Source organism: Quercus suber, unplaced genomic scaffold (genome assembly GCF_002906115.3).
Source record: "Quercus suber isolate HL8 unplaced genomic scaffold, Cork oak 2.0 scaffold_24, whole genome shotgun sequence".
NCBI lineage: Eukaryota > Viridiplantae > Streptophyta > Magnoliopsida > Fagales > Fagaceae > Quercus > Quercus suber.
In genome coordinates, this window is record NW_027069489.1 from 1,830,424 (window position 1) to 1,902,512 (window position 72,089).

General features: G+C 33.2%; 4 protein-coding genes, 1 non-coding gene and 1 pseudogene across 5 annotated transcripts; all 6 read left to right on the forward strand.

The window, feature by feature from the left end:
• The first annotated feature begins 15,078 nt into the window (after positions 1 to 15,078).
• LOC136064728 (F-box protein At4g22280-like) lies at positions 15,079 to 17,222 on the forward strand (annotated as a pseudogene).
• A 1,704-nt stretch (positions 17,223 to 18,926) lies between these two features.
• On the forward strand, positions 18,927 to 20,245 carry LOC112016272 (uncharacterized). The gene is made up of 3 exons (XR_010626234.1): positions 18,927 to 19,482; positions 19,604 to 19,759; positions 19,854 to 20,245. It is a non-coding gene; the product is annotated as an uncharacterized LOC112016272 (transcript).
• A 4,452-nt stretch (positions 20,246 to 24,697) lies between these two features.
• LOC112016270 (F-box/LRR-repeat protein At3g58900) lies at positions 24,698 to 27,535 on the forward strand. The gene is made up of 4 exons (XM_065766836.1): positions 24,698 to 24,784; positions 25,699 to 26,710; positions 26,816 to 26,971; positions 27,063 to 27,535. The coding sequence occupies exons 2-4, from the start codon at positions 25,715 to 25,717 to the stop codon at positions 27,405 to 27,407; spliced, it is 1,497 nt and encodes a 498-aa protein (XP_065622908.1). The 5' UTR covers positions 24,698 to 24,784; positions 25,699 to 25,714; the 3' UTR covers positions 27,408 to 27,535.
• An 8,337-nt stretch (positions 27,536 to 35,872) lies between these two features.
• LOC112035126 (F-box/LRR-repeat protein At3g59190) lies at positions 35,873 to 37,599 on the forward strand. Its single transcript, XM_024067956.2, has 3 exons — positions 35,873 to 36,862; positions 36,988 to 37,140; positions 37,234 to 37,599. Exons 1-3 carry the CDS (start codon positions 35,885 to 35,887, stop codon positions 37,513 to 37,515), a joined length of 1,413 nt encoding a protein of 470 aa, XP_023923724.1. The 5' UTR covers positions 35,873 to 35,884; the 3' UTR covers positions 37,516 to 37,599.
• Positions 37,600 to 40,737: 3,138 nt separating this feature from the next.
• LOC112035127 (pantothenate kinase 1) lies at positions 40,738 to 51,167 on the forward strand. Its single transcript, XM_065766379.1, is given in 11 exon segments — positions 40,738 to 41,430; positions 41,870 to 41,922; positions 44,075 to 44,191; positions 45,027 to 45,099; positions 45,102 to 45,145; positions 45,249 to 45,343; positions 45,447 to 45,540; positions 46,699 to 46,827; positions 49,638 to 49,750; positions 49,901 to 50,081; positions 50,775 to 51,167. Coding segments are annotated over 11 exon segments (1,305 nt in total). The 5' UTR covers positions 40,738 to 41,201; the 3' UTR covers positions 50,952 to 51,167.
• A 3,464-nt stretch (positions 51,168 to 54,631) lies between these two features.
• On the forward strand, positions 54,632 to 57,162 carry LOC136061064 (F-box/LRR-repeat protein At3g26922-like). Its single transcript, XM_024043249.2, has 4 exons — positions 54,632 to 54,765; positions 55,334 to 56,318; positions 56,434 to 56,589; positions 56,723 to 57,162. Exons 2-4 carry the CDS (start codon positions 55,350 to 55,352, stop codon positions 57,008 to 57,010), a joined length of 1,413 nt encoding a protein of 470 aa, XP_023899017.2. The 5' UTR covers positions 54,632 to 54,765; positions 55,334 to 55,349; the 3' UTR covers positions 57,011 to 57,162.
• The last annotated feature ends 14,927 nt before the right edge of the window (positions 57,163 to 72,089 follow it).

A 72,089-nucleotide genomic window follows, 5' to 3' on the forward strand; every position in this document is an offset into this window, starting at 1 on the left:
AGAATACTATAATTAAGTAGCAACTTGAGAGAACTTTTGTGAATTTAATTATTTGTAATTGGTGGGAAAGTTTGGTAAAATAATTAGTTTGGAAGTATTATTTATAAACAATGGGGGTATGGTCCTTCAAAAGGCATAGTTGGAGAGTCAACCTGGTTAGTTCGAGCCTCAAAAATCATTTCAAGGCCTTTGCTAGCGGCTTGAGACAAGAAAAAATGTCTTCTACAAACTTTTAAAAAATAACTTTCTTCCTAGGGTTAGCTTAAGCATGCCTTAAGCTCTTCTCAAGCAAGGGCGGCCTGATGCATTTGGAGGCCTAAAGCGAAAATTGATTATTTTGTTTCATACGAAAAATTACTATTAATTAACATAAACCACGTAGAATTTATTTTTTATTTTTTTAAAGTTTATAAACACAAAAATTTGACAAAACTTTTTACATTTGTTGATGTAACAGATTGATGGTAGTAAGTAAAAGAATGATGTTAGTGGTGAATTTAGTTGAAAACTAGTAAAAGTTTGCTAACTCGACTATTGTGAAAAATGTTGTGAATTTTTTTGTGGATTGCTTTCTTTCTTTTCTTTTAGAAGTGCTACATTCACAATGTTTTTCATAACAAATCTTAGGTGTTAAGTTACTTCTTGTTTTCTATTTGAACCTACCACTAAAATTATTTTTTTGTTGTCAATAACAGCCCTTAACAATCTGCTACTTAGGATTTTTTTGTAAAAATGTTGTGAAAAATATTGTGGATATAATATTTCTTTCTCTTTTTTATTTGTTTTTCATTAGATAAGAAAATATTATTTTATTTATTTGTTAATATTTCGGCTTAATTAATACTATTGGTTAAAATTTAGGGGTCTTTTTTTTGCTTAGGGCCTTAGGTGACCGTATTAATGGCTTATACCATTGAGCAGGCACTATTCTCAAGCATGCTTTAATGATGCTTGACCAGACTAGGTTTCAATAATTTTCCCCGCTCAACTGCACTCACGTGAGCTTATTTACTCACTGATCGGCACAATAAAAAGTGATTTCTTGGTTATTTAGTATTTTGTGAACAATAAACCACATAAGGCTCACTCAAGTGACTAACAAAAAAAAACCTTAACTTTCAAAACCTATTTGTCTCTTTTACTTTTCAAAGTAAACTTACTTATATATATTACAACCAAATTTGTATATACCTATATATACAAAATATTTATTTTTTAATTCTTTTTACCCTAGGAAAATATATGGTGAATACCAAGTCCAGACCCTTTCATTCTTCTAGTTTTTGGGATTTTGAAACACCTACTCAAGTTATGATATGTAGCCTAAACTTCCTTCGGTGTGTCCATCGATGGAAACGGAGTAAGATTTTTCTATTGGGTGCATGAACATATCATGTGATTAAATTTCTCTATGTGTGGATTATATGTGGATAAAAACATGTAGTCTTGCAAAGTTCCATCTCCGTTATCATATTGTTTTTTTATGGCGAAACTACATTATTGGTCCTTGAAGTTTACTTTGTGTGCGCAATTAGTCCCTCAAGTTTGAAGCGAGCACAATTAGTCTCATAAGTTTTAAAACTGAGTTGTACTGGTCCTTTTATTAACTTTTGTTAACGGCATTACTTATGTGGCTAATTTCACAATGACTTGGAATTTTCTTTAATGATGTGGCATATTTTTAATTAAAAAATTAGAAACTAAGTGAGAAAAAATATTAACCGGTACCAAATTAAAAAAAAATATTTTCTACCTACCATAAAAATTAGACCAACTCACAGCCACATTGCTGTGCTGCTCTAAAATGAAACTCAAATATTTTTTTTTCCTTTAAAAAAAAACAATTTATCAAAAATTAGAGGTTGAGGGAAAATCGAAGAACATATTCATTCACAAAAAACGGTCGGGTCATTCTTAGGTTTGCTTTTGAAGTTTGAAAAAAAAAAAATGGCAGTAGTGAGAGCCACAGCAAACGTAATTCTGAGAGGAATCTTCAATCCTGCTCCTCTTTCTTCTTCAATTTCTTTGTCACGATTGCGAGGTATCGGTGGGACCCTCAGATACACAATAGTAATAGAGCGTGGAATCAGCTTCAGCCGCATTCGATGGGCTGCCGCGTCGGACGGAAAGAAAGTAGCCGCATTCGATGGGCTGCCGCGTCGGACGGAAAGAAAGTGTCATCTCGGCTCGCTCAGGTTCAACAACTCTTGCAAGAAAGTGCCAAATTTGGTACCGATTAATATTTTTTCTCACTTACTTTGTAATTTTTTAATTAAAAATATGCCACATCATTAAAAAAATGTCAAGTCATTTTGAAGTTAGCCACGTAAATAACAACGTTAACAGAAGTTAGTAAAAAAACCAATGCAACTCAGTTTTAAAACTTAAGGAACTAACTGTGCTCACTTCAAACTTGAGGGACCAATTACGCACATAGGGTAAACTTTAGGGACCAATAGTGTAGGTTCGCCTTTTTTTATCATGCACATTTAAACAGGAGATTGTATATGGTTTGTCTAGCTTCATATGTAAACATTCTCTCACATAGAGGTAGATTCTACATTTATAAGGTTCATCCCTATTTACATAATTAAAAAAAAAAATAAAAAATAAAAACATATGCATATGTTTAGAAGTATATAAATAGCAGTGACCCCAAAATGGTAAATCAGTATTAATTGATATTGAAATTTTTTCTTCCTCTAACCAAATTGAAATTGCCACTGGTATGAAATTGACTTCCTTGGTTTATCCTATTTTGGTTTCACTTTGACTTTCTTTGTTTAGCCAAACAAATATAAGTTGGGACATTGTTATGCAAGAGTTATTTTTTAAGGGTAAATGTAAAAATAGACCAAATAACACGATTATATGCAAGGAACAACAATAAACATACAAAGTAAAATATAATTATTTAACTAGAATTAAATGACATTTTCAAATGTAATATTTTATTTAGATTACAATTTAAAATTATACACTCTAGACTATTCCTCAATGATTACTTCGGCCTTACCAAGACACTACAACTGAATGACTTCATAATTATTTAAGCAGAATAACTGGGAACTCTTCAATCGCTAGAATTGCCATATTAGTTGCAAATACCTCAACAACCCTTTTCCTCTCACAAGCATCTCCCCCTAAGATTAGATGGGGGATGATCTGTTGGTACAATATATCGACTCCCTTGGAAAATTTATTGTTTATGTTTTAAAGGGTACGACTACGAATAAGGTACAACCCATTTTATTACCTTTATAGTTTTTTTTTTTTTTTTGACAATTTTGTTGGATTTTTTTTAATTACTGCGGGATTTTAATTTTGTAGGTATTTCGTTCTAACTCTGAATCATTTGGAATCTATTGATATTGCAACTGTATGGTATATACTTATTCTAATGATATCCCTGGTAGCTTGATTTTGAGAACCAAAACATGATTTCGAGAGCCAAAATAATAAGTATCATTAGGAGAATTGCTGAAAGCCCCCACAAACATTCAAAAGCTCTACTCAAACCCAAACAATTTGTAAGGAAATCTAGGGTGAAGCTTTAAATCCAATTTCAGGGGATATTAAAGCTAACAACCTTAACTCTATGATGATTATTAATATTTAACTTATGACCATTTGCCTTCTTTTACACCTGTTTGTTATATAAATACTAATAAGTGATCTTTGAGTGTGATTTCTAATAGTATCGCAAAGTGGTCCACTAATTTAGGAGCCGCATGATATGAGCTTGTAGCCCGTGCTTCTATATAAACAATAACATATATCTGGGGGTTCAAATAAAAATGATTCATTTTCATGTTTATGTTTATATTTATGATGTTTTTGATTAAGAGTTATATTAAACAAATATTCTTAAAGAATGCATTACTAACCCTTTTAAATTATTTAAATTATGTTTAAAATAGAAACAAGTTAGTTGGTATTTATTATGCTATTTTATAAAAATAAAAATAATACTAAGTTGACCCATAGTGCACGTGTAGATTTTTTTGAAGGCCTAATCTTTGGTGCCTTAAAGCTTTAAAATATTTTCCAATCTCAAAGATTATCTAGCCTCATCCTAATGTATTTCTTTCTTAAGAGTACTTTGTTGATCATGATTTACAGTTGGCTAACAAAGTAAAAGAGTATTATTTAATGTCTTAAATACCATAATTTTAGTTATGATATCACTCCTAGAAAGTTTTAATTCAAAATCATATTAGTTTAAGAGTTCTCATAAAAAAAAAATTAGTTAAGAATTGTAAGGTTTTGTTAAGTTGCTAATTAGTTAGTATAAAATCATGTTAGATTAATTTTAAAAAAAGGTAATTATAATCTTAAATGTGATGAAATTAATTAATCATTACTTTTAATTAATTATGGATAATTTTTTAAAGAAAATTAATTAACCATTACTTTTAATCAATTATGGATAATTTTTTTAAAAAGAAAATCTATATTTGAGTAAACTTTCCCCAAAAAAGAAAAAAAAGTTATTAGATTTTGCATTCACCAAAGAGTAATATTAATTAGGTTGAAATCTTATTGTGTTTATCCAAAAACAACAATATTAATTAGGAAATGGTGACATTGTAGATTATGTCATTAAATTTCAAATAATTTTGATTTTATTCTCTAAAGTACTAATGTTTTGATCCATACTCCAAACATTAGTGAACGTTTGGAAGAAGCCCCTTGTATCCATATCTTTTGGTAAGTTGTCTCTTAAATATTACGTTGTTTTGTCCATGTCAATAAATGAATAAATAAATAACTATATAACTATAACTATAACTATAACTATATATATATATATATATATCTTTAAACTTGTTTGAAGTCTTGAGTTTTGACCACCAATAGGAAAATGATATAAGTCATGTTATGCACAATACACATGACTCTCTTGGTTGGTTGGGTTAAATAGTCATGTGCATTGTACATAATAAGGACAATTGTCATCTTTCTATTGAGGTTGGAGCTCAAGACTCCGAACTTTGTCCATAAACAAATTATTTAACACTTTTTAAAATAGTTTTTTTATATCTAATTTCCTATTTTCCCTCATTTTTTCTTTTGGTAGAATGTTCAAATTTTGTTATGAAAAAAAATACACAATTTAGATAAAAAAAATATTCACCTTCTTGGGTGAAAAGGGAAAGGATGGAAAATAGAGGATGAAAATGGGAGAGGAAAATGCATAATTAATTCTAAATTTTAAATTATTGTGTTAATAATAACTAAATTTAACAAAACTGTTGGTTAGTCCAGCATGGAAATTAGATTGTTATTTAGTCATCATTCGCATAGGAATAGGATGCTCCAAGCCTACTTTTTGGCCGTTTTAAGATGTGAAAAATGGATAAAATTATCGGGTTTATTTCGTGGAATTCATATATAGTTTCACTTTAATCCAAAATTCCATCACTTTAATGCCCCTGCATATGTTATAAGTTCACGTTCCTGCACTCAGCATATGGTCTAAATTGGGAAATTGGTTTTTATGGAGTTCATGCAATCATTTGATAGAGAAAAGCAAATATCATCTACTATGAATTAAATGATAAATTTATATGAATCGAATAGTTTATGTATACTTACATGATTATCTAAATTTAAGATACATAGCATTAGCATTGGAGAATGCTAATGCCATATCTAAGGACAATTTGGCATTTTAAGACTTAAAATCCTTTGCATCAGACAATTGTAAACACAACTATTGCACATTTTTTTGCAATAGTGCTACAGTACAATTCTATACATAGAATTGTACTGTTCACACTATTGTAAAAAAAAATTATATTTTACTCCTCCTTTTTAATCCGAAATTTCTCTCTCATCCCTCTCATTTTTTCTGTTCTATTCTCTCTCTTCCTTCTTTGTTGCTCCATTTGCTCTCTCATCTCTAAACTTCATCTCTGAAATTTCTCACCCATTTTTGAAATTTCTCACCCATCTCACATGGCCTCTCTCTCATTGCACCGGTGCTCGGTTTTGGATTTTTGAGGTTGGAGGTTGGATCATCGTGGATCGGCAAGCTGCGTTTGGATCGTTGGGCATTGATGGTGGGTTTGGATCGGTTGTTCGGTGGGTTTGAAACGGTGGATCTGTTGATCGGTGGGTGGATTGTTTGGGTTGATCATCGGTAGCTCCGATGGTGGCTTCAGTGATGATTTTTGGGTTGGCTGGTTCTTCTGGGTTCTGCCTTTCTGATGGGTTTTTTTTTTTTTTTTGGGTTTTTTTTCCTTCTGTTGTGACGCTGGGTTTTTTTTGACGTTTTTCTTGGTTGATCATCGGCGTTTTCTGGGTATTTTTTACGGCCTGGGTTTCAAATGGCGGCGTGGGTTTTCGATCTGATAGGTGGCTCGGTGGGTTTCTGATCTGATTGGTGGCTCGGTGACTTGGTGGCTCGGTGTATCATAGGTCTCTGTGTGTGTGGGGCTTTGTGTGTTGAACCGGTGCTAGATGTTGAGGGAGAAAGAGAGGAAAAAAAAATGGCTGTTGGAAAGCCCAGGAAAACCAAGTTTGACAGTTAGAAAGAAATAATAAAAAAAAAGATTAAAAAAATAATATTTTAATGAAAATAGAGTTTTGGAATGTGGAAGTATTGTAAAATTGGATGGTATAATAGAATTGTGGGTTTTTAGAATTCTAAAATAGAATAGCATTAGCATTTTCCAATGCTAATGCTCTAAGGGTCTTGTGACTGAAGTGACATATTTTAGTACTTCTTAAAGAGATGTTTAGGATTTAAATCCCTCTCCCCTATTGTAATTATCAAATTATCCAACAATAATAATAATAATAAGGTATGTCCTTATTTAATAAAATTTCATGAAACTAAATTTTAGTTCACATCCTTAATATTTGAGGTAATTTTGATTTGCTCCTTAGTTTTAAAATTTAGATTCATACCCCTTGTAGGGATAAGGGCCCAAAATTATATATTGGGTCTTGGGCCTCATTCGAGGACGTTAGAATGTCTGAGGAGGGACAAATAGTTATGAGGGATTCCAATTTAGAGTCTCATGAGTAAGAAAGGGGTGAAAGGCAGTTCGAAAAGGAATTCCTTCTTGACTATGACAAATATAGCTCAAACTCGTATTCCAACAACGAAAATGATCTCCATAGAAGCTCCAGTGTTAGAAGCATGCCTCATGAACACATGAGAAGGCAGGAAACCTAAAATATCTAGAGAAAGCTGCTACCTCCACATTAAATGCACTGCAGCTACTTTTTTGGTCGCATTTATGTGGAGAAGACTCTTAAACAGTGCTTCCTTGGCTACCGCAACTCACAGAGAGCCAGAAGAGGTGTCTGATGGGATGGGCACTCAAGTGGTGGCTTGGACGATTGACAAATGGAGGGTTAGGATCACCGAGAAGGAAATATATATAATGTAAAATTCATTAGGGCCTAACTCTTTGACCCATTCTCTACAAATTTATTGTACTGTGTTCACTAGGCCCATATCCCACACATCTTAGGTTTTGGGCTGCAAATCTTGTCCCTACACCCCTAAAATATTTATCTGCAATATAATTCACAGATTGCCTAATTATCTAGTTTGTGGAGGTGCTATAATGGAGATCATATTACCTGCAATTTATTAAGTTGGCAATTTTCACAATGTAACTAAGGTAATCCAATTTAAAATTTGTTAAATCAGCTAAAAATCCAAGTAAGCTTCCAACTTGTAAATAACAAACGAAATTTTTCGACTGTTGCGTCATTCTTGTTGCGAAGGAAAGCCAAATTTTGTGGTAATAATGTGGTTGATATTGTAACTTGAAACAAAATACCTACTTATTTATTTTTTGCGTGTGGAAAAACCTGTTATATACATGCGTGGACACACTACCTAAAATGCATTGAACTTGTAACACATTTTTGTGTTTCAAAAATATTTAAAAGAACGATTCACAGTTGTCTTATAATGTTCTAGTAATGATAAATCAATATCTTTTTTTTATATTAGAGCACTCTCATAAGTGCTTGTATAATATAAAAAGTATCATTTTAGGCTTTTTAGCCGATCACGTCCAAAATTCAACTATATCCAGTGATGTAAAGTTGTGTAAAAATATATAATTACTACAATATATCATATAAATTTGTACTGACATTATTTATTTTGTATTTATTTTATATATATATATATATATATTTTTTTTTTTTACATATCTTGTGTATCTAAACTGAGTTATTTTGATTTGTAAGTATATATTAAAAAAAAAAAAAAAAAAGTAGTTTCCTAAACTAAAATCCCATAAATTTTTGCAGATTAGAATGCTATTAATAAATTTCATATATTTTTGCTCCCATACTTCAAAGCATACTAGTACCACAGAGTTCTTTGAAAGATACTCCAACTTGGGTAGGAGTGAAAAGTGAAAACCCAGTCCAAAAAGACCAAAACCAACATTTTGTGACTCATTTTGTTCTTTCAGGGAATGGGTTAACATTTCAGACCATAAATAAGAGTGCTTTCAGGTCAGTTCCTCTATTTTTTTTTAAAAAAAAAAAATTTTAAATTGTATTTGTTGTCCGCAAATGAATAAGAATTGCTATGTGGGTCTCTGAACTTTGTTTTGATGGTAATGTTGAGTGGAATTTTCTCACTTTGCTTAGAAAGTTTGGGGCTTGAAAACTTTTATGGGTATTCAGGATAATCGGTAAATGCACGGGGGTGAGGGATTAGTATTTTAGGTTTTATTTAGCTTTTCTTCCATCTGTTCTGAGAAAAGAGAAGCACAGAAAATATTAGAAATGAAAAACAAAAGTTGGGTTGGATTTAGAATGTTGAAAATTCCCCAATATTAATTTTCCATTTATTATTATTATTATTATTCTTTTAATAAAAGGTTCTACGTGTTAGAGGATTGGATTTAGAATAGAATGGTGGAAAATAATTCATTATACATCTATAGCCTACCCCAAATTTTTGGAAGTAATTTTATTTTTTATTTTTTGATTATTTGATAATTTTGATCATTATACTAATGGAGGAGAGGGACTTTGAACTCATAAAGGAGAGCAGGCAATGTCATTGGGCTAAAAGGCTCTTGGTTTTTAGGAATAAGGATTGGTTGTTGTAAATCATTTATGGTATTTTCACAAAAAGGTCCTGAAAATTATTTTACGGATGTATACTTTGAAAGTATAACCAGAGGCGTATTCTTCTCCAGAACTCTTTGCAGAATGTCAAAAGCCAAAAGGTGCAGTTATGATAGCTAGAGAATAGTTTGACAATGGGTTATGTGTTGTGGGAGAATCATCAATATTATGGATGTAAGTTTTCCCTTAGACAAGGCCAAGAGAAAAAAGCTCAGAAAGAAACAGAATGCTAATAAGAGCAGAAAGGGAATCAACAATTTACCAGACCCAATTCTTCAGCACACTTTGTCATACCTTTCAACCAAAGAAGCTGTTAGAACAAGCATTTTATTGCCTTGCTTATTTACTTGTGAATCATTCGAAGTATTGATACTTCACATGTTCCACTCTCTTCAAGTATTAGTTTTCTTGTCTGAAGAGATTGACTCTTGAGAATGTTATATTTTTGTGAAAAAATAAAAATATTTTAATTCAAAACAAACTGAATTTATTTAAATTCAAATAAATAAATAAATAAAAATCTAATTTACAACACCAAATATACAATATTAAGTTGTTTGGTAATGTTGTTCTAATAACGTTGTTTGCATTTTTTAAAAATACGTATGGATAAAAAAAATAAGTAAAAATAAGTATAATATTGTTTAAATGTTAAAAACTGTTGATTAAAACACCTTATTAAACCGCCCTGAGTTTCACCAAAAACAAGTGTTAGTCCGGCATCTTAGTACCTTTACGTGGCCTAGACATGTGGACCTTTACCGGCCTCCCCTGCTTAAGACCATTTGTTATTTTTTTTCAAAAAAAAAAAAAAAAAAAAAAAAAAAAAAAAGATCATTTGTTGTTCAACTTAAGTACTCTCACTCTACTTCTAAAAAAAAAAAAAGTACTCTCACTCTCTCTCAACGGTTTCCCACTAACGGACACACAGGATTTACCGTTACTTTTTAAATTTTTTGCTTAACAAGCTCAAACGAGAAATAGAAAACGCCGTGATGGGTCCGTGTCTATATAAATACCCAAACCCCAACTGTTGCTCAACGTTACCTGGGTTATTTTATTTTATTTTTTTTTAAGCAAACTGGGTTTTGTCTTTGGTTTTTTTTTTTTTGGTCATTTTCTGTTCACCCGTTACTTTTTTTTTATATAATATATTTCATTTCCTACTTTGGTTTATTTATTTATTTTTTTATACTTCATATATTCGGTTTTTATTTTTATTTTTTTCATGTTTCATCCGTTTTATTCTTTTTTTTTGGGTTCATCTTTTTTTTTTCTTTTTAATTTGCTACTACTAAACACATAAAAATAAATCTATATAAACTACATTTTTTATATCTTCACCTTTTTACCTTAAACCAAACGTCAAAAAAAAAAAAAAATTTATATCTTTCCATCTTTTTATGTTCTGTTTATTTTTTATTCTTCCACGTTTTCACTCCTAAAAACATGGACCCTAAATCCAGGAGTTAGCTCCTTAATTTATACTTTCCCTTTTTGTTTCGTTACATTCGGATCCCAACCCGATATTTCTATATTTCCTCCCCGTCTTCGATTTCTCCGCTCCATATTTATCTCCCTTTCGTTCTTTTCTTTTAATCCCATTTTCTTTGATTCTTCATTACAATCTATTTTGACGGTGATGATATTATTAGCAGCAAAACAAAACACACAAGAGTTTGGTTTCAGTTGCTTTTTTGAACCAAAGCAAGCCCAACAGAGTTCTCACTCTACTGCCTTCTATTCAGACAAGGTTAGAGAATATCTCAATTTCTATTTTATTACATGCACTTTCTTAAAAATAACCAAACACAATGTTATTATTATTATTTTTTTTTTTAAGATTTGGGTTTGCTTTTGCTTGTTTTTCATTCCAATATAGCATCATTCAATAAATCATGGGTCACATTTATTTTATTTATTTATTTAATGTTATTTTGAAAATTTTAGTTTATTTCACAGTGGGGAAAAAAAAAAAAAAGTGGGTGTGGGCTAAAGAGTGAAAGAAAGACAAAGAAGGGGAACAGTTGAGGGACTCTCTTGGTCTAAAGGCCAATGTCAAAGCTTCTCTCTTATTCTCTCTCTCACTTTTTTATTATTATTATTTTTTAAAATTTTTAATGAGCTGTGCAGTAGATTTCTTTTTGGGTTTCAATCGAATGCAGATCACCGCTCTCAAGTTTCCATATTGCGGCTAACTGAAAAATGAAAAATTATGGCATATTTTTTAACTTCTTAATTTACCGTTTGTGATTCTCTTTCTTTGACTCTTCAAGCAATTTAATGTGTTGGTTACTTTAACTCCTTCAAGCTATACGGTCATGTTTTGAGAGCTTCAGGTCATCAAGTGTCACCTTTGCGACGTGTAATGCAATGTTATGTTCCCATGAACATCTAGGCCCAAAATTCATATTAAATAATGGTTGCTGTGCACCTAAAAGTGCTTGGATATGGATCTACCAGTAGGTAGAATAAATTCTAATACTCTAGGATTTTTATTGTTTGGTTCTTTTTATCCTATGGAGATCTAAGGTGAATCCAAGTTCCAGCTCCTCTCATTATATTGGTTTTTTGGGATATTGAAACATCTACTCAAGTTATATCTTGTGATTAAATCTCTCCCTGTATGGATGGTACGTGGATTGGGTTAAAACATATAGGACAGGCCTATGGAGAGAAGGTGAAATACCAGGAATTGGATGGTTATTTCAACCATAATTCTTGTTTAAAGGAGTTCAGGTATTTGGAGAAACGAGGGATGTGACCAGTGACCACTATAGATTTGGTGTACTACGGTATCTGAAAGAAAAATGCAATGCTTCATACACATCATCTTTATTTCAACAATTGGCATTCAAAGAGAGAGATAATAAGAGAGAAACTTTAACAGCTTCAAAATGTAATGCCCAAACAAAATGATAGAATCTTTCAACTGATTAAAAAAAAAAAAAACCACTATATGGATTTTGTGAATCCAATCACCCAGTTGGGATAATAAAAGAAACGAACAAATGGATGAAAGTGTGAAGTTGGACATGGGGAGGATAGATATACACCCACGGACCCACTAACAATTAAACCCATTGAAGAAATCAACCACTAAGCACTAAATAAAGTTGTATATATAGTTAGGACTATTAATAAAATTCCAACTTGTGGATTAGATGCACATCCCTGTTAATAAGCAAAAACCTGAACACTATTATTAAAACCATAAAAATTAAAAACAAAAAAAACAAAAAAAAAAAAACCATGGAAATTATTATTTTTTAATATTGCTAAAATCATCTAGAATTTCATTGAAAATTCAAAGAATCTTTACATAAATGTATACAAGATACTCGTTCACTCCATCTTTTTCTTTGGACAGATAAAAACTAATAGGAAAATTTCAAACAACGAAAAAAAAAAAAAAATTCCTATCTATTTTACTTGCTATACCCCCAAAACCTCTATTGGCCTTACTCAGTCTACACCCCTTCCGGAGAACACCTTTTCACATAAATCACCTTTGGCCTATGATCAGCAGTACTACTCTTAGTCATTGACGCCTCGACTGGTTTATCAATATGCCATGGCTTTGGACAACGCAGACCAACACAAACATCATAGTCTTCTCTGCTATACTCGTTACCCAGGATTGCCCACGCCATGTCCATGAGTTTGAGAGCGCCATCAGCCATTGGGGAGGGAAACTCGTTGGGATGCACCAACTTAGCGAACTTGCAATACCTTTCTTTGAGGGAGTCATGAGTGATTGATGGGTGATCAGCAGCCGTGAAGCCGAGGACTGCGTAGAGATCAACTCCGCCAACCCTGTTCTTCTTGAACTCGCCGGCATGGTGGATATATAAGGCAGTGTAGTACTTGGCCACGCCTCCAAAATAAGGGTCGAGTTTGATGGCCATCTCTACGAGTTCGTAGGCTTTCTTTTGGTTTCCTTCACTCCATTCTTGATCAGCCCACTTCAACAGCGCATCCGTCATGGTGGATGATCGGAAGACTTCACAAATAGAGTAGAACAGCGACAACAAAAAGGACAAGAACAACAACACCGACAGAGTTATGTTAGGCGAATGAAGATGTAGTAATGAGAGAATTAATTTATAAGATTGCGTTAGCTTGGTCCCCAAGCTAGGGTTTGCAAGTTAAACCGACTGAGTTGTACCGACTGTGTGAGTGTTCTGGAAATTAATTTTTATTTATAGTTATTATTTTTTTTCGTACTTTATTTGGTTTTAATGTTGTAATTTTTAAGAGGCTTCATTTTTGGTAGTTTAGGACTTTGAGAAAATTATTTTTTTGGCTTTAAGATTTTATTTCCCTATTGGGTTTCGGTTTTAGGTAAGACTTTGAGTTATATTAGGATTAGATTTTAAATTCTTTAGTTCTTAAAATTGTGACATAAAACTTCAGAAGAAATACGGTAAAGAAAATACTACAATGCTTTAAATATTTTGCTAAAAGTATACCATTATTTTCCAAGCAATTACTCAGTTAAACTATAAACGAAGCTTTTAAATATTTTGCAAAAATTGGCTTGTGTCTTAATCTTATAATAAGATCAATCATCATGAAGCAAACCCTATTTGGTGAAATTCTATTCTATAAATAATAAATAAAAAAACTTTATTGTGCCATTGCAAATTGTATTAGACTTGAAATTTACAGTTAAAAAAAAAACCCGATAATTTTATCTATTTTTCACATCTTTAAAGGGCCAAAACGTAGGCTTGGAGCATCCTATTCCTATGCGAATGATGACTAGTACAAATAACAATCTAATTTCCATGTTGGACTAACCAACAGTTTTGTTAAATTTAGTTATTATTAACACAATAATTTAAAATTTAGAATTAATTATGCAATATAATTCACAGATTGCCTAATTATCTAGTTTGTGGAGGTGCTATAATGGAGATCATATTACCTGCAATTTATTAAGTTGCAATTTTCACAATGTGACTAAGATAATCCAATTTAAAATTTGTTAAATCGGCTAAAAATCCAAGTAAGCTTCCAAGTCATAAATGTTCTAGTAATGATATATGATATCAATCTCGTTATTATATTAGAGCACTCTTATAAGTGCTTGTATTATAGAAAAAGTATCATTTTAGGCTTTTTAACTAATCACACCAAAAATTCAACCATATCAAATGATGCAAAGTTATGTAAAAATATATAATTACTACAATATATCATGTAAATTTATACAGAAACTATTTATTTTGTATTCTTTTTTTTTTTTTTTTTACGTATCTTATGTGAAGAAAGAAAAAAAAATTAATTTTAATAAAATTTAATGTAAAATAAATAATCTAAACTGAGTTATTTTGATTTGTAAGTATATAAAATACAAAAAAGTAATTCCTAAACTAAAATACCATAAATTTTTGCAGATTAGAATGCTATTAATAAATTTCATATATTTTTGCTCCCATACTTCAAAGCATTAGTACCACAGAGTTCTTGGAAAGATACTCCAACTTGGGTAAGAGTGAAAAGTGAAAACCCAGTCCAAAACCAACATTTTGTGACTCATTTTGTTCTTTCAGGGAATGGGTTATCATTCAGACCATAAATAAGAGTGCTTTCAGGTCAGTTTCTCTATTTTTTTTTTTTTTTTTAATTGTATTTGTTGTCCGCAAATGAATAAGAATTGCTATGTGTGTCTCTGAACTTGGTTTTGATGGTAATGTTGATTGAAATTTTCTCACTTTGCTTAGAAAGTTTGGGGCTTGAAAACTTTTATGGGTATTGGATAATCGGTAAATGCACGGGATGAGGGATTAGTTTTAATGATAAAGATTAGAAATGAAAAACAAAAGTTGGGTTGGATTAAGAATGTTGAAAATTTCCAATATTAGTTATCCATTTATTATTATTATTATTGTTATTGTTATTATTATTATTATTATTATTCTTTTAATAAAAGCTTCTATTTGCTAGAGGATTGGATTTAGAGAAGAATGGAGGAAAATAATTCATTATACATCTATAGCCTACCCCAAAATTTTGGGAGTATTTTTATTTTATTTTATTTTTTGATTATTTGATCATTATAACAATGGAGTAGAGGGACTTTGAACCCATAAAGGAGAGCAGGCAATACCATTTGGCTAAAAGGCTCTTGGCTTTTGGGAATAAGGATTGGTTGTTGTAAATCGTTTATGGTATTTTCACAAAAAGTTCCGGAAAATTATTTTACGGATGTATGCTTTGATAGCATACTCAGAGGCGTATTCTTCTTTAGAACTCTTTGCAGAATTTCAAAAGCCAAAAGGTGCTGTTATGATAGCTAGAGACTAATTTGACAATGGATTATGTGGTGTAGGAGAATCATCAATATTATGGATGTAAGTTTTCCCTTAGACAAGGCCAAGAAAAAAAATCTCAGAAAGAAACAGAATGCTAATAAGAGCAGAAAGGGAATCAACAATTTTCCAGACCCAATTCTTCAGCACGTTTTGTCATACCTTTCAACCAAAGAAGCTGTTAGAACAAGCATATTATCCAAAAGATGGAAATACCTATGGACATCCATCCCCAAAATTGATTTTAATGAAGGGGCACCGGATGGGAGGATGATGTTCATGAAATTTGTGGAAAGAGTGCTTGCACTTCATGGTCCCTCAAATATAAAAAGATTCTCTTTGTCATGTAATGTGCAATATGATACATCTCGCATTACTGCGTGGATGCGTTCTGTTGTGAAGCATAAGGTTCAAGTGTTAGATCTGTATCTTAGAAACTTTTAAGAACCGTTAGCATTGCCGCCTTGCTTATTTACTTGTGAATCATTAAGTATTGATACTTCACATGCTCCACTCTCTCAAGCTCCCTTCAAGTATTAGTTTTTCTTGTCTGAAGAGATTGACTCTTGAGAAAGTTATATTTTCTGATGATCATTCAACACAACAGCTCTTTACGGGTTGCCCAATCCTGGAGGACTTATGTTTAATTGATTGCATTTGGAAATATGTCAAGGCTGTTTGTATCTCTTCTCCAATGCTTAGAAGGTTGTTCATAAGTGATAGATACTTATTCACTGAAAAATATGGTGAAAATGATGATAAAGATGACCTGAATGCTGACGCAGATGAGAATGATTCAAATGGTTCTCAAGTTGTGATTTTGGGAACTAGTTTGAAATGGTTTGCTTTTGATGGTGAACTCATAAATGATTGTTGCTTCTGCAACTCATCCTCAGTAGTTGATGCGTCTATTGAAGCCTTTGAAAGAAACGAAGTTGATTGTTACCAAGATGCTCATCGTGTATTTAAGCTTCTTAGTGGGCTCAGTAGTGTGGAAAAGCTAGTAATATTGATGGTACTGTTCAGGTATGTTCCCAACTGCTAATCACATGAATAAATGTATCCCTTTGTAGCAACCATTTCTATTATCAAATCACTTCTTAAGGGGGTCACTTGAAACTTCTTGTGATGTTTTCTGTTATCATAGGTTCTCAATCATGCAGAGGAGTTATTTGCCCATCTGCCAGTATTTTACAAATTGACGAGACTCAGCTTGGAAAGTCTGGAAACCTTGTTTACTTGTGGAGCAGTACAGACCATACTCCAGAACTCTCCTTGTCTTGACTTTCTTGAGTTTCAAATGGTAACTTTGTTTGAACTGCAACTTTTGTTACTGTGCCCTGACCACTTATGAATTGGCACTGCAGCTAATTTTGTTTTGTTTGGTAACCATGTAGGTGGTCTGCCTACCCGCATATGATCAAAATTATGATTGGGTATTGGATCCAGTGCCTGCGTGTTTTGTGACACACCTCAAGACTATCAAAATTTCTGAATTTCCGCGAGATGAAAATGAGATGAATGCAGTAAATATTTTTCTTAGAATGCATCAGTTTTGGAGAGGATTGTCATTGGTTGTGATGAATATGTTGCAATCCAAAGGGAGGAGGGGGAGCTTAAAGAAGCAAAAGGAATTTTATAAACAGATACTGAGTTCCCCAGAGGGCCAATGAGCTGTGCAGTAGATTTCTTTTTGGGTTTCAATCAAATACAGATCACCGCTCTCAAGTTTCCATATTGCGGCTAACTGAAACATGAAAAATTATGGCATATTTTTTAACTTCTTAATTTACCTTTTGTGATTCTTTGACTCTTCAAGCAATTTAATGTGTTGGTTACTTTAACTCATTCAAGCTATACAGTCATGTTTTGAGAGCTTCAGGTCATCAAGTGTCACCTTTGTGACGTGTAATGCAATGTTTGTTCCCATGAACATCTAGGCTCAAAATTCATATTACATAATGGTTGCTGTGCACCTAAAAAAGTGCTTGGATGTGGATCTACCAGTAGGTAGAATAAATTCTAATACTCTAGGATTTTTATTGTTTGGTTCTTTTTATCCTATGGAGATCTACGGTGAATCTAAGTTCCAGCTCCTCTCATTATATTGGTTTTTTGGGATATTGAAACATCTACTCAAGTTACAGACTTCAATATGCAGCTTAAACTGCCTTGGATGTGGCCTTGGCCAGAAATAGAGTAAGATATGTTTTAAATATGCTGCTCTAGTTTCTATTTAGTGCATGGACATATATATCTTGTGATTAAATCTCTCCCTGTATGGATGGTACGTGGATTGGGTTAAAACATGTAGGACAGGCCTATGGAGAGAAGGTGAAATACTAGGAATTGGATGGTTCTTTCAACCATTATTCTTCTTTAAAATAGTTTAGGTATTTGGAGAAACTAAGGATGTGACCACTATAGATTTGGTGGACTTTGGCATCTGAAAGAAAACTACAATGCTTCATACACATCATCTTTATTTCAACAATTGTCATTCAAACAAAGAGAGATAAGAGAGAAGCTTTAACAACTTCAAAATGTAATGCCCAAAGAAATGATAGAATCTTTCAAGTGATAAAAAAGGAAAGAAAACTACCATATGGATTTTGTGAATCCAATCACCCAGTTGGGATAATAAAAGAAACGAATAAATGGATGAAAGTGTGAAGTTGGACTGGGGAGGATGGATATACACCCACAGACCCACTAACAATTAAACCTATTGAAGAAATCGACCTCTAAGAACTAAATAAAGTAGTATATATAGTGAGGTCTATTAATAAAATTCCAACTTGTGGATTAGATGCACATCCCTATTAATAAGTATAATAACCTGAACACCGTATTACTAAAACCATGGAAATTATTTAAAAAAAAAAAACCATTGAAATTATTATTTTTTAATATTGCTAAAATCATCTAGAATTTCATTGAATATTCAAAGAATCTTTACATAAATGTATACAAGATACTCGTTCACTCCATCTTTTTCTTTGTACAGATAAAAACTAATAATCCTAAGCCCTAAAATTCATTTTAAGGCCTTTAGTAGCTGCTTGAGACAAGAAAAACTTATATTCTACAAAATAAAAATAAATAAATAAAACTTTTTACCTAGGGATTGCTTAGGCATGCCTTAAGCTCTACTCAAGCACGCTTTAATGATGCTTGACAGGACTAGGTTTCAATCAGTTTCCCCACTCAACTTCGCTCACACAGGCTTATTTCCTCATCGATCAGCACCATAAAAAATGATTTGTTGGTGAATCAGTATTTCGTCAACAATGAACCACATAAGGCTCACTTAAGTGACTCTTAAGAGCATTCACAACAGTGGAGGTATATTGCTATATTGCTAAAATTTAGCTCCACAATCACAAAATTCTTGCCGCAGCAGTGGAGCTAAAACTAAAAATTTTAGCTCCACAGCTACAGTGCACATCTATATTTAGATGTGCACTGTAGCTCACATCTAAAACCTTGCTTATTTACTTGTGAATCATTAAGTATTGATACTTCACATGCTCCACTCTCTCAAGCTCCCTTCAAGTATTAGTTTTTCTTGTCTGAAGAGATTGACTCTTGAGAAAGTTATATTTTCTGATGATCATTCAACACAACAGCTCTTTACGGGTTGCCCAATCCTGGAGGACTTATGTTTAATTGATTGCATTTGGAAATATGTCAAGGCTGTTTGTATCTCTTCTCCAATGCTTAGAAGGTTGTTCATAAGTGATAGATACTTATTCACTGAAAAATATGGTGAAAATGATGATAAAGATGACCTGAATGCTGACGCAGATGAGAATGATTCAAATGGTTCTCAAGTTGTGATTTTGGGAACTAGTTTGAAATGGTTTGCTTTTGATGGTGAACTCATAAATGATTGTTGCTTCTGCAACTCATCCTCAGTAGTTGATGCGTCTATTGAAGCCTTTGAAAGAAACGAAGTTGATTGTTACCAAGATGCTCATCGTGTATTTAAGCTTCTTAGTGGGCTCAGTAGTGTGGAAAAGCTAGTAATATTGATGGTACTGTTCAGGTATGTTCCCAACTGCTAATCACATGAATAAATGTATCCCTTTGTAGCAACCATTTCTATTATCAAATCACTTCTCAAGGGGGTCACTTGAAACTTCTTGTGATGTTTTCTGTTATCATAGGTTCTCAATCATGCAGAGGAGTTATTTGCCCATCTGCCAGTATTTTACAAATTGACGAGACTCAGCTTGGAAAGTCTGGAAACCTTGTTTACTTGTGGAGCAGTACAGACCATACTCCAGAACTCTCCTTGTCTTGACTTTCTTGAGTTTCAAATGGTAACTTTGTTTGAACTGCAACTTTTGTTACTGTGCCCTGACCACTTATGAATTGGCACTGCAGCTAATTTTGTTTTGTTTGGTAACCATGTAGGTGGTCTGCCTACCCGCATATGATCAAAATTATGATTGGGTATTGGATCCAGTGCCTGCGTGTTTTGTGACACACCTCAAGACTATCAAAATTTCTGAATTTCCGCGAGATGAAAATGAGATGAATGCAGTAAATATTTTTCTTGAGAATGCATCAGTTTTGGAGAGGATTGTCATTGGTTGTGATGAATATGTTGCAATCCAAAGGGAGGAGGGGGAGCTTAAAGAAGCAAAAGGAATTTTATAAACAGATACTGAGTTCCCCAGAGGGCCAATGAGCTGTGCAGTAGATTTCTTTTTGGGTTTCAATCAAATACAGATCACCGCTCTCAAGTTTCCATATTGCGGCTAACTGAAACATGAAAAATTATGGCATATTTTTTAACTTCTTAATTTACCTTTTGTGATTCTTTGACTCTTCAAGCAATTTAATGTGTTGGTTACTTTAACTCATTCAAGCTATACAGTCATGTTTTGAGAGCTTCAGGTCATCAAGTGTCACCTTTGTGACGTGTAATGCAATGTTTGTTCCCATGAACATCTAGGCTCAAAATTCATATTACATAATGGTTGCTGTGCACCTAAAAAAGTGCTTGGATGTGGATCTACCAGTAGGTAGAATAAATTCTAATACTCTAGGATTTTTATTGTTTGGTTCTTTTTATCCTATGGAGATCTACGGTGAATCTAAGTTCCAGCTCCTCTCATTATATTGGTTTTTTGGGATATTGAAACATCTACTCAAGTTACAGACTTCAATATGCAGCTTAAACTGCCTTGGATGTGGCCTTGGCCAGAAATAGAGTAAGATATGTTTTAAATATGCTGCTCTAGTTTCTATTTAGTGCATGGACATATATATCTTGTGATTAAATCTCTCCCTGTATGGATGGTACGTGGATTGGGTTAAAACATGTAGGACAGGCCTATGGAGAGAAGGTGAAATACTAGGAATTGGATGGTTCTTTCAACCATTATTCTTCTTTAAAATAGTTTAGGTATTTGGAGAAACTAAGGATGTGACCACTATAGATTTGGTGGACTTTGGCATCTGAAAGAAAACTACAATGCTTCATACACATCATCTTTATTTCAACAATTGTCATTCAAACAAAGAGAGATAAGAGAGAAGCTTTAACAACTTCAAAATGTAATGCCCAAAGAAATGATAGAATCTTTCAAGTGATAAAAAAGGAAAGAAAACTACCATATGGATTTTGTGAATCCAATCACCCAGTTGGGATAATAAAAGAAACGAATAAATGGATGAAAGTGTGAAGTTGGACTGGGGAGGATGGATATACACCCACAGACCCACTAACAATTAAACCTATTGAAGAAATCGACCTCTAAGAACTAAATAAAGTAGTATATATAGTGAGGTCTATTAATAAAATTCCAACTTGTGGATTAGATGCACATCCCTATTAATAAGTATAATAACCTGAACACCGTATTACTAAAACCATGGAAATTATTTAAAAAAAAAAAACCATTGAAATTATTATTTTTTAATATTGCTAAAATCATCTAGAATTTCATTGAATATTCAAAGAATCTTTACATAAATGTATACAAGATACTCGTTCACTCCATCTTTTTCTTTGTACAGATAAAAACTAATAATCCTAAGCCCTAAAATTCATTTTAAGGCCTTTAGTAGCTGCTTGAGACAAGAAAAACTTATATTCTACAAAATAAAAATAAATAAATAAAACTTTTTACCTAGGGATTGCTTAGGCATGCCTTAAGCTCTACTCAAGCACGCTTTAATGATGCTTGACAGGACTAGGTTTCAATCAGTTTCCCCACTCAACTTCGCTCACACAGGCTTATTTCCTCATCGATCAGCACCATAAAAAATGATTTGTTGGTGAATCAGTATTTCGTCAACAATGAACCACATAAGGCTCACTTAAGTGACTCTTAAGAAAACCTTAATTTCAAAACCAATCTGTCACTTTTACTTTTCAAAGTAAACTTACATATATTACAACCAAATTTATAGACACCAATATATACGATATCTATTTTTTACTTATTTTTACCGTAGGGAAATCTATGGTGAATAACAAGTCCGAGACCCTTACATTCTTCTGGTTTTTGGGATTTTGAAACACCTACTCAAGTTACAATATGTAGCTAAAACGTTTTTTGGTGTGCCCATGGCTAGCTAGAAAAGGGAGTATATGATGTTCTAATTTCTATTGGGTGCATGGACGTTTCATGTGATTAAATTTCTTCATGTGTGCATGGTATGTGGATAAAAACATGTAGTCTTGCAAAGTTCCATCTCCATTATTATATCATGCCCACTTAAACACGAGGTGATATATGGTGTATCTAGCTTCATATGTAACTGTTCTATCATACTGGGCTTGGTAATTCTACATTATAAGGTTCATTCCTATAAAAATGCATGCATATGTACATAATTAAAAACATATGTTTAAAAGTATATAAATAGTAGTGATCCCAAAACTATACATCAGTACCAATTGATACTAAAATACTTTGTCCCTCTAACCAAATCGAAACAACCTCTGGTACAAAATTGACTTCTTTGGTTTATTCTATGTTTTGGTTTTGTCATTTGGCTTTCTTTGTTTAACCAAACAAACGTAAGTAGTTAAGGCATTGTTAAGTAAGTGTTATTTTTTAAGGGTATACGTAAAAATTGGCCAAATATCACAATTATATTCAAAGCATGACAATAAACATGCAAAGTAAACTAAAATAAATTATAATTATTTAACTAGAATTAAATGACGTTTTGAAATGTAATATTTTATTTAAATTACAATATAAAATTGTACACTTTGCCACTATTATTATTGCAACTGTGGTATGTATTTATCCTATCACATGTTTTTTAATAATTGATTTCCTATTCTGTCCTTATTGATGGGAGAGAAGAAACCCTTGTTACTGGGGCTATAGTACTGGATGCGTTAAAGAAATTTGCGGAAAACCCTCACAAACATTTAAACTCCCACCCAAATCCAAATAATTTGTAAGGAAATCTAGGGTGAAGCTTTAGATACTATTTTAGGGATATCAAAAAGCTAAAAACCCTAAATCCATGATCATTAATAATATTGAACTTATAATCATTTGACTTCTTTTACATATGTGCATAATATAAATACTAATAAGTGATCTTTTAAGTGTGATTCCTAATGATATCGCGAAGTGGTCCACTAATTACAGAGCCACATAATATGAGCTTGTAGCTCATACATTATATAATTCAAATGTTGACATTGAAATTTTCGTATTTTCCTATACTTCTATTTAAATAAATAATAACATGTACATGTTTATGGATTCAAATTAAAAAAAATAATTTTTTCATGTTTATGTTTATTGTTAATGATGTTTTTACTTAATTATATGTTTTTACTTAATTATTATATTAAAAAAACATTCTTAATTAATATATTACTAGCCCTTTTATATTATTTAAAGTAAGTATAAAAGATTTAAAAAGTTAGTTGATATTTATCAGGTTATTTATAAAAATAAAAACAATATTAAGTAGACTTATTGTGGATAATAAGAATTTTTTGAAGACCTAATCTTTGGTGTTTTAAAATTTTAAAATATTAGGCAGATTTATTGTGGATATGTAGATTTTTTTGAAACTTGTTGTGATGTTTTCAATTATCATAGGTTCTGAATCATGCAGAAGAGTCATTTGCCCATGTGCCTATATTTTACAAATTGACCAGACTCAGCTTGGAAAGTGTAGAATCCTTGTTTACTTGTGGAGCAGTACAAACCATACTCCGAAACTCTCCTTGTCTTGACTTTCTTGATTTTCAAATGGTAACTTTGTTTGAACTGCAACTTTTGTTATAGTGCCCCGACCACTTATGAATTGCCACTGTAGCTAATTTTGTGTTGTTTGGTAACCATGTAGGTGTTCTGCCTACCCAGATATGATAAAAATTATGATTGGGTATTGGATCCAATGCCTACATGTTTTGTGACACACCTCAAGATTATTGAAATTTATGAATTTCATGAAGATGAAGAAGAGATGCATGCAGCAAAGATTTTTCTTGAAAGTGCATCAGTTTTGGAGAGGATTATCATCGTTTGTGATGAATATCGTTTCAAATCTAGGGGGCTTAAACAAAAAATGATAACTACCATAAATAAATTAAAAAAAAAAAAAAGAGAACTTAATAGTAGTATAGATACTGCATTTATGTGTTTCAAAACAATTTAAAGGGATGATTCACAGTCGTCAAGTTTTAGTAACGATACATCAATATCTCATTACAATAGTACTAGTCTTATTAAATGCACTTTGTGTGTGCAATGAGGCTCTTTTTTTATGTAGGTTTTTTTTAAGAACTTAGGGCAGTTTTTCGCTTTTTTAGAACATGGGGTAGTTTTTTTTTATAGGAACATGGAATAGTTTTGATTGTGTAAATGGAGTAGTGGGAAGTTTTATAAAACATGGGGTAGTTTTATAAACATGGATAGATTTTTCTTTTAATCAATTTACAATTTTAATCTATTTTTCTGTTTTAAGAATAAGGGTAAATTAATTAAATTAGGAGTATTTTTGAAATTAAAAAAAAAGATAACTAACTTTTTGAGTTTCTTTAATATATAGAGAAAAGAAGAGAAATAAACGACGAAAACTTTTTTTGATTTTTTATTTATAATTCGTCTTAATAAATTTCAACCTCTAATATTTATTTTTGCTCCCACACTTGAACTGCTAAAGATAAACCCAAAAAAAAATAAGCAAAAAAAAAACCAAATAAAGACACAGACTTCTGTGAAAGATACTTCCAACTTGGGTACGAGTGAAATGAAAAAAACCAATCCAAACCCAACATTTTTTTTTTTACTCAGTTTGTGTTTTTCAGGACTAGGTTAACTTTCAGAACCATAAATAAGACTGCTTCATTTCAGGTCAGTTGTTTTACTATGTTTTTTTTTTTTTTTTTTTTTTTAATTAATGAATAAGAATCGCTATGTGGGTCTCTGAACATAGTTTTGATGGTAATGTTGAGTGAATTTTTTTCTCACTTTGCTTAGAAAGTTTAGGACTTGGAAACTTTATAGGTATTCTGGATAAGATCGGTAAATGCATGGTGGTGAGGGATTAGTATTTTTGGTTTCCTTTAGTTTTTCTTCCACTTGTTTTGAGGAAAGAGAAGCACAGAAAATATTAGAAAGAAAAAAAAAATTGGTGGATTCAGAATGTTGAAGATTTCCATTTTTTTTTTTATTATAATTAATAAGCATCTATGGTTGTTGAGGATTAATTGAATCTGTTTGTCAAAATTGTTCTTACATTAATGTTTTTTAGAAAATGAGTCGTATTCTTTATAAAACTATCTTATTTTCATTTGGCAGTAGTCTTAAATGAGTTAGAGAACAATCTCTTAAAAATTTTAGTCGATAAAAACTTATGAAAAGTAAGTTATACTTTTTATGTTTATTAGAGATAGTTTTCCTTTTTACTCATCTTTTTTATGCTACCAAACACGAAAAAAAGTGACAAGCTATTTTTACACATGATTTTTCATTGAAACAAACAGATGAGAATAAAATTGTGGAAAAGAATACATCTATAGCTGACTAAAATTTTTAGGGAATATATATATATATATTGATAATTTGATAGTTATAACAATGGAAGAAGAGGACTTCAAACCCAGGCTCTCCTCATAAAGGAGTGCAAGCAATGCCAATGACATTCACTAAAGGCTTGGTTATTGTAGTTGTTGTTTCAAGTCTTTGTTAGATTCACAAAAAGTTCCTGAACAAAGGGGCTGTTGTGACATCTAAAGACTAATTTGACAATGGGTTATGTGGTGTAGGAGAATCATCAATACTATGGATGTAAGTTTTCCCCTGGACAAGGCCAAGAAACAAAAGTTCAGAAAGAAACAGAATGCTAATAAGAGCAGAAAGGAAATTGACAACTTACCAGACCCAATTCTTCAGCACATTTTGTCATACCTTTCAACCAAAAATGCTATCCAAACGAGCATATTATCAAAAAGATGGAAATGCCTATGGACATCCATCCCCAAACTTGATTTTGATGAAGGGGCACTGGATAGGAGGTTGATGTTCATGAAATTTGTGGAAAGAGTGCTTGCACTTCATGATCCTTCAAATATAAAAAATTTCTCTCTGTCATGTAATGTGCAATATGATACATCTCACATTAACTCGTGGATTTGTTCTGTTGTGAGGCATAAGGTTCAAGTGTTAAATCTGTATCTGAGAAACTTTCAGGAATTGTTAGCATTGCCGCCTTGCTTATTTACTTGTGAATCATTAGAAGTATTGACACTTCACATGTTCCACTCTCTCAAGCTCCCTTCAAGTATTTGTTTTTCTAGTCTCAAGATATTGACTATTGAGAAAGTTATATTTTCTGATGATCATTCAACCCAACAGCTCTTTACGGGTTGCCCAATCCTGGAGAACTTATCTATAGTTGACTGCATTTGGAAAAATGTCAAGACTGTTTGTATCTCTTCTCCAATGCTTCAAAGGTTGTTCATAAGTGATAGATACTTATTCACTGAAAAGTATGATGAAAATGATGATAAAGATGACCTGAATGCTGACGCAGATGATCAGAATGATTTTAATGGTTGTCAAGTTGTGATTTTTGGAACTAGTTTGAAATCCTTTTCTTTTGATGGTGAACTCATAAATGATTATTGCTTCTACAACTCATCCTCAATAGTTGATGTGTCTATTCAAGTCTTCGAAAGAAATGAAGTAGATTGTTACCAAGATGCTCATCGTGTTTATAAGCTTCTTAGTGGGATCAGTAGTGTGGAAAAGCTAACAGTATCTAATGGTACTGTTGAGGTATGTTCCCAACTGCTGATCACATGAATAAATCTATCCCTCTGTAGCAGCCATTTCTTTTATCTATTCACTTGAAACTTGTTGAGATGTTTTCTGTTATCATAGGTTCTGAATCATGCAGAAGAGTTATTTGCCCATGTGCCTGTATTTTACAAACTGACCAGACTCAGCTTGGAAAGTGTGGAATCCTTGTTTACTTGTGGAGCAGTACAAACGATACTCCAAAACTCTCCTTGTCTTGACTTTCTTGATTTTCAAATGGTAACTTTGTTTGAACTGCAACTTTTGTTACAGTGTCCCGACCTCTTATAAATTGCCACTGTAGCTAATTTTGTGTTTGGTAACCATGTAGGTGTTCTGCATACCCAGACATAATAAAAACTATGATTGGGTATTGGATAAAGTGCCTACATGTTTTGTGACACACCTCAAGACTATTGAAATTTCTGAATTTCGTGGAGATGAAGAAGAGATGCACGCAGTAAAGATTTTTCTTGAAAGTGCATCAGTTTTGGAGAGGATTATCATTGTTTGTGATGAATATCATTTCAAATCCAGAGGGGGCTTAAAGAAGCAAAAGGAAATTTATAAACAGATACTGTTGTTCCCTAGAGGGTCAATGAGCTGCACAGTAGATTTCTTTTTGGGTTTCAATCAAATACAGATCACCGCTCTCAAGTTTCCATATTGCAGCTAACTGACACATGAAAAATTATGGCATATTTTTTAACTTCTTAATTTACCTTTTGCCTTTGTCATCCTGCCAAAGTTTGTGATTCTCTTTCTTTGACTCTTCAAGTAATTTGATGGGTTGGTTGCTTTAACTCCTTCAAGCTATACAGTTATGTTTTGAGAGCTTCAGGTGTCACCCTTGTGACATGTAATGCAATGTTTGTTCCCTTGAAAATCTAGGCTCAAAATTCATATTACGTTATGGTTATTGTGCTCCTACATGTGCTTGGATGTGGATCTACCATTAGGTAGAATAAATTCTAATACTATAGGATTTTTGCTGTTTGGTTCTTTTTGTCCTAGGGAGATCTATGGTGTGTCAAGTCCCAACTCCTCTCATTATATTGGTTTTTTGGGATATTGAAACACCTACTTAAGTTTCAAACTTACAACATGCAGCTTAAATTGCTTTTTATGTTCCCTTGGCCAGAAATAGAGTAAGATATCTTTTAAACGTGCTGCTCTAGTTTCTACCAAGTGCACAGTGCTGTCTCCTTTATTCTTCTCTATATATTTTGGCCAATGGAGAGGAGAGGAAATACTAGTAATTGGATATATTCTTTCAACCATTATTCTTCTTTAAAAGAGTTTAGGCATTTGGAGAAACTAGGGGTGATAACCACTGTAGATTGGGTGGACTTAGGGATCTGAAAGAAAAATGCAATGCTTCATACAAATCATCTTCATTTCAACAATTGGCATTTAAAGAGATAGAATAAGGCAGATACTGATCTTGGAACAGGTCTTCTAGAAAGATGTAACAAGAGAGAAGCTTGAACAAATTTAAAATGTACTAGTCGCAGACCCGCACTATGCGCGGGATATAGTGCGGGAAAATATGATATGATTATTTTTTATTGGATAATTATTGAATTAATATATTAGATTGTATATTATTAAAAATTCAATATGTGTTATTTGAAATTATGTTTTAAATTAGAAATTTTTTGTAGTGTAACAAAATATATTTTGTAGTTGGGTATTATATATAGTATGGTATGTATGAAAACACAATGCAATAATTTTTTTTTTTTTTAAATTGATAGTGTGAGAACTATTAGACCAAGTTGTAACTATGTATATTTTGTTTATTACTATACCGATATATGAAATTTAACTCTTATAAATATATTTTTCTCAAAAACATAAATCCACATCTCTTTCTTCCTCACAATTGAAACTAAGTGTAAAAGTAAATAAAAATAACTACGCAATAGATCATTATCAATAAATCATATATTATAAAGTGGAAATATAAAATAAAATAAAATGCAAAAAGAAAAAGTTCCTTAAGTATCTATACATAAAAACATTAATAGCATAATGATGCTATAACTTTTTGGCATTTTTAGTAAAGATGATCAATTAAGCAAAGTAAAAGTTTACCAAGAAAGTTCAGATTAACTAAAAATTTGATGGTGGAGATACTAATTATTTGTAATAAAAAGACCAAAATAAAAATAGCAAATAGATTTGAGAAAAATATATAAGATTTCTAAAAGAAATTTTATCAAACAAATGGGATGCAACAATACAAAATTACTATCCTGAATATATATATATATATTTTTTTTTTTTTTTTTTACTTTTTTGATACTTTACAGATAAAAAAACTTTATTCACTTTTTGTCATAGTATAAACTATAGAGCGATTACAAAATAACAAAAAGTTAAGGAACTTATCAAAAAGGCTTTCTATACAAAATTCCAATAGAAGAGAGACTAATATGCCCTTAACTTTCTTCAAGACATAGGAGATTATGAAAGACCATACATCCTTTGCCTACCTTTTTTTTTCTCAAATTCACATTACCAAAAAAGTATATGAAGCTAAAAAATTGTGAATACATCTCTGTTCAGTGGAAGCCCATTGGTAGGCTCCAATTCCAATATANCTTTACAGATAAAAAAACTTTATTCACTTTTTGTCATAGTATAAACTATAGAGCGATTACAAAATAACAAAAAGTTAAGGAACTTATCACAAAAGGCTTTCTATACAAAATTCCAATAGAAGAGAGACTAATATGCCTTACTTTCTTCAAGACATAGGAGATTATGAAAGACCATACATCCTTTGCCTACCTTTTTTTTTCTCAAATTCACATTACCAAAAAAGTATATGAAGCTAAAAAATTGTGAATACATCTCTGTTCAGTGGAAGCCCATTTGTAGGCTCATTCAAATTCGAAGTCATGTATATTTTGTTTTGATATAAACTTAAATTTCAATTTTTTTTTTTTTTTAAAAAAAAAACTACATATTAACCCAAACCAAAATTCAACCAAAGCTATAAGAGTGATTTGTGATATGAAATTTTAAAAATACAACACAAAAAAATTTAATAAAAAAACCATCAACCTAAATTAGAGTTATAAGAAAAAACAAAATTGAAGAGAGAGAGAGAGAGAGAGAGAGAGAGAGAGAGAGAGAGAGAACTTACTATTTTTTGTGTGGAAAAAAAAATGGATTGAATCAAATAAATGGTATCAAATTTATACAAAATAAGTTAGGGAGAAGAAGAGTTAAAATATAAGAAAGAGGAAATGATGATAGAGTTTAACAGTAAAGTAAAGAGGTAGTAGGGAGATAAAAGGCAAAGAAGGAAGAGAAAGGTTGGAGGAAGAGAAGAAGAGTTTTTTTTTTTAATTTTTTTTTTTTAGAATAGGAAGATGAAAAGTTTAAATATTCAATTACTTGAAATTAGAAAGAAGAAAACGAAAAGTTGAAATCAATTTGGATAGCTGAATATAGTTAAACATTTGCATCTAATGAATAGTAATTGTGGGGATAAGGGAGTTAAGGCCCAAGTTAATGGGCCGAATACCCAGGAGAGGACTGTTTCACATCCGAAGAGAAAGATGCGGAAAATGCAGGGCCCAGAGTGAAGTGGAACCCTCCTGTAGAGAATCATCGCAGTCCGAAGAGGATATCTCCAGTCCGAGGAGACATCACCTGTCCGAGGAAGATGTTTTACTTTGATGTGATATTGGAGACTAAATGAGTAGAGGAAAAGTCTGATTGATTGTCTGAGGACTCCATCTGATCAAGATAAGCTCAAAACATACCCAGGAACGATAAGGATGAGGAAATATCTGAGGGAAAGGCTGCTGCCACCGTATTCAATGCACTGCAACAGCTTTTCTGGCCGCATTTATGTGGAGAAGACCTCTGAACAGTGCTCCATAACCTACCGCCACTCACACAGAGATGAAAAGAAGCTGCCTGACGTGACAGGTACTTGAGCAAATCCATGGATGGGGAGCACGTGGACGGTAGAGATGAGGATGAGAGTGGCTATATAATAGAGGGAGAGGGTTTGTTACAAACCATGGAATGTAGGGAAACTGATCAATGAATAATAAAGAAGAGTGATAATCCTTTGTTGTGAATCCCTTGTCAACTCTAGTTCTTCAACCCATACTCTACAAATTAATTGTCTTTGGGTTTACGTAAAGAAAACGAACCCTACAGTAATGTTTGTAATGAATAGTAAACATGTGCATATATCCACTAAATAATAATGAATTATTCAATTTTAACGAAATTAGAAATAAGAAAATGAAAAGTTGAAATCATTTGGATCACTAGATAGTCAAATATTTGCATTTAAAACAAATGAATATTAACATGTTGAATAGTAATGAAGTGCATTATCAGGTATGTCCATTAACTATATTTAATTATTTTATATATAATAAAATAGAAAAATCATAAAGGAAATTAAAAAAAAAAAAGTATGACATTGCTAATGAGGTGGCTTAACATGAGTACAACAAAATTAAATTCTACGTCTCAGCTTTTAGATATATATAAATTTGCCCAAAGAAATGATGGCAGAATCTTCTAGTGAAAAGACCAAAAAGACTACCATGGTGCCATATGGATTTTGTGAATCGAATCACTCAGCTGGGGTAGTAAAACAAACAAATAAGGGGCGTTGACTATTCACAAGTGTTGATGGACCTCCTCTAATACCATGTAAGATAATTTAAATAAGATTTTATTGATATAATTTTAGGTGCATTACATAGAACCCGTATAGGGTTTATATAGAATACAAAAAGACAATGATAAGAAAATAATTCAATATTTCAAAAATCAATGAGATCTAATTACCCAGATGATATCTCACATATCCTAATTAAGTAGGATAATTTCTATCAAACCAATGAAATCTCCATTAATCTATATATATATATATATAGCTTCTGAGCACACGTGTGAGGCTTTTTTATTTTTTTGGATAAAGGTTAATAATTTGTATCTATTATAATTTAGATTTTTTTATAAAATTTTTCAAACAATAAAAAATATAAACTTTAGAAATAAGCGTACCTGTAATTTCTTTTTTTAACGTAAAGGGAAAAAAATCCTAAATTTTAAGAGTTCTCTTTTTGAATTCAAAATGAAAATTGTTATTTGATATTTATGACCCTATTTTTAAATGAAGTTACCCTTTATTTATGAAGGTATTTTTGAACCACATAAAAGTCTAGTCGAAAGAGGAGAATCCTTTTATATATATATATATATATAAGGGGCTTTCTCTTTTGGACCGGATTTTTTTTTTTGTTTCGAAATACTCATGTGTCCTATGTTTAAGTAGAGATAAAATTAAAGGACAATCCTGTAAAAATACTTATCTAATTTTTACTAAAACGTTACCTATAAAATAGGATCACTATCTTGTTAGTTTTCAAATTGCTTTTATCCACTCGTCAATTAGATTATTTAAAAAGAAAAAAAAAAGAAAAAGAAAAAGCACTTTATAGTTTGAAGATTGAAAATGGGTTTTATTGTTGAGTGTTGTTGCTTAAAAGATGAAAATATTTTAGGAACCTAGAAGAGATCCCATGGGTCAAGCTGGAGCCGACTTTGTAGTTGAGTCCACTATTGTTTTTACCAAAAGGAAAAGGTTGCTACCATTTGAAGGTTTGCCTTTTCTTTTTTATTTAGTTGTAAGAAACTGTGTTATACATCAAAAAATGTGTTTGTGTTTTAATATCATATGGGTTGTAAAAATTTGTGCTTTTCTTAGTTTTTTAATAAAATTCAATTGGGTTTGTTTCGAAATTCTTTTTGTAATTTTGTGATATTAATTGACAACACAAGAACAATATTACACCTTCCTTTTTCTTTTTCTTCTCTTTTATTAAAAATTGAATTCTTCACAGTGATCCTTAGTCTCCAACAATGGAGATTCTGTTTTGGGGCACAGAGTCACCATCAGTGGAGATTAAGAAAGTGGCTTGCAATAAGTGTATCTCTCTCACTCTAAACTAGTATGATTTTTTTTTTTTTTTGTTATAGTAATTGGTTTTCATAGGTACATTTCGTGAACAAATATGTACATTTCTTATTTGTTTTTAATTTCATGTTATTATTGGCTCCTTAGATTACTACTTGCTATTTGTAATTAAGGAGGCTTGGAAGTTATTCGACAAAATATCTCATTGGATGAGTACTTTATGAGATATTTTGTCCCCCTAATATGTTGTTTAGATTTCTATACCCATTGTATTCATTGGATTTGGTATTTACAGTTTTTGTTTGAATGGGTGGGAATTCGTGGAACAAAGTGTTTCGTCAACATGGTTTTTAGTAGGTGTGTTTTTTTTTTTTTTTTGGCTAGCACTAATTGAAGAACATATTGTAGTTTGGTTAATATTTTGTTATTCATTTCCATTTATCCTATTTTTTCATGACTTTTGTTTACTTTGACTATAATCTATTGAATTTGGGTTTAAACATTTGGAAGTTTTGCTACGAGTAAAATAATTTTTTTGGTATAAATATCATCACACCCTCTTGATATTTTATGATTTGAAAATGTCTTCGAATTATGGTGAATAAACATCTATTAACCTTTCCACAAAAAGTAGAAGAGCCTCTGAGCACGTGTGTGAGCACGTGCTCAGAGGCTAGCGTGTGTATATATATATATAGTCAAAACTCAGTGAAAATTCAATTAGATTTTAATTGGATTTTCAATTTTGCACCATGTATCCCATTTAATTTTTAATTTTTTGTCAAGTGAATTATTGATAGTAAAAATCAAAGAGTCTAAATTCAATTAGATTCTAAATTGGATTTCTATTAGAGTTCAATTTTCCACCACATGTCCATCTATTTTTTTAACTAACTTATAATTCCATGTATATACATGGATATATTTTAAAAATATATACATTAAAATTCATAGAATAATTCTTACATATATAATTTAAATATTATTGATAGTCATTCTTATATATATATATATATATATATTTTTAACATCTTTAAAAAGTTTTGTAAGAAAATACTAATATGACAATCTCTTATTGGATTGTGTAAAATGTGGGTTTTACACCCTATCCTTACCAAATTCAGGCTCATATATATATATATATATATATAATATGAGAAACCATTACATATTTTAGAAATGTATGATTAAAAAAAAGTGTAACTTAATACTATGTATAATTTAAATTTCTTCTTAAAAAAAAGTACAATTTGAATTGTATAATTGTGATGGTTTTCAATTGTACCCGTGTATATGCACGGAGCAACACACTACTTGAGAGCTTTTTTCTTTTTTCTTTTTTCTTTTTTTGAGAAAACACACTACTTGAGATATGATGTACTAGAATATGATCTTGTAAGAAAATATTAGATGCTCTCAGAGTAGGGGGACGTGGTGCTCCTTTGTCTCACATTTATTGTAGATCACACTATGAATTTAATTAGTGAAATCTTCAATACAAGTCAAATAAAGGACAAAATGAGCACTATGTCACAATGTTCTGAAAGCACTTAATAATTACTCTTCATTCTATCTTACAATGTACATATTCTATCCCTTTTTAAATGTGGAAAGCACATTACTAATAACACTTCAAACTGCTGGTGAGGTATTTCCTACGTCTCATTACCAATTGAACTTATGCATTTATTGTTTTTTTTTTTTTTTTTGAGAAACTATTGTATTTGCAGTTGTTGCTTTTCCTACTTCTCATTACCAAGTCTTAACCTTTTGTTATGCTTAGACACAAAAGAATTCATTGCTAATCTATTTCATAACTTAAATCATCTTGAATTCTACACACATAAAATAAAAAAGACGGACCCTTTTTCCCAAGTAAAAAACGTGGACCTGACTGAAAGTCCAGAACGAGTAAAAATATCTCATTTGTTCTTAATATTTGTAGAAGCGACTATATTGTGGTAACAATGTGATTGGTGTCAGTAATTCAAAATGAAATGCCTATTTACTTTTAGAGGCGAAGTTATAATCCTTCTGTAAGGCCTTTCTAAGTTTCGAAACCATTAATGAAAAGGACCACTCACTGTCGTCCGATCAAACCAATCCCAAACCTAAACATGAAAAGAAACTATCAACTGTCGGGTCGGGTTTGTATCAAAATCTAATAAATAAGCAGGAATGCTATGTTCACAAATATTTTCACAATAAATTTTAAATGACAAATGTTACCGATTATTATTAGTGGGCAAAAAAGTAACTTAAGAGGTAGGTTCATATTAAAACTAATAACAACATATGACTTACAATTTGTTGCAAAAGTCTCGTAAAAACATTATATAGATGTAGCATTACTCGTAAATAAGAGACAAGTACACAAAAATAACCACCCACTAATTCCCTATGAATAGTAGCGATATGTTGATACGGCCTTTTTTTTTTTTGATAACATTTGATAATGAAATGTTGATACTGTTATATTGCATTCATGTTATATGGTACACTGGATAATAAATATTTTTCAGCCAAGAACCTTCGATTAAAAAGCCCACCAAAAGTCCAATACCATTCCACAGTTTTGATTTGGAACAGTTACTGAGAGCAGTTAGTCAGTTACAGAAGACAGAGAGGAAGATACTAAAACTTGGGTACGAGTGAAAAGTGATAACCCATACCAAAATCTACATTTTGTACTTTCAGGAATTGGGTCAACATCCAGACTACATACCAGGGTGCTTTTCAGGTCAGTTTCTATACTATGTTTCTTTCTGTTTTGTGCTAAAATAAGTAAAAATTGCTATGTGGGTCTCTGAACATAGTTTTGATGGTAATGGTGGTTTCCATTGAATGAATTTCTTGGATGGGTTTTCTATTTTCTTGGATGAATTCAGGATAATTGTTAAATACATGGGGTGGTAGATTAGTATGATTAGTATTCACTATTGAGGTTTGCTTTAGTTTTTCTTCTATTTGTTGTGGCAAACAGATCAATAATAATAATAAAAAAATTGGGTTGGATTTAGAATGTTTTAATTTTTATTATATTAGTTTTCCATGATTAGGAGTATATAAAAATTGTTTTAGGAATCTATATTTTATTTTAGAACTCTTTTCAGAATGTCAAAACGGGCTGTTATGAACTCTGAAGACAAATCTGACGATGGGTAATGTGGTGTAGGAAAATCATCATAGTTATGGATATAAGTTTTGAGTTAAAAAATGTCAAGAAGATAAAGTTCAGAAAGAAACAGAATGCTATTAAGAGCAGAAACGGTATTGACAACTTACCAGATGCAATTCTTGAGCACATTTTGTCATACCTATCAACCAAAGATGCTGTCAGAACAAGCATATTATCGAAAAGATGGCAATACCTATGGACATCCATCCCCAAACTTGAGTTTTATGAAGAGGAACCGGATAGGAGGACGATGCTCATGAATTTTGTGGAAAGAGCACTTGCACTTCGTGATTCCTCAAATATAAAAGATTTCTCTCTTTCATGTGATGTGGAATGTGATACACATCGCATTAATTCATGGATAAGTGCTGTTGTGAAGCATAAGGTTCAAGTGTTATATTTGGGTCTTGCAAACTTTCAGGAATCGTTAGAATTGGCGCCTTGCTTATTTACATGTGAATCATTAAAAGAGTTGACACTTTCCATGTTCCATTATCTCAAACTCCCTATAAGTGTCAGTTTTCCAAGTCTCAAGAAATTGATTCTTATTGAAGTTATATTTCCTGATGATAATTCAACACAACAGCTCTTCTCAGGTTGCCCAATTCTGGAGGAGTTATTTATAATTGACTGCATTTGGAATAATGTCGAGGCTGTGTGTATCTCTCCTCCAATGCTTCGAATTCTATATATTAGTGATGCAAATGAGAATAAAGATGACCTGAATGCTGATGCAGATGGTCAGAATGATTCAAACAGTTGTCAAGTTAAGATTTTTGGAAATAGTTTGGAATCTTTTTCTTTCAGTGGTGACCAACTAAATGATTTCTGCTTATTAAATTCATCCTCAGTTGTTGATGCATCTATTGAAGTCTTTCAAAGAGATGATGAAGATTTCTACGTAGATGTTCAAGATGCTCATCGCATATATAAGCTTCTAGATGGGCTCGGTAATGTAGAAAAGCTGAAACTGCAGGTTAGTTCTCTCGAGGTATGTTCACAACTGCTAATTACTTGTGTAAATGAATCCCTTTGTACCAAGTATTCCTTTTATCTGTTCACTTATCAAAAGGCTCACCTGAAACTTTTTAGTGGTGATGTTTTGTGTTATTGTAGGTTCTCAATTATGCAGAGGAGTTATTTCCCCTTCTTCCTGTTTTCAACAATTTGACCAGTCTCACTTTGGGCAGTGAATTACCAATAGAATTTTCTCGTCTACTGACCATACTTCGGAAATCTCCTTGTCTTGACTTTCTTGAACTAGCAATGGTAACTTTTTTTGAACTGCAATTTTTAATACAGTGCCCTGCCTACTGTTGAATTGCCACTGCACTAACTTTGTGTTGTTTGTTAACCATGTAGGGGATTACATATCATGGAATTTATGATTCAATATTGGATCGAGTGCCTTCATGTCTCATGACCCACCTCAAGACTATCAATATTTTTGGCTTATCTGGAGATGAAAAAGAGATTCATGCCATAAAGATTTTGCTTAAAATTGCATCAGTTTTGAAGAGGATTAGCATTTCGTTTGATGCATTTGATTTCGAATGCAGTGGGGACATAATGAAGCTAAAGGAAATTTCTGCACAAATACTGTCGTTCCCCAAAGGGTCAAGTTGTTCAATATTTTTCTGCTGAATGTTTCTTGGGTTTCAATTGTAGATCACCATTCTCAAGTTTCCATATTATGCTATCTGACATATGAAAAAAAATGGCATATTTTATAACTTGTTATATAATTTACCTCTTGCCTTTGTTATCCTACCAGATTTTGTGATTCTTTCTTTATTTCTTTTTGCAATCTGATTCCCAAGTAGCTTTAACTATTTCAAGCTGTACAGTTCATGTTTTGAGAGCTTCAGGCATCACCCTTGTGATGTCCAATGCAAAATTTAGTTTCCATCAAACATCTAGGCTAAAAATTTATATTACATGGTCAGTTGCTGTAGACCTTAAATTACTTGGATGTGAATCTACTACTTGGTAGAATATATTCTAATACTCGAAATTTTTTTTTTGGCACAGGTAGAATATATTCTGGCAGGTGTGATGTTATTTAGGAGAGAGAGGAAGATGGGTAAAATAATGCCGAATTAGGGAGTGATTCAGGAAAATGAATGTTTGATTTATTTATTTATTTATTTGTGACACCTTATATGTAAAATTTGTTGTATTTCGAGCATCGCTTAATTATTAAACTTGGTGACATCATTCCTGCTTATGCACTTTTGCTTGAAGGAAATTCTTTGAAAATTGATCAGGTTAATTCACAAAAGTACAAAACTTATGTGTAGTACCTTAGGAGCTGTTTCTTAAGTACTTCTCTTAAAATTCAGTTACGTAGCTACCTAATTAAAAAATAATCTTTTATTCCATAAGAAAAAAGTTATATGGCAGAATTTTAAAATAAAACTTAAGGAACAACTCTTAAATAATGTACCTAAGTCTTGTCCTTCACAAAAATTAACAAGATTATTAATACAAAATATGGTTATTATAAAATATCATGTCATGCAAATTCTCTGATTATTAGTCCATCAGTATTCCCAAAGAAAACTTAAAAACATAAGGAGAAATATATAGAAAAGAACTAATTTTGATTAGCCATGCACAAAAGTTTATTGACGTAGAACAAACCATACAAACTTTCTTTGTATAGGGCGATCACTAGAAGACAACATGCAAGAAATCCAAAAAGTAGCAAAGTACTAAGTACTAGAGGAAATCATTGGCGTGAAATTTAATGAGATGAAGGGAATAATCATGAGGATCAAAACACATTAACTATTAGATCAGCGATGACCTACATTGCTTTTGAGACAAACTCCTTTACATAAGCCTTTAATTAGTCATTTTTGTCAAAATTTGATTTTGTAATTTTCTCAATTATGCATTTTTTGATCAATTTTCCTAACACAAATTACAATTTTCAATGTCTTCTAGCCATCTTAAGGAATATAGTTGGTAGTTCTAGGGTTCATTTTCCTAAATTGTAGCCTCTAAGGCATTGCGGTTTTCTCAGTAATAAAACTAACTTGTAACCTCATGCGTATGCATGGATACACTTAAAGTGTAAAGTTGTATTTATTCCACCATGTGTTGGCTTTATTCCGTGCCAAATTTGCTTGTATTTTTGCAATTAGATATCCTGTATTTAGGTGGGAACTATGTAAGGGTAGTGTGTGAGAGAGTGTGAAGAAAACTCAAGATGTATACACTTAAAGAAGTCTCGCGACTGGCTCGCGACTAGCAAGTCGTCAAAGTAGCACACATGTGAATCATGCAAGGAACTGAAGGGTCACAACAGTTGGAGCACTACAGGACAAAATGTACAATCTAGTCAAGCCGTTAGCTTGTAACTCAAATTCGCAACTCGCTCCAATCGCGAGGCCAAGTTGCCAGAATACCCTGTTTGGATGAAAACTGACTTTTCACATTCTTCACATACCTTACTATAAATACCCTTATACCCACGGAATATAGAGAGCTTCTAAAAAGAATTTGAGAGAGAAACCCTAAAGAAAAACAAGATTGACTCATCTACAATATTCTTTATTTTTTGATTCTTCAAATTCCTCTACTCTCACCCTCTCCATTGACATATCCTTGAGAGGTACATTTTGCGAAATCCTTATCTCACCATACTCTTATCATTGAGGAGGTATTTTGGTACTTGGTAAGCAGTTCGGAGATAACCAATTCATTTGGTTGATGCAATGGATTAATTGCGGGATCCGAGAAACTAAAGAAGACAAAGTTAGGCGTAACTCTGTTGGAGCAAGAAGCTTGGAGGGTTTAGGTGCATTGGGTAGATTAGGCTTGGAGGCTCTTATGCTATTCATGTATCCCAACTTTATTCTTTAGTAGATCATTTGACTGCTTGGAGGGCGGTGGAGAGGTTCTTTGCTAAATTCTTCAATTTCCTCTTCAATAACACGTGTCAGTGTTATCTTTGTATTTGTATCTCTCTTCCCTTACTCTTTACCTTTTAATTGCTACTGTGTTTGTGATTAATTATGGTTTAGAGTGTTTTACGTATTTGATTATAGCTTATATTTATCATTACGCACATATATTGTTATGTATAAGCTTGTTTGGTGTTGTTAAATTTGGGGGTCTAAACATTCATTAGTGTTTTACACACTAATTAAACTTTCATAAAGATATACAATAAGATGCATAATATAATTCTATATATATAATTCAAATACTGTTGATAGTAATTTATATTTTGTTAGCTCTTTAAAAATTTTGTAAGGATTGTCCATGTTTATTTATTTATTTATTATTGTGAAGCACTTTTTTTTTATACAAATCATTTGTTCTAGACTCTTTGATTTTTGTACTTAATAACTCATTTGGATGAATATTTATGATGTGATCCTTTATTGATTCTAAATTAAGAAATAAAACTCTTTAAAAATAAATAATTTAGGACACATAACACAAATTGAAACTCTAATTTGAGTTTCTGAAAAATTATTCTTTTATCTTCTGGTGGATTCAAGAGATACTATCTTGAAGCAAACATGTTTGGTGGCAAAGCTTACTTTTTAAAGTTTTCATGAATATTTCAGGCTTTCAAGAATATTGCTGAAACAGTGTTGAAAAAATCATGAATCATGCTAAAATTTAGTAACTTGAGAAAAAATATATATATGAATCCGTCTCAAAATTCATTCTGGCCTTCCTCTATTTATTTATTTTTTTTCAAATTTTAAGATTGGTTAAAAAATCCAAAAAGAAAAAAAAAAAAGAAAAAGAAAAGGAAAATACAAAGAACCACACAAAAAGAAAGAAAGAAAGATTGCGTAGGGCCCATTCCTTGGCCAGTAGCTCCTCCCAATCCAAATAACGGCATATCTAACTAGTGTTCGGTCAAATCTTTTGTTGTACATATCTTAACAAGTTGTTAGAAAGATTGCTTAAAGTCTTTTGTTGTAAATAAGAGAACTGGGTTCCATGTTCAGAGTTTCAAACCCCAAATATTAATCATCATTCTCCGTTGGTTCAAATTCAATCCTAAACATATCTAAAAAAATTCCCAAATCCACAATACAGAATTTTGTAGTGCAGGTACATAACATTGCCATGGAACGCTCCAAGTGTCAACAACTAGAGGAGGTGGAGGGGTTTAGATTCAATGGTCTAATCACTCAGCAGCAACCATTCAATCACCAAAATCCAACACTACTTTTTCCCAAACTTCCCATTGATAATGATAGCTCTCTTATATCTCTAGATATTGGAGATAATAATTTGCTTTATTTATTGGTTTTTGAAATGCTTTTCTTATTGCTAGATTCCTGTTTTGTTTTCTAAATATGAAAGTTTTTAACTATTTTTTTAAGTACTGGCTTTTGTTTCTGAGTTCAGGAACACTAGTTAAAGTAGTATACCTTGTAAGGGAGAACAAGAAGTGCGTGACAAGCTGCAGCGATGGTGCAATAGAGTGCCATACTCTTGATGGGACCCTACATTTCGTTAAGTTTGAGACTAAATTTCTCAATCAATGGATTCAGTTTCTTCACTCTCAACTCCTCTGTTTTGTTGGTACGAATTCCACTTTCAAACTTTACTTTACAATAGAATTTCAATCTCTAGCATCTGACCCGTGATCATTACTCTTTATTGTTAGGCAAAGTCACCAATTGGTTTTTAGTGTAGGCGGATTTTAAACTTTGAACCCAAATTTTTTATTCAACGGTAATAGACTTTACTAGTTTAGTGAACTAGAACCAACCACTTTCAAAATTCAAACTATAGTGATTTTTGATAAAATGTGATTTAAAGTACCATGTCAATCAAGTAATCAAGAAGTTAGTGTCTCAACGAAGCATGGGTAATAAAATTAGCAATTGTGTTTGTTAACCTTGAACCCTGTTGATTTTTTTTTTTTTTGCAACTTTCTGTTATGATGATATAACCTATTTTGATAGTTGGTCTTACAATGTGTATAGTTTCTTAAACTTGATAAATTTTTCTTTTTCAGGAGAGAGTTCAGATGTGAAACCAACTGGATTTCACAAAAATATGACTATTAAGGTAAACTTCATGCTTGGACTTTTTCTGTGTGCGCAATAGTTTGATGAGTATTCTCTTCTTATGTTTGTACTTTGTAGACATTGCCAAACTTGTGTGGAAATTCTCATCAGCAGTTTTAAGAAGAAAAATAGACATCTTAAGTCCCACAGATTTCGAAACCTTAGTCCACTAAGGCTAAGGGTTATGCCAGCAAGAGACATTCCAATAGAAAAGTAAGTTGCCAGTCTAATATTGAAATTTATAGCTGATCTAAAACTCATACGCAATTAAGAACAGAAAACAAATCTTAAGACTTTTTCTACCACCATGTCTTTGCCTGAAATACTCTCTAGGCATTTCATCCTACTACATTAAGGTCCTAAGGGTGCATTGTGAATTGAACCACAAGCAACAGCCCCCACCAGCACATTCAGTTCCCAAGGTTATATCTCAAGCAATCAAGGATGTCATCATATTGTCTGTATTCTGCAAGGCAAATGCGGCGTATCATTCTAAGATAGGATTAATATATAGTTAAAAAATTTAGGCTAGCCTTCTATTGGATGCATTCTTCTTGTGAGTATATCATTTTTAGAATACTCGCTTGATAAACTACCTTGCTGCTTATTGTCCAGTGCTATACTATCCTTCAACTTCTATGTTTCACTATTATTAATCATAACAAGTTACAATAAATTAGGTAAGTCTATCGAAAGTTGACAAAAACAAAAAAAAAATTCAATAAATGACATGACAGTAAAAATACCCACCTTTTATTTACTACTAGTATTTTTTTTTTTTGATAGGTTGATGAAAACTGGAATGTAGGAGTTTATTGTTCTATCAACCAGAAAACAAGACAATTAGTAATACATTAGGACATGACCCTCCAAGCCTATTTACTTCCATTTTTTTTTTTTCATCTCCACGAACTGTTCTCTGTTAGTTGATATTTGTCTCATCTGATTGATGAATTTAGTCTACTAAGCAGAAAGCAACAATTTTGTACACATCTCTTCCACACCCCCCCCCCCCCCCCCCCCCAATTATTTTTGTTCATTGCTTTAGAACCACATAACATGAGATATGCCTGAGGTTCTGTCTCACATTCTCACCACATGTTAAAAGTAGTTTTGATAATGCTAATTAAGTTGTGAAGAATGAGGTATTAGGTTTGAAGGAGAGAAAAGAAGAGTGGTGAGAGAGAGATTTGAGAAAAGGAAAATAATCTGATTGTGATAGGAGATATCAGAGGTTTGTAAGGGAATTTAGTGTTTCCTCATGAACTGACCCAATAGTATTTACATGATGGGTCTCATTAGTCAGTGAAGTTATGTTTTATGGAGATCTTCTATAGATACTTGGCAAAAATTTCACTATGGGCATTGTAATCTTTTTTACTTCAGATTTTAGAAATCTAGATATAGGTTCCTATTGACCTTGTAACTAGGAGAAAAGCAGATAGAGTTGCAAGGTTCAGTGCAGGAACTGACTTTTATAGATGAAAGGCAAACTGGGTCTGAAAGTTCTTGCCCAAGAAGCACTTGAGCTTATTTTTATTTTTATTTTTCCAGTTCAAGGTCTCTAAGCTTTATGGGGAAGGAGTAATACGTTTTTCCTTTATGTCTCTGAACTACCTCGGATTTATTGGGTTCTGCTTGCACCACTCCTTGAAATATAAATATGCATAGCTCGCTAGGTTTTGATAATGGAAGGGTGAAGTGTATTATTTGTGCTTTTGGTTTTGCTAAATTTTTGTGAAGGATTGATTTTCCCTTTAATTGTTATTCTACTAATGTCTTTCCATTTGTGAACTTCGTTGATAATTGATTTTTTAACTCATACCCTGAAACGTTATTTCACATGCATGCTACTTTTGATTGAAGAGATTGAGGAGAACCACTTTCCAATCCTTGTAAAATCTCTTGAATTACTAATCAAATTCTTTTTGATAATTAACCTTGAATTTGAGGGATGAATTTAGCCAATTCTGACAATATATATATTTTTAAATTAACAGAAGATAATTATATTGAAATCTTAATATTTACATTCCCATTATATTGCTACCCAGTTGCAACTGATTTTAGTAAATACTACTAGTATGGTTTTTGGAACTTTATTCCTTGTTTGTATAACTTTTTTTTTTAATTACTTTTTCCTATTCACATAGGCCACAGGTGGTGGAGCATATAAATATGCTGATATTTTCAGAGATAGACTCGACATTACTTTTGATATAGTGGATGAAATAGCTAGCACTGTTGCTGGTGCTAATTTCTTACTACAGGTAAAATTGCACCAACATCCATTATTGTGATTTGATGATTTTCTATTGAGTTTCCTTGGATCTTTTCTACATGCATTGTGGTTTCAAATTGTTCTAATGAGATCCGCTTTAACCTCACTTTCCTTCATTCCCTCATTCAATTCTGCATAACAATGCTCATCAGAACCTCAGGAGATAAAGAGAATCTGGGAAAATCCTTTTGTGATTTTTTCTCTTTGTCTCTAAGGAATGTGTGAAATTTATATTTATCTATGTGGGCTGGAGATAACAGAGGGAGATTATAAAGTGAGGACACTCAGTTGGTCATGACTGTTGGTTTGTGGAAGTCGGTTTGAGAATTTTTAGGGGAAGGAATTATCAAGTAGATGCTTTGCCACTTTTGTCTCAGAGATCTTTATTGTGAATGGTTTCACAGGCATTTTCAGAGAATACTTAGGAACAAGACAGTACTAACTCCTTCTTTCTTATTTGTTTATTTATTTATTCATTTATTTATTTTTGTCTCTTCTCTGTGCAGCATTAGTTATATGTTTTAATATTTGAACCTATCTTTGAGAAAAAAAAATCAAAATTTCTTTTAAAAATGCTAAATTTAAATTTAATATCTTCAAGCTTTTCATTCATACTTATTCTTTTCAAGTGCCTTTCATGGATCTATATTTCTTTTGATACTTAAGTCAATTTCTGAAACACTGATGCCCATTGCTTAAAGTAGATTCCTGATTTTGATAATGTATATATGCATTGCATTGGTATGTGAGTGAGGCCCTTACTCTTTTAGCCATTCAAATGATTTCACTCAATAAAATTACTTTTGATTTTTTTTTTCTAGCAGGAAATTGACCGAGAAGCTTTCACACACATTAGTGGAAAGAAGACATATGTAAACATTGATCACTGTGATTTATTTCCTACCTACTTGTAAATATAGGTTCTGGTGTTAGTATTATCAAGGTAATTCCTATTCCTTTCTTTTGAATCTTCTGTCACTTTTTAATTTTTTTATTATATTCCAGAATGCATATTTTCATTATACATATATGTTGACCTCACATAGGTCACTGGAAATAAAAAATTCGAACGTGTAACTGGTACTCATTTTGGTGGTGGCACCATTTTTGGTTTCGCAAGTTTACTAACAAATTGCCAGAGGTAATCCAATAACTCAGACAGGAAAGTAATTTTTCTTCAGTCTGCTTATTCTTTTAATCTCATGACCTCAATTCTTTTCTTTCTTTCTTTCTTTTTTAACTAGTTATGATGAGTTGTTAGAAATCAGTCAGCACGGAGATAATCGAGCACTGGATTTGACAGTTGGAGATATTTATGGGGATACAGGTTATCCTGAGGTAATTTGATGCAACATAAAATTCTGATTTAATTCAATTGTAAGTAAAAATAACAATAAGATAAAATAAATTGAGGAATCAGCGCTTAGGGTTTCAGCACCAAACAAAAATTAAAAGTTAGTACCTAGTTTGCTTTGAATCAATATCAAGTCATTGGAAAAATTATAGCAAGAATTTCATTAATCAAGCATACCGTAACAATATTGAAACCTAGGACCTCTATATAAGAATTAACTTAATTCAATTAAAATATAACCTTAGTGCTATATATTGTAGATTTTATTTATTTTTCTATATTTCCTTGCTTCCATTCATTCTCATAGACTCTCTTCGTGTTTCTGTATGTGCACCATCTTGTCCTTTTGTTTTATGGGTGATTATGATATGTAGCTTTTGCAGCTTTATAAGACTATAAGAAGAAAAAAAAATCCTTTCATTTCCCACATTTTTTAGCAACCAAAGACGGTCATATCAAGTGTGTGAATTTTGATTTGATCTTGTGTTTGATTACTGAGCAAATGTGGGAAATGAAAGAAAGAAATAAATGTTATCATTGAGCGACAAATGAAGTCAAGCCGCTTGTCGTAACACCTTTTTTTTAATGCTTTGGTCCATGTCATATTAAGGTTTTTTTTATATATAATTTTGGCAATCTAGTGCTTCATGTCAAATTAAGTAATCCCACCTAGGTGCCAATGGGCTTGTAGTCCAAATGCAACCTTTGTCCACCCCCTAATTCCCATGTCACGGGTTCAAACCTGCCTCCTTTACTTTAAAAAAAATGCAAAATGTAAAAAAAGTAATGCCACCTAGGCATTTTGTTAGACATGTAGGATAGAAAGTTAATGGAGGTGGACAAAAGGAAATAAAATGCAATGTTTTCAATTGTTTAAGGATGAAAGTAGAACTTTTGATAGTTTAGAGATTAAATTGAACTTAATTTAATATTATTACTTCTGCAAGTTTGCTTCCGATGGTTAATTTCAAAGATATAGGACGTTATTTCTGCTCAGTGAACATTCCTGTCCTCTGTATGATGTATACAGTATATCAATAGTTCTGTTAAATTGATTTCTGGTCTTATGTGTAGATAGTATCTCAATTATTTTTAGTAATATCCCCATACTATTGATGATCTCACAATTTCTTCAATTACAGCATAATATTTCAGCTTCTGCCATTGCTTCTTGCTTTGGAAAGGTCAATGGTAACAAAAAGCTCTCAGGATATAAAGCTGAGGATATGGCCGCAAGTCTTTTGAGAAATTTCACGTACCTTATTGCACAGGTAATTTCTTGATCTGTAATGGAAGTAGAACAGTTTCATGGCATAGAAGAGATTTCACTTTCTAGCTATAAATCTTTTTGTGAAATGTCCCTTTGGAACAATTGCTGAAAATTTTAGTATCACAAATTAATGGCTGTGGCAGCCATCACTGCCAAATTCCCCATGCATTATGTTTGACCTGGACATTGTCTAAGTTTTTTCTTGAATTTCTATGGTAATTTACTGCCTAGATGAAAAATTAAAAAAATAAAATAAAATTTACCCAGAATCCTTGCTATTGTGACTTGTGAATATATCAGGGACTTGGCTTCTTGCTATACAAAGGATTAGACAAGAAAATGACTTTAGAAACTACAAATGTTTTCAAACATAGTGTGTGAACGATAAGGTGTATTTAATTCAATTAGTTGTCATATTGATGGAGCTCTAGTATAAGCATAAATAGAAAGTGAGGGTGAAATGAGGTTAACGAGCTAAAACCCTAGACTTCACTACCTGGGGCTGGTTGGGATCACCACTAAGCTATTAAGAAAACTCAACTCAAAATTCAATGTCCCAAATGATTAAAGGACCCAGTTTTTAAAAATAAAAAGGCTTTCCAGGATTAAGATATAACCGTGCCATAAATACAATCCCATAAAATCCTCAATCAAATAAAAGTCAAACTAATTCAAAATCCAAATAAGCACAATATCTCAATGTTCCCAAAGAAAAATCTCACAGTTCAAAGAAGCATAAATCTCGTGTTCCCATCAACTCTAGGGATGGAAGGTTTAATGAGGTCGAACTAGGGATACGATTGGCAATTGTGTCAATCTGGTAGTGTTCTTGCAGGTCACGATCAAGCTGTTGCAGCTTCTCTTTGGTGATTCAAGTACAATATGACTCTAGGCATCCTTGTCTGCATACCAAAAAAACACTGAACATCTCAATCCCCAGTGAAAACAATCTTCTCATTTAAAATGGCACCAATAGATTCTTCATGTGCATGTGGAAGGTTTAATAAGGTTGAATTGGGGATAGGATAGGCAATTGTGTCCTGGGATGGTTTATCAAAAGGACCATTTGGTATGCTTGCCAGACCATTATAAGTAACCTAATCCACAACATAAAAATTCAAGGTAATACTATAGACAGATGGAATATCAATGGCATATGCATTGATCCAACTTGCTTTAGTACGCAGTTTGCAATCTCCTAATGGGTCTGGAGGGAAACCGCTTGGGCCTAACATGAACAATGACTTAATCCCTATGTTAATTCCAAGTGACATTGACATGAATTCGCCTGTAATTTATATTGAATAACTCATGTGAATTTGTTTGTTGATCTTATGATGCAAGTCATGAACATGATGTGTAAATTCTTCTACCATCTCAGAGACATGAACATGTGGGGACATGGGGAGATCTAAAGGCTTCTAAATGTTATAAGCATGCACAACTTTAAACAAATTCATGCCTATAGACCTATTGAAAAATTATTTTATGCAAATTGGTGTTTCTCCATGTGTCGGATGTCTGTCATGCATGGTTGATACATGTTTCTTTCCTTGAGGACTCCCATGACTTGTGAATAATATATTTCCAAACTCTGATTACCTTGTTCAAGATTGAAATATTACTTGTAAACATCATACAACACATACCTGCTCCCAGATAGCCTTCATAGATTATAAGTGCAACAAAATAGCCCTAAGGTTGGGTTCTATACTATAAAGCATTAGAGACATGATTAGGTGATTCTCTTGATCCCAAAGACTTTTCTAGGTAAAACATATGTAGTAAAGGTAGACAAGCCATCTGAGTTGGTTGCATTGATCATAGATGCAGAGGATAATGGCTTATTAGCTTGTCATACAAGAGGTGATTAAATAAGCCCTTTACTTCAAAAAATATTTCAATTAGGCCCAATACATGTAGTTCTTACCATTGAACTTAATAGAAGTCATAGGAGAGTTTAATATAGTTGGAGTTTACTGTGTTTTAGAAACCCAACTTAAAAATTGCGTTCTCAAAATTAGTGTGCAAACCCTTTTCTTTTTGAGAACACTGTTCTGGTGTTTTCAGATCCCCCTTTTTTGGTTATGCTACAAAGGCAGCATTTTTATAAATATTAGAACTGGGTTTCCGAAACTTGTTAATAGTTACATTCTCCAATCTCTCATCCTCCCACTTTCTCTCTGTGGAATTCATGAGTTCTTGCAGTGGCACTTGTTGACGCGGCTGAAGCTCAAGCCAGTGATTTGATGACGCAAGTCAATGTTCTTGTGGGCCTTGTGTTCTTGTAGGTTGATGGTCCGTGACTGAAGCTCTAGTCGGCAGCTATGAGTTATGGTGGTGGCTTTTTGGCGTTTCCCAATGTGATTCTGGTGGAGTTTCTTTTACAGAGTCAAGAGGGTCTACCCTGGCCGATGACTTCTCAGCGGATGCTCAAAATCTTCGAGCTACTTCTGTGCCAGTATTGGTATAGCTCCTTGCTGACCGGGAACAGTAAACCAAGAAACTGTTTGCAGCAGGAACCACCGCTCTCTAGCAAATTCTTCTATAAGTCTCAAATGAATATCAAGTGTGGTGGAACTCAGTTGTCATGTCCTTAGGTGTTTGATGTGCCAATCTCTAAAGAGAAGTTTCCTACAAACAATAGTTCATAATTTTTTTTTTCAAATCATATTTTTGGATGCTTTGGTATTCATTTTATGGTCTTGTTTGCTAAAACAATTAGTATTACTTCCTTTACACATATTGAAGCTTAGTCCACACATTTTAATGAGACAAATCATTAATTTTCATTTTCCTTACAAATTCCAGATATCCTACCTTGTAGCTGCTCCCTTAGGGATTAAGAGAATCTGTTTTGGAGGTTCTTACATTCGAGGACATGCCTCTACAATGGATAACATTTCTTACGGACTGAACTTCTGGTAAGAGTTTGCTACTTGTTTCACTTTTGGATTGTGGTTAAAACTATTCTTTTTCAAAGTCATAACTTGATCAAGCAATCTATTCCTTTGATATAAAGTTCTATCAAGCATCTGTTTCCTTTTCTTATGTTTCTCTATTTTTTTTCTTAGGTCTAAAGGTCAAGTAGCAGCCGTGTTTTTGCAGCATGAAGGGTTCTTAGGAGCTGTTGGTGCACTCCTGAACTACAAGAAGATTGATCTTAACATATTAGCGCCACATAAGCTCACTGCATATGATTCTTCTAGACTTTCAGATGTTGGTGAAGAATTTCATGGGAAATTAGAGGAGAGAGTAAGTAAATCCAGCTACCATTTCCTAGTATATGAAGTTCATGAACCTGTTTTGCATTTGTCATTAATTTTAAATTTAGATGAAATGCTTATAGTTAACTATAGTGTAGCTGGATTAGACTTGTAGAATTTTCTGCTCTCTCTCTCTGTCTCTCTCTCCACACGCACACATGTGCATGTGTTGTGTCTTCCTATCTATTGTGTGTGTGAGTGTTGTGTCTTTCTATCCAGTACTCTACTTGCACTGTATTTATGGATATGCGAGTGGGAACATGAGAATCATCTCATTCATGGTTGGACCCACTTTGCTTTAGAAGTTTAATTTATTTATAGCTTTACTCATCTACATATGATTTACTACAATTATAAAAAATAAAAATTGAACAGCTAAATGAGGACAAGGATGAGTCTGCTATTAAGTTTAGGGGTTAAGCTTTGGTCCAGTGCCCTGGAGCACTAAACCCAAGCTGTATCCTAAGTTCAGCTCTACTGATGGAATCCCTGCAAGTGATAAATTGTTAGCCATTGGACCATTGGTAACTGAAATGCTTGAATGATTAGTGTAGTCAAATTTAAAATGATGATTATGAGGAAGCTGTTTCACCAATTTTATGCTTCATAATGAAAAGTGCATTTATTATTGTAGTCCTGTTTGTAACGTAATTTGTGAGTGTTGATGGCCTTTTGCTTGCAGGTGGAAGATCGTCTCAATAGAGAGGTCGAGAGACTAAAAGCTGAGCTTGATAGATTACAAAATGACAAGGCAACACTTGTTAAAAAGTTAAAGAATTTAGAAAGTAAACTATGCAAACTGTGCGGTAGCTGTAGTAAACTATGCAGTAGCTGTGAGACAAGCAACATAAGCCAATGATGGTGAAATTCCTAGATGAACAATATGGAATGGTGTTACACATAGATGGCTGAAAGCTGGAAACCATCAAAGAAGAAAGATTCAACCATGGCTTAAAATTATAACTGTGTTCCAGTGTCCACAATTGAACCTTACATATATTGATTACTACATTATGGTCATTTGTAATATAGTATTACTTATTTGATTAAAAGTGTAAGCGTGTAACTTCTTTTTTACACTACAGCATGAGATTATTATTATTATTTCTCACGTTTCCTCTGGTTAAATGAAGCTCACATGAATTTGTAAGTTGTCCAGGGAGAATAAGCATGCCATGCAAGATGTTTCTTTGTGTGAATAAATATACAAAGAAACATCACTATCAATGGAAGGGGTAAGCCTTTCATCGACCCTATATTATTGGAGGTGGTATCTATTGTTTCTGTAATTCTGTTACATGCAGTAGAAACTAGAAATTAACAGCAAATGCTTTTTTATACTATACAACTTGGCCCAAGTAGGCCCAGTTACTTACTGCCTAACTTGGCACCACAACCCAGAAGCAGAACAACCTCAGGTTTTTTCTCCGAGTTGAGTCATTGTTAACCGAACAACATATGTCGAACATGGTTTTGTAGTTGTTAAGCTATTGGCTTGGAGACAGTATTTTGGATTGCTTTAAGCAGTTCACTCAAAGATGGAAAAGTCTGAGGGACACTTTGTCACACAGCACAACTTGCACGTGTTAAGTAGTAATTGGATTATGTTTCACCAAGTGCCAGTGGTGAATCCATATGTAAGAAATATAATCCAATTAAAAATTGACATATGCAAAATGTGTGGTCCTAAAAGAATTGCTTGAATATTATAGAGCACCCTGCACCAAAAAAGTCGTTTCATTATTCTTTGAATTTGTTAATGTTATGATATTTGAATTTCAATTTGTATGGTTTAAGGATTATAATTTTTGTAATGTTAATATGTTTTGTTAGTTTTTTTTCTTTCCCTTATATAGTGTTAGTGTTGCGCAAAGTAGAAGCTCTAATATCAATTCTTGTGATTTAGGGTTGGCAATGCTTATTCACACGAACAAGAAAATAAACATTTACACAAGACAATAATATTTAATGTGATTCGGTTAACTCCATGCCTAATTAATTCACGGGCAACACCAACCAAAAATTCATTATCAACGATATAAATTACAACGAAACTTACCAAACCTCACAACACTCATAACTCACACAAACAATACTCACGAAACCTCAACATAAACAAGATCTCTTACAATTACAAACTCAGTCTCAAACTCCAACACACTCAATAACTCTCTCACACTCCCAAGAAAACAAACGTTCAAACATAATCAAGTCTTCTCCTCTCCCCATGTGGGAGGAGCCTTGGTTAAAAGCCACCAACCCCTTTGCAACAATAGTTATTTATATAAGGCTTAAATCTTATTCCTTGATGGATAAGGAATACTCATTACCTTTTTAATAAAGCACATTTTTCTTTCTATGCCAAAGAGAATCTTTGTCTTCCACATTAAGGAAAAACTTTTTCTTCCACTCAAAGGAAAAACCCAAACCAAATATAATTAGGAATTTGAAGCAATATTCAACATATAGGATATGAACATTGTGTTAGAAATTAAAATATGTCTGCTTAGTAAATATTATTGGTTATAAAATTATTATTATTTATTTAATTTATTTTCATAATTATAAATAATTGATTAAATTAGTTATAACATCACCAATTTGACCTCGATAAGACCAAAGAATGGAATCAGTCCCTTTTTTCGTTTTGAGAATAAATCGAGTCCAGAACTAGTGTAAATCACGTAAAACCAGTGTTTTACGACAGCCAATGAGACCACGCCACGTCTTTATTTCAATAAAACCAGTATTTTTCTGCAAATTAAAAAAAAAAAAAAAAAAAAAAAAAAAACTCCAATGATGTAAATATCAAGTCTGCCAATTTGTCTTTGCTTTTTGAAGTACTTTCCTTCTTGTTTATTCACTTCTTTTAAAACCAGCGCCATGATCATGGTTTCACGATTCCAAGGCAAAAAAAAAAATTATACCATTTCTAAGACTCAAGAGCGAACTAAGTTTGTAACAAATCATAAGCAAGGCCGGTTAGCATCGAGTCAAGCCATGGCTTGCTGCAAAGGAGGTTCGGGCAAGAGGAAGCAGAGCTGAAAGGAGATTTTTCAATTTGGTATGATCAACGTTTGTGATTTGGGATTTAAAAGTGCTGTTATTGTCTGCGTTAAGGTGTTTTTGGCTTTTACTAAAATAATGACACGGCATGATCTCATTGGCTGGCAAAAAACACTGATTTCACGCCAACTCCGGACCCAATTTATTCTCTTTGGTTTTTAAAACCTTGTGTAAGTCCTTTGCTTAAGGTTTTGGTTAGAAGACTTGAATTGAGGACCTCTTTAATTACATGATGTCTAAAAACTACTAGACTAACACTTAGGGGTTTATTAAACATTATAGCTTACATTAATAGCCCTTTTTTTCTCCACTGTTCTGTAATGCTCTCTAAAGATTTAAGTAATCATTATGTTCATCGAATGACCATATATAAAGACATTTTTAAATAGTTTTGAAAGCATGAGTAAAGTAAAATATTTTAAAGTATAAGAATGATCTTTAAATAAATCTTAAATGATGTTAACGAAATATGCAATTTAACCTTTATGTTGTGTTTGGATGGCAAAATTTGCGTACATGGATTTGAATTTGATTGATTAAAATCCTAATATCTTATTTGGATAGTTTAAAAAGAATCAAAAATTTGGATTTGACAAATCAATCAAGAATTTTAAACTTTAAAATCGTTGAATTTGAATTAACTTTTAAACCCATAAAATTTTAGAAATCTACTAGCCTCTGAGCAAGTGCTCATGCATGTGCTCAGAGGCTCTTCTATTTTTTTTTTTTTTATTATAATGGATGCAAATTATTAACTTTTACCAAAAAAAAAAAAAAAAAAAAAGAAGAAGAGGAATTTGAACACCATCAGGAGTGTGGTCCTATTTTGTAGGCAACGTTTTAGTGAGAGTTAAAGATGTATCTACTTATAAAAAAAAGGGTGTTATATCTATTTACTTTAGCTTCTTCTTCTTTTTTAACAACTATTTTTTTTTTTTTGGGATAATCATGGGGTGTTTTTTTAAAGGAAAAAAAATAGCATCAACATGGATTGTTTAATTTATTTTTCTATTTTTTTAAAAAAAAATATACATATAGTTATTTTTCTATTTTGTAGGTAATGTTTTAGTACAAGTTAGACATATATTTTTACCTGACTATCATTTAGTTTTGACTCTAATTAAACTTAAGAGTGTATGGGCTATTTTGAAACTCAAAAAAAAAAGTCCAAATTAAGAAAGCCCCTTAAATAATAGTATAGATAAGACATACTTTTTTTTTTTTTTTTAGAATCAGATAAGACATACTTTAACATTATAGATTTGGAATTAAGGAATTTTAATCCAATACTTTAAAATTCAAATCCAAATTTAGGTATCCAAATACAACTTAAATTTTGTTTTGGTTGAAAAATTGACTATTGAGGCGCTATCTTTGGCGATAGTTATTAAAAGTCGATAACATCGGTCCTAAAATGTACCGTACCGTACCATTAGTAGGACCCTTTTAAGACGACACCTTAGGCAAGTCGCCACAATAAGTTTCAGAGCCTTTTTTGTTCTTTATACGAGCCTGACCAACTTCGCAACAGAGAAATCTCGGAATAAACCCTGGAGCAACCTCATCACCATTTTATGTAGACTACAAAACTAGAGGTTCTTATTCAGGTAATCTCGGCCATTCCTCACTGCTTTTTTAATATTAATATATGTTTTATGTGTTTCTTATTATTGTTATGCGTTTGCTGTAGAAAATCTATAATGGGTTTTGTCACTGATTTTGAGTTTAGATTTGATATTTTGTCATGGAAAAATTTGCTTACTTTCAAAAATATTTCTGGGTGTTTGTCATTACTGTCAATCAATGTGTTTGGGCTGCTGAGAGAGAGCAAACAAACACAAGTAAAAGAGAATTTGAGGCTTTGGAATTTTATATATTTGTGTAAGCAAAAAAATATGGAAGGAAAATGTTCAAGTTAGAATTTTGATCAAATGGATCCACTCATTTTGATTGATTAAATTGAGTACATATGAGATGTATATGTATTTCTGAGCCAACCCTTTTGTTTTGGACCTTTTAGTTCACAGCTGAAACTTACATTCAAAAGCTTAACTGCAATGTGTAATAAATATCCCAGAGAGAGAGCGAGAGAGGAGTACAAGTTTTACTCCTGCTGAGTGTATTTATGCCATGAAGAAAGGTATCTTATTAAGGCTTATGGATTTTGTAATTCAGGGAAACCATCAAAATCATGGAGGCAATTACTCGGACACGGAATGCCAAAGGCAGGAAGGTTAGTGACAAATGGAGCACTAATGAAGGCATAGATAGAATAAGCAAATTACCTGACTCAATTCTTCAGCACATTCTAACATTCCTTCCCACAAGAGATGCTGTTGGAACAAGCATATTATCGAAGAGGTGGGAACACCTATGGATGTCCATTACCAGTTTTGTGTTTTGTATGCCATGTGAGTTGATCTATAAGAGGGACCTCTTCATGAATTTTGTGGAAAGAGTACTAATGCTCCGTGACTCCTCAGACATAAAGTATTTTGCACTTGCATGTGATGTTCTGTGCGATGCTTCTCGCATCAATACATGGATATTGTATACACTACAACACAATGTTCGAAAGTTATTTCTTGCCCTTTGTGGACTCCTAGATGCATACACGTTTCCTCCTTGTTTATTTAATTGTGATTCACTAGAAGACTTAACTCTAGAGATGAGCCATTCGACTAAAAAGATGGGCCGTGTGCTCAAGCTTCCTCGTTCTGTATGTTTTTCAAGTCTCAAGAGCTTGTATCTTAAGTATGTTACCTTTGAAGGGGACTATTCAACAAAACGGCTCTTTTCAGGTTGCCCAGTCCTGGAGAATCTGACTTTAGCTCTTTGCAAGTGGGGGAATGTGGAAGCTGTCTGTATATCTGCTCCCATGCTTCGAAACTTGACCATTTATGAAACAGAAAATCGAGACAATTGTCAAAAATTGATTTTTGGAACGAGTCTTCAAAGCTTCGTTTACATTGGTGGACTCTTAAGTGATTATTGTTTTTATGATTCAACCTCACTAATTAAGGCATATTTTGATGTGGGATGTGGAAGCTTCATTACTGAGAGGGCCACAAGACACAGAGGAGATGCTTATAGGGCAAATAAGCTTCTTAGAGGACTTTCTCATGTGAAAAACCTAGCATTAACTCCTTACACTCTTAAGGTACAACTCCATTGCTTGTTAAATGGATAAAAGTGTTTCTAATTTTCATAATTTGTTTTCATCGGCATATCCTCCAAAGGGTTCTAGTCCTGACGAGTATGATACTGTTCCTTAGGTTCTCACATATGCAGAAGAATTCATTGCATGTTTGCCTGTGTTTCCAAATTTGATCCATCTTGAATTTCATGCGGAGCCAATGGATTTTGCTTGTGGGACACTGTTGAGATTACTCCAAAACTTGCCTTGTCTTAGTTCTCTTGCTTTTGCAGAGGTAACTTTTTTAGAACCTCAACTTTTGCTTTACCATTGCTGTCTGTATTTACTATTGCATTGGGAACTTGTATTTACTACCATTGCCACTATGGACTTATGGGTAAAGCATGTGTTCTATGATGACAATGTAGGGAATCTGCCTTTCCACTTATTGTGAAAAAACTGATTGGAGACTGGCTCCAGTTCCTCCTTGTTTCACTACAAGACTCAAGACCATCAAAATATGTAATTTTTGTGGAACTGAAGGAGAACTACATGTAGTAAAGAATTTGCTGAAAGATGCTACAACATTGGAGAAAATGGTAATATCTTGTTCTCTTGTAAAGTTCTCAGTGGGCTCAGGGAGGCAACAGGAGGTTCGTGAACAGTTACTAATGCTTCCCAGAGGATCAATAAGTTGTGTAATTGAAATTTCATGAGTATTTCCTAGGTTTGTTCCGATCAAGACTGTCCATTCCTGGGCCTTTTATCCCAAATTCTCTTGGTACATGTAATGCTTTTGTCAGGTTTACATTACTTCAAGCTTTGGCTTTACACCTCTGATTATATCATAGGCCGGTGGTTTTTCTCACTCTCTATTCTATAAATTCTTCTTCTTTTTTTTTTTTTGGTTGTTTAGAGGATCTTCTGCCTATTGACTGAATAGCTTTAGAAACTCTAAGCTGAGCACATCAATTTTTAATTCTTGCCTCCTGAGAGGTATGATGCAGTTTCCTTCTCCTCCAAATCTGCTGCTAAATTTCTTGATTTGGTTTGGTGCTTTAAGCTCTAAACAGCTAGAATTTGGCTCTAGCCCTTTCTTTCCTTGTTTGATGATCTACCAATCATCTATGAAAATTCTAATGTTCTCTTAGTCACTTGAATTCTGAGTTTTGGTTTTCACTTGTGGGAAAATCTTCTCTAGTTCTGCTAAAGAATGCGACAGTTTTGGAGAAGACTGTTAATTCTTCTTATCCCTTGAAACTAAAATGCAAGGGAAGCATAACCTATGTTTGGATGGAATAGTACATTCTCGTTTCCTTATACTCTCCATTTGCCTTCGTTCCACATACCATAGAGAAACAAAATGTGATTTATTAAACACAATGTTCGGATGAAATTGTGCAATTGATTTTCCTTGAGCCCTTGGGTTGCCAACCACAGTTGGTCATTTCTCAGTGTTCATTTCCAACATTTCTCAGAACAGATTATGGCAGGACATCTATAGTCTTATGTTTTGATTTTGCACTTCTAACTTCAATTAAAGACCAAAGTTATAGAAATTGTACCTTAGGTTCCTCAATTAAATTCTTTTATGTGATTGTATTATCAATGTAGCACAAAAGATGTTACCTTCCCTCAAGGACAGTTATATTCAATTGTTGTTCATTGGTCAATACAGTCATATAGTTGAATTTAATTGGAAATCATATTAATTATTCAACTAATTGCAGACTTACTTAAATTTTGTCCATTCTCGAAAGTGTAAAGCTCATGCTTTGGATGCTTCCTCAATCCTCATCCTGCCTTTTGGAAGGTAGAATAATATTCTCAAACCATTATAGCTACAAGCTAATTTCACTTTTGGATTGTTGCTCGCTGTAATCAAATCCATTTTGTGGTGTAAACAAGGGTAAAATTCATTCTTGTCCTTTAACTTCTACTTCCATTGCCAAATTAGTTCATAAAGTTTAATTTTGGTCCACTTCGTCTATCATTTTGGCAAAATGAATCAAACTGGTTCTTCTTTCCAAATATGTTAAGTAAACAATGTGTTAAAAGTTGTGATGGAAGTTTCCACTCCACCACTGAGAAAATTATAAATCTTAGAAAAATTCTTTAAACGCTGATAAATTCCAAAAATACTTAATATATAATGTTTTCCTTTCACCTTTCACCTTACCTTCTCGTGATTCAAAATGTGACATTTTGCCCATTTGAGATTACCTCTATTAGTCTCTCATAACCCACCTCTACATTTTCACTATTAAAAACACACATTTAGACGAAACAAACAAGAAACAAATAAAAAAAAATTAGGGTTTCAAAAAGGGATGAACATTACAGATGAACTTCCAAACAATTACAAATCAAATTTTTTGAAATTAAGTACAAATCAAATCCCATAGATCACAACAAATACAAAACAAGATCCCGCAGGGGAGGGGGGTAGAGAGAGAGAGAAGCGGGCAAGGAGGCTCCACCATGGCCCACGAGTATAGGTTAACATATGAGAGGGAGAGAGAGAGAGAGAGAGAGAGAGAGAGAGAGTCAGAGGTTTAAGAGGCAAGAGATCGGGGGGAGGGGAAGCACTGTTGTTGGTGGTAGTGGTGGTGAGCATACAGTTGGATCAGCTTCTCTCTAGGATTTTCCATGGGTTCCTTAGATTTGCTTCTCTCTCGCTTTGTGTGTGTGTGTGTGTGTGTATCTAAGAGAGCCACTGCTTATGTGTGTGTTTGTCTGAAAGTGTATATAAGTGTAGTTTGTGAATGCTTTTTGGATTTGAGTAAATATGAAAATTTTATTTGGATTTATTAGTTCAAGAACGTTCATACCAAGATGAAGCGTGTTCTTAAATTAGAGATTTACAATTTTTACAAATCTTCTTTTAGATCTTATTTCCCTTGATTTTTTATGTTTTTCTTTTCTTTTCTTTTATTGAGAAAAGAGACTTAAAAGGAGAGTAGAAATACATATTTACCCCATTTTTAACGGAGGTATATTAGGGGAGATTAAAAGAGGTAATTTCAAATAGGCAAAGTGTCAAATTTTGAACTGCAGGTGGGTAACATGAAAACGGGTCTAACTATAAGTGGGTTTATTGTAATTTTCCCATCCAGAAATCTTTATGTTGAATCTCTATTTTTTTTTTTTTTTTGATAAGTAAGCAAATATAAAATATTTAAAAAAAAATTAATCGTGCAAAACGGCTCCATGGACCAATGTTATGTTGAAATTCTATTAAATAATGTTCAATGAATTGATTTTATAATTGTTTTCCCCCTTTTGCATTGTTATTATTATTTGTATGTTTTTATTTGTATGTGAGTCCCCACAACTTTTAGAACACTTTATTAAATTAATCCTAAGCTTAAGATGAATTTTTGTATCTCCTTACTTTATTTTTCAAAACTTACATCTAATTTTGTATCTAAATTTATTTAATCATTTATTGGGCTAAGTCGTATGAGGCATTGTGTTTTTTACAGACATATTGGCAAAAAATCAAAATCAACATTATGTATCTCATTACTTCTATTAATGAAATTTTCAAATTCCAATAAGTGATAGATTGAGGATTGGCTCTACAAGGTAAATTTCACTATGCAAAAGTACATAAACATAAACATCAAAATGCATATGCATGAAAGAACACATTAAATTCAACAATAAGTATATACCCTAGTGACTTAAAATTTAGTTGTTTATATACAAAAATTCATAAAGAAGAGAAATTTTAATGAGTCTTGAAAGATAGTAATAAAGATCTTTTTAATCATGTTTTGTCAACTAGTTTTTTCTGTAACATTTTTTATCAATAAAATAAAAAATTTTATTATATAGTTTTAATATTGATTTAATAGTTTAAATTGACGAATGTACTATTTGCATATTAATATTCAACAATTTTTGCACTTATTTTCAAATAATAAAAAGTTACAAAACAACTAATACACGTTTGCACATTAAATTTAGAAAAAGAAAATATAAATCTAAGGAAATTTGCACTTATTTTCAAATAATAAAAAGTTACAAACAACTAATACACGTTTGCACATTAAATTTAGAAAAAGAAAATATAAATCTAAGGAAAAGTCTTTATATGTTAAAGAATTCCAAGAAGACGAAATAAATAATACATTTTTATACATCTAAAATATGATATGTTTATACATAAATAATTATTTGTTGTAGAATTTCAATATTTTTTAAAAGTATTATTGTCTTTATCTAACATTCTCATTCACATTTTTTTACTGATAATAGAAAATAACTCAGGTTTGACTTAATTATTGGCCATGATTTAAAGTTGGATCTTGCACATGAAGACTGGAAATCATATTGGCCTTGATTTACTTGAATTCAATTGGAAATCATATTAATTGTTTAACTAAGTGTAAACTTAATTACTTAAATTTTGCCCATTCTCTAAAGTATAAAGCTCGTGATTTGGATGCTTCTTCAATCCCTCAAACTACCTTTTGGAAGGTAGAATTCATACTCAAAACCCATTGTATATACAAGTTAATTTCACTTTTGGGTTGTTGATTGTTGTAATCAAAACCATTTACTGTTGTAAGCAAAGATAAAATTCATTCTACTCTTATAACTTCTACTTCCATTGCCAAATTAGTTCATAACCAAATTAGTTCATAAAGTTTAATTTTGGTCCACGTACTTTGTCATTTTGGCAATTTGAATTAAACTAATTATTCTATCCAAATATGTTAAGTAAATAATGTTTCAAAAGTTGTGATGGAAGTTTCCACCCCACCATATGAGAAAAGAAGAAGGCGTGAAAAAAAAAAGAAAAAAAAAATGATAGCTATGTGTTGAGTTCCAAAATGTGACAAGGAACCCAGCCCATGAAGACAAAGAAGCCCAGCCCATGGAGACAGAAAAAAAAAGTGGGTGTGGGCCTTAACTGGAGGAAGCCTAGCCTATGAAAAATAAGGAGAGCATGAAGGCCCAAAAGTCCAATTAGTAAAGAAAAAAAATTCAAAGAAGCTTGGGAAGGGAGAGGACCCGAGTTTAGGCTACGGATGGGTTCTACATTCCCAGGAAGCAGATCCCTTAGGGAAGTTTGAAGGGTGCTGATTAGGATGTGGACAACTCAGAAGATGGTCTGGGAACAAGCCACACTCATTTCAAAAGGAAAAGAAATCGTAGAAAGTCCTGTCAAAGTCAAGCTCCTGGATGTAGAAAGAAGTGATAAGGACAAATGATGCCTTCAAGATCAAAGACTTGTTGAAGGGACCAAGGGACCTTGGGTAAGGCAGGGGACATAGGGTAAAAGGAAGGTGGTTAGAGGCATTTTAAGTCCACCATTCGCAAGAAGGAATCCATCCCATTTTTGGAAAATGTCAACTTGTGAGAAGTCAACATCAAGGTCGCCGGACCCTTGAATCGTACTTTTAAGGCCTTGGAAAAAGATTAGGTAGCATTGACCTCAGAAGAGAATCTAGGTTGACCCTAAGGAAGGAGCTTCCACGAGTAGAAAGTCTATGTATGAACTTTCAAGTACGAGTTTCCAGAAGAGCAAAATAAAAAGAAGTAAGGATATGACTAACTACCAATATTTCAGACAAAGGGGACTTGCTCTAGTACCCAAAAGGAAAAATGGAGAAAACAGTAATTTGGAAGGCCCTCCAAGGGAAGTATAAAAGGGAGAGGCTAGGAAGATAAAAAGGGCATTTAGACGCACAAGAGACTAGGAGAGAAATACAAGAAGTGGGTTTTAGGTTTTTTTTTTTTTTAATTATTTTTTTTTCTTCTTCTTGAGTATTAAATTCATTAAGAGATGAGAGACATTGAAGAAGGTCCTATGTCCAGATATTTGAGGAGCAGCTCAAATTCAATGGACTCAAATTTCACAAGTCTTGGGAACCCAAAAGGGGATTAGCCAAGTCTATGATCTTTGAGGTGTATTGAGCCTTGTAAAGTATCCTCACAAGGGTAGGACCAAATGTACTCTAACGCTTGACTTAATCAAATTAAATATAACCTTCTTTGAGGCATTCATATTCATTATTGATTATTTTGCATTGTGTATTTGTTGTTCCTTCAATATTTGCTCAGCCAATATATATATGTTATGGATTTCACTTGTCTTGTGCACCAATTGGTTCATATAACGGCTTAAGTGGGTTGCGGTGGGCCAAGCCCAGTCCAACCAACACCTACCTATCCCTCCTAGTTCCCAGGATCCCCTATCAGCACTGTGCCTAGGTACTATAAAAAAAGGGACTCACAATGTGTAACAACAATGTCATTTATTTTATTCTCTCCCTCTCTCTCTCTCTCTCTCTATATATATATATATATATGTATGTATGTATGTATGTATAGGTATATATATTGTTTTGGTTATATATGTGATAGTTTCAGAGGGGAGGGGGAGTGTATATTTTGCAACAAATTGCTCTTTTAGATGTGTATATATGTTTGTATGAGAATGTTTCAAACAACAACAACAACACACAACTACTCATATATAACAAATGATAATTGTATGGACATAACTTTTAAACGTGTCAACTCTTGGTCAATCAATATACTACACATTCCACTCAAATAAAGGTGACATCCTTGTAGGTCTCCCACGTCAACAATTATCTCAAGAATCTATACATTATCTTATTTGTATAATGTAGAGTCTATAGTCATTTAAGATCCATATGTTGTGGTTGAGAGGAAGGGTATACATATTAGATTTATAAAATACCAAATTCTTTTCACACATGAAACCATATAATCTATTGCATAGAAACATTTTTTTGTGAATAGTTTTTAGAATAATTTCTCTATGTAAAGATACCATTTTTATCATGAGAAAGTCGAGGGACACCACAAAATCTCACAATATTCTTGTTTTGAGTTGTGGCAGATCAAGGTATAATATTTCTTTATTTTATTTTATTTTAGTTTGACTTATGATGAGTTGACATCTCTGATTGTTGCAAAAATTTGTGAGAATCTGTTGTGTTTGTATTAAAAGTGTTGCTAGGGATACTGTAAATTAAGTAATGCTAAAAATGTGATGATTGATTATTGATAAGTAAAAATGTGATATTAGTGGTAAACCTAGATGAAAACTGTTAAGAATTTGACACATAGATAATTTCTAAAAATGCTATAAAATAGTTCGTAACTACAGGTTGTAGCATTACAGTTATAAATTATGACATTCATTGTTATATCAATTTGTAAATTTTATGTATTAAATTTATAGTACCACATTTAACATTTTCCCTATAAACATCACTGCTACATAGATACAGAGGATTGGTGTAGGCAAAGTTTGAACCTTAGATTTTTTATTTAACGGTAAGAAATTTTAGTAGTTGAGTTAATTATAACCCACAAACATATGTTTATTAGATTTATGGTGTTTTTGGATTCTCACAACTCATATTTATTGTTAAGTCAAGTTATAAATATTTTTTATCAAAATTTGAAGCAAAACTTGTCAATACTCAATATGATGCTCATAGGTTTTTTGGACCATTAAGTTAATTTTACAAACATATTAGTTACATGACTAAAATTGAAACATATTATATTAGTTATGTGGTCACATTTAGAACCTGAGTCTCTCAAACTCGAGTTCAATTAGAGAATATCAATCTTAACATATTAGTACCACATAAGCTCACTGCATACGATTCTTCTAAACTTTCAGATGTTGGCGAAGAATTTCATGGGAAATTAAAGGAGAGAGTAAGTAATTGAACCTATTGTGTACTCACATGAATTTGTAAGATGACCAATGAGAATAAGTATGGTATGCAGGATGATTCTTTGTGTGAATAAATATACAAAGAAACATCACTCTTAATGGAAGGGTTAAACCATTCATCATCCCTATTCTATTAGAGGAGGTATCTAGAGTTTCCGTTACATGCAGTAGAAAAATTAGATATTTTTTCATACTATTCAACTTGGCCCAAGTAGGCTCAATTACTTACTGCCTAACTCGGCACCATGACCAAAACAGCCTTAGGTTTTTCCTCAAAGTAGAGTCATTGTTAACCAATCAACATAGGTTAAACATAGTTTGGGAGTTGTTAAGGGGCTGTTTGGATTTGCTGTTTCCATAACTCATAACTCTATTTTCATAACTCATAACTCAAAAATGGTGGAACCCATGACTCAAAGCTTGTTTGGATTTTGTTTCCAGTTATTGTTTCCATCACTCAATTTTTTGATTTTTGAGTGATGAGTTATGGAAATTGAAAACACATTTTAGTTATTTTCAGTTTCCATAAATCTGTTTTCAATGGCATTTCCATAATTAAACATACACCAAGGACCCACCAACCGCAACTTTTGACTCGCTCTCCTTTTTTTTTTCTTTTTCTTTTTTCCACTTTTCTTTCTTCTTTCTCTGTTCTTCCGTTCGGTCTTTCTTTCTTTCTTTTTTTTCTTCATTTTCACCTTTCTCATCTCTGTTTGTTCTTTCTTTCTTTTTTTCTTTTTTCTTTTTCCTTCCTTTTCTTTCTTTTTCTTTTTTTCCATTCCTTTTCATTGGGTTTCTGGGCTTGGGTTTTTTTTTTCTTTTCTTTTCTTTCCTTTTCACATTGGGTTTCTGGGTTTGGTTGCAAACAATCAACCACATTTCTCAATCATAAAAAATAAATATATAAAAAAAAAAAATAAATAAATAAAAAAAGCATTACCAAACCCAAATTTCTCCACACAAAAAAAAAAAACAAAAAAAAAACACCACACTTCTCAAACAATCTCCAATTTTTGATGTTGATGTTGTTGTTGATGTTGATGTTGATGTTGCTGCTGTTGTGGCTGTGGTGGTTTCAAATTTTTAAGGAGCGGAAAGTCAAAAATGATCGGTTGCTGCTGTCGGAACCTGGGCACCTCGAAAATGGGCCAGCCATGGTCTTCTGGTCCATGAACGATTTGACCAGGGCGCTCCGGCTAACACACCTAAACCCGTTGCTAGCTGAGTCAAAACGATCGGACCCATTTTCGATCTATTGGACCACGAACTAGAGAGAGAGAGAGAGAGTTTGAGAGAAGAAGAAGAAGAAGAGGAGGCATAGAGTTTTTTTTTTTTTTTTGGGTGGTGTTTATATTGTTTATTTGTTGGAATTGAACATGTAGTTGGCTTTGTGTTTGGTGGTTTTAAGAAGAGTGGGTCCCACAGAAAGTACAAAAATTGGGTGATAAAATTTTGAAAGCATTTGCCAAACGGGTGGGGTATAGAAATTGGATATTTGGGTGATGAGTAATGAGTGAGAGTGATAAGTAATGAAAAAAAAAAAAAAAAAAAAAAAAACCAAACAACCCCTAAGCTATTGGCTTGGGGACAGTATTTTGAGTTGCTTAAGTAGTTCACTAGAATATGGAAAAATCTAGGGATACACTTTGTCACACACCACAGCTTGCAGATGTTAAGTAGTAATGGATTACATTTCACCAATAACTCTAAATAGTGTGGTGCAATAGTAGAAACTCTAATATCAATTCTTGTTATTTAGGGCTAGCGAAAGCACATTCACACGAACAAGAAAATAAACAATCACACCAAACAACTCCATGCCCACATCCAAGGGTGATGCCAACCAAAAATTCTCTACCAATGATATGGATTATAATGAGACTACAAAACCTTATTACACTCATAACTCACACAAACAAATACTCACAAAACCTCACCAACATAAACAAGATCTCTCACAAACTCAACTCACAATCTCAAAACTCCAATGCACCCAATAACTCTCTCACACTTACAAAACAACAAACTCTCAAACACATAACCACGGGTAATCTTTCAACCCAAAATCTATCAAACTACTCTTCAAAGAAACCCACTCATGTTCTTCTACAAGTCTCTCATCTGCCCATATGAGAGGAACCTTGGGCAAAAGTCATCATATCCTTTGCCACAACACGTATTATATAAGGCTTAAATGTATTCCTTGATTCAAAAGGTATACTTATTCCTTCTTCAATAAGGCATAATTTTCTTTCTATGTTCAGGATATTCCTATCTTCCACGCCAAGAAAATTAGAATTAAGAATTTGAAACAATATTCAACAAATAGGATATGAACATTGTGTTAGAAATTAAAATGTTTGCTTAGTAAATATAATTGGTTATAAAAGTATTATTATTTATTTCATAATTACAAAATAATTGATTAAATTAGTTATGACATTACCAATTTGACCTCATTAGACCAAAGAACTAGGAATTAGACTCTTTTTGGTTTTCTATTCAATGTGGTTGGTAAAACCTAAAAAAAAAAAAAAAAAAAAAAAAAGATCCTCATCCTCTTATGGTAATCACAAAACTAAGATCAATTTAATGATGTGGAGCCTATAAAGTAGAATGAATTTTGTTTTATCACATAAATAATTTCTATCCATCTAATGACCAGACATTTTTAAAACAGTTTTGAAAGTATAGGGATTAAAGTAAAACAATTTAAAGTATAAGAATGATTTTTAAAATAAACCTGTTACCAAAAAATTTTTTAAAATAAATCTCAAAATATGATGACCAAATATGCAATTAAATCTTTAATTTATTTTATTGAAAATTTGACTACTGAGGGGCCATCTTTGGCGATAGTTATTAAAAGTCGATAACATCGGTCCTAAAATGTACCGTACCATAATACCATTAGTAGGACCCTGTTAAGATGGCACTTTAGGCAAGTCGCTACAACAAGTTTCATAGCCTGACCAACTTCACAACAGAGAAACCTCGGAATAAACCCTGGAATAACCTCATCACCATTTTTATGTAGAACTACAAAACTCGAGGTTCTTATTCAGTTAATCTCAGCCATGACTGATTGCTTTTTTAATAAAAATATATGTTTTACTTTCATGTGTTTGTTTTTATTGTTGTGCGTTTGCTGTAGAAAATCTATACTGGGTTTTGTCACTGATTTTGAGTTTAGATTTGATATTTTTTCTTGGAAAAAGTTGCTTACTTTCAAAAATATTTCTGGGTGTTTTTCATTACCGTCAATCAATGTGCTTGGGCTGTTAAGAGCGAGCAAACAAATACAATTAAAATTAAATTTGAAGCTTTGCAATGTTATATACTTGTGTAAGCAAAATGAATTGGAAGAAAAATGTTGAAGTTAGAATTTTGATCAAGTGGGTCCACTCAGTTTCATTGATTAAATTGTGTTGACAATATAAAGAGAGAGAGAGAGAATGACTGAATAGTCAGTATATTGATGTATATAAAACAATGTACAAAAGAGAGCCTTATATATGCTAGATATGTGTGCAGTACAAATAACATGAGTGCAGTACAAATAATATACTGGGCTAAGCCCAATGGGCTAATCTAGCCTAATCTATACACTAACATCCCCCCTCAAACTCGAGGTGGCAAGGAGGAAGCCAACTGGAGTTTGGATATAAGATCTCGAAGACGACCAGGCTGGTGAGACTTGGTGAAGATATCAGTAGGCTGGTCAGCAGATGAGATGGAGAACAACTTGAGATTGCCTTTCTTGAGATGCTGGCGAGTGATGTGGCAGTCGATCTCAATGTGCTTGGTGCGTTCGTGGAAGACATCATTATGAGCAATGTAGATAGCACTACGATTGTCACAATAAAGAGGAGTAGCAGTAGGTTGTAGAGCATCCATGTCAGCCAAAAGCCAACGAAGCCAAACAAGCTCGCAGGTGGTGTCGGCAAGGGCACGATACTCAACCTCAGTACTGGAACGGGAAACAACATCCTGCTTTTTGCTACGCCATGAGACAAGAGAAGTACCCAACAGGAAACAGAAACCTGTAATAGAGCATCGATCAGTTGGATCACCTACCCAGTCCGCATCTGAATAAGCATGAAGCTTAAGAGAAGACCGAAAGGAGTAGTGTAGACCATGATAAAGTGTGCCCTTGACATACCGGAGAATCCGAAGAACAGCAGCATAGTGGACAAACGAGAGGCATCCATAAACTTACTAACCATACCCACGGCATGTGAAATATCTGGATGAGTAACAGTGAGATAGATCAGACTACCAACCAACTGATGATACCGAGTAGCATCAGATATAGGTTCACCATCCAAGGGTGTGAGTTTTGCATTGTATTCCAAAGGAGTGAAACAGTCTTGTTGTTAGTGATACCGGCTTTGGAGAGAAGATAAGAAGCATATTTAGCTTGGGAAAGATAGTATCCATCAGAGGATGAGGTAACCTCAAGCCCAAGAAAATAGCTGAGAGTGCCCAAATCTTTCATCTCAAAATGCTGACTACGGAAGTGCTGAAGAGAGCGGATACCTGCAGAATCATCTCCAGTAATAATCATATCATCAACATAGAGAAGAATAAGAGTGATACTAGCAAAGGATCTTCGGACGAAGAGAGTAGTGTCATGAGGACTTGAAGTGAAACCCTGCTGAGCAACAACTGAGCTAAACTTTTCAAACCAAGCTCGAGGAGCCTGCTTGAGGCCATAAAGAGCACGGCGAATGCGACAAACTTGACTGCCTGAGTGTGGATAGCCAGGAGGTGGTTGCATGTACACTTCTTCTTGAAGGTCTCCATTAAGGAAAGCATTCTTCACATCCATTTGATAAAGAGGCCAACGGCGAACAGCAGCCACAGCAATGAGACATCTGACAGATGTAAGGCGAGTAACAAGAGCAAATGTTTCCTCATAGTCAATGCCGTACTCCTGGGTAAAGCCCTTGGCAACTAGGCAAGCCTTGTATCGTTTAACAGTTCCATCAGCCTTGGTCTTGATCTTGTAAAGCCACCTACAACCTACTACAGACTGACCAAGAGGCAAATCAACCATATCCCAAGTGTGATTTTTATGAAGGGCATCTAGTTCATCATTCATAGCTTGCTGCCAAAGAGGGTCAGTATGGGCCTCACGATAGGTGTAAGGTTCATAGAGGGTGGCAAGGGCAAAAGAGCAGTGATAATCAGAGAGATAAGGGAGAGGAATGCTTACCCGAGTGGAACGACGAAGTTCAGGACCATCAGGAGACTTAGGAGAGGGTGGTGCCACAGGATCCAAGACAGGCAGGTCATATGTTGGGGACAGAACCAGAGATGAGTCGTCTGGAGAGGCAGCCAATGTTGAGGAATCCTCCACAAGTTTAGGATAGAGAGGAAGGAAAAGATCAGTCAAAATGGGAGATTCAGAGGAAAAGGATGTAGGAAACTGCTGAAGACTCGTGAAAGGACGATGTTCCCAAAACTAAACATGATGGGAGACATGAAGACGACGAGAAATGGGATCATAGCAGCGAAACCCCTTTTGAGATACACCATAACCAAGGAAACAACAGAGACAAGCACGAGGTTGGAGCTTTGTTCGTTCATGAGGAGGAAGAGAGACAAAGCAAGCACAACCAAAAACCCAAAGAGAGGAATAGTCGGGGGTTTGACCATAGAGAAGCTCAAATGGTGATTTATTGTGTGTAGTTGGTGAAGGGATACGATTAATGGTGTATACAGCAGTGAGTGCAGCCTTACCCCAAAAGCGCTCAGGAAGAGAGGCAGAAATGAGAAAGGTGCGGACAACATCAAGAATATGACGATGTTTTCGTTCTGCACGACCATTTTGTTGAGAAGTGTAAGGACAAGACCGCTGAGTAAGTGTACCATGATTGTCTAAAAAGGATAGGAAAGATTTATCATTATATTCTTGAGCATTATCTGATCGAAAAACTTTGACGGTGAGATTGAACTGTGTTTCAATCATTTTATGAAATGTTTGGTAAATAGACACAAGTTCAGACCTATGGTGAAGCAGATAAATCCAAGTATATCGAGAAAAATTATCCACAAATATGACAAAATAGCTAGATCCCCCCTCAATAGGAATAGGTGCAGGACCCCAAATATCAGAATGTATAAGATCAAAAGGTGCAGAAGAAAATGAGTCACTATTATTAAAGGGCAATTTTGTTTGTTTGCCAAAATAACAGGAAGTATAATCAAATTTTTGAAATTGAACTGAACCTAAATGACCTTGAGAGACTAACAACTGAAGACGAGATAAGGATGGATGACCAAGACGAGCATGCCATAGATCAGGTGAGGAGGTGGTAGTGGTAGCAGCTGCAGAAACAACTTGTGAAGGAATCTTCAAGTCATGAACCTCAAACATGCGACCAACCTTATGGCCTATCCCAAGCACTTGACCCGTCCGGAAATCCTGCACATCCACACCATGATTAGTAAAGAGAAGATCTACGCCTAATTCACAAAGTTGACCAACAGAAAGCAAATTGAGGGATAACTTTGAGATATGAAAAGTGTCACTAAATGATAAACAAGGAGAAGAGATTGTTCCTTTATGACTAACAGGCATAGGAGTTCCATCAGCTGTGTAAATGGTGATTGGATGTTCTAAGGGCACCTTATCAGAAAATTGGGATTCATCAGGAGTCATATGGTTACAACATGCAATATCAAAAAACCAAGGTTGTTTACCTGAGGTGACAGAAAGGGCAGTGGAAGTGCGGGATAAAACCTATTGAACAACTGCCTCAATATCAGCCATAGTAAGTGAGGAAGTCAAAGATGGACCTGTAGGAACCGATGGATTTGAAGGACATATAACAGCTGCCCAAGGAAGAGAAGCTTTATTCTGCTCTTGCACAAATTTTTGCAGTTTGCGACAAACTGAGATGTCATGGCCTTTAGCACGGCAAAACTCACAGCGAGTACTTTTGGAAGACTGAGAGGTGGGAGGCCTAGAGTTTATTCATGGAGGAGCAGTGAATGTAGCAATTGGAGGCTGTGGAGATGGTGTAGCCAATACATGATCAGATGATGACATGTGATGAGTAGGCCGACGGTTCTCCTCAGAAATTAGCTCCTTGACTACAGCATCAAGAGAAGGAGTAGGAGACCGACTAAGCAGAAAAGCCCTAGTAGACTCAAAATCCTCACGCAAACCCATCATGAAGTGCATAAATCTACGGCGATCCCGATATTTGACAAAGAGCTCAATGTCCTTAGAACACACTAGTGGAGGATCTGCAGCAGAAAGTTGTTCCCACATAGTAGAAGTCTGAGAATAAAAATCAGAAATAGACTGACCTGTCTCTTGGTGCATTTGATAAAGTTTTGATTCAATGTGGAACTCCAAGCTTGAATCATTAGTACAATTATAGCGATCGGCCAAAAACTTCCAAGCAGCCTTAGCAGTCTCAAGATGAGGAAGAAGATTATAAATGGAGGGAATAGAGGTATTGATAAACCAAGACAAGATCTTACTCTGAATACTCTCCTATTCCTCTAGGCGATCTTCATAATCATCTGTTGTAACAGTAGTCGTGGAAGACTCTTCAGCAGCTGTGACTTTGGACTTAGGGTTTGGTACTGGCTTAGGAATTGAACCAGTCACATATCTCCACAGTTTACGACCCTTGAGAAAAACAATCATATTTTGAGACCATGCATGATAGCTAGTAGGACCATCCAACATAATGTTGATAGTATGTATGATGTCTCGTTCATTTTGTTGAGCCATAATGAAGAAAATGACCAAAAAATGAGATTTAGAGACCTTAAATGCAGAAACAGGGCCCAAAATCGGAATCTACGTGAAAAACTGAGTAAGACAGGTCCTGTTGAAAAATTTTGACTTTAGTCAAAGTCAACAGTCAACGGCTGATGCTGACATGGCTAAGTGACATCACCCTAGGGCTGACGTGGCAAGACGAGATACGGAGCAGGCGCATGGAGGCGCGTGACCGGCGCGTGGAAGCGCGTGGAGGCGCATGATCAAGCAGCAGAAACTTCAGCCGGCGCGTGAGGGCGCGTGAGAGGTGATTTCT

Coding starts and splice junctions, on each gene's coding strand:
- LOC112016270 (XM_065766836.1), top strand. CDS start 25,715: ATGGATGTAAGTTTTCCCCTGGACAAGGCCAAGAAACAAAAGTTCAGA. Junction 26,711..26,815: donor TATCTAATGGTACTGTTGAG/GTATGTTCCCAA, acceptor CTGTTATCATAG/GTTCTGAATCATGCAGAAGA. Junction 26,972..27,062: donor ACTTTCTTGATTTTCAAATG/GTAACTTTGTTT, acceptor GTAACCATGTAG/GTGTTCTGCATACCCAGACA.
- LOC112035126 (XM_024067956.2), top strand. CDS start 35,885: ATGGATATAAGTTTTGAGTTAAAAAATGTCAAGAAGATAAAGTTCAGA. Junction 36,863..36,987: donor TGCAGGTTAGTTCTCTCGAG/GTATGTTCACAA, acceptor GTGTTATTGTAG/GTTCTCAATTATGCAGAGGA. Junction 37,141..37,233: donor ACTTTCTTGAACTAGCAATG/GTAACTTTTTTT, acceptor TTAACCATGTAG/GGGATTACATATCATGGAAT.
- LOC136061064 (XM_024043249.2), top strand. CDS start 55,350: ATGGAGGCAATTACTCGGACACGGAATGCCAAAGGCAGGAAGGTTAGT. Junction 56,319..56,433: donor TAACTCCTTACACTCTTAAG/GTACAACTCCAT, acceptor ACTGTTCCTTAG/GTTCTCACATATGCAGAAGA. Junction 56,590..56,722: donor GTTCTCTTGCTTTTGCAGAG/GTAACTTTTTTA, acceptor ATGACAATGTAG/GGAATCTGCCTTTCCACTTA.